Raw genomic sequence first — 72,089 nt, 5'->3', positions numbered from 1 at the left:
GGGAATGCCTAAAATTTTCTTGAATATAATCCAAGTACTCAAAATGTTTAAATGGTTTCCCCACGCTTAAGCTAATGAGGCCATTTCCATCACAAAACATTCCCTCTCCACACAATTAACCTAAGACTTGAATAAAATTGTTTTACTATGTGTTGAGAATGGGTCCCCTGGGGTCAATTTTGGGGTTAAAGGCCCAAGTTTTTGGGCTAAAGGGCCAAGTTTTGTATAAAGAATGTAAAGTCTCTACATTTTGTGGTTGCGGACTGTGAAGATGTAAACAATCAAAAAGGGTTTCTACCTTTAGTTTTGATAGTCTGTGTCGGCTTGGTGAGGTCCGCCCTTGGTCTGCGGGCCATCAGAATGTATAAAAAGCGAGTCTTAGAAGAATCTAAGGGAAGAAGCAAGTAGAGTTATAAGGAAGTCTTTGGGTTTGGGACAGCTAACAACAAAATGTATTAGCTTAGGTAGAGGCTCTATAGGTGAGTGCACAGAGGCCTAGGGTAGAAGTCTGCAGCTGAGTGCACGGACCCCTGCAGCTATGTGCACAAGTACGTTAGAGTCTATACTAGAGATCTGAACCATCAATAAAGAGAATTATTTTGGAGAAGTCTTTGTATGAGCCATTTTACTTCTGTTATGAATGTTTTCGATTGTGTTATGGTGAGTACTCGATTTATGATTTAATGCTATATTGATGCGCAATTCTATGTATTTTACTTTGTCGTATGAACGCAAGTAAGAATATATATTTACCCGAGGATAATCATAATGCATGTTAAAGTTAACTAATACTTAAGATAATCTTGTTAGACAGAGAAGAAAGGACAATTACAGAGGCACGTAAGCATCTTAATTGACTATCTAGTGTCTGCAAAGGACGATCGGAGATTTTCGCGAAGGTTTTAAAGCCAAATAAGAGAAGCACTTTGATAAGCCCTAAAGGGCTTATAGATCTGTGTGAAGGAAGGTTTAGGGTATAAAATGACATCATGAGCATCACAGGGTGTGGAAAATTGGTTCCTGCATCCACCCATATTGCTTCGAGTGAGACTTCTGTTCGCGCTACACGGATTGATGCCGAAAAGGCCAGTAGTGTAGGGATTTTCTTAGCTGACTAATGCTAAACCTAGGTCAGGGCCCATCAAGCCAACAAATGGTTCCGTTGCTAGGACCAGGATCGGCATAACGAGATGTGTGATGTCACATCATTGGAATCGAACTAAGAAAGAGATCAGAGACTGGTTGGATAGAAAGATTCACAAATTCCTGACATAGGAAAATAGGAAGCTGTGATTGACGAAAGAACAGTGGTTGGACATATATCTGTACACTAAAATACACGAAATATTCTTTTGTTCCTTCCGGATTGAATTATATGAGTGGATCACGAAGTTGGTAGACAACCAAGGAAGGTGGAGGCTTGATAGTCCAATAGTCTAGACCCCAGAGTTAGTGTGGAGACTAGAAGCCTCTAAAGATAAGATCCCACACGCTGTCAATCACTGGTTCGATTGTATCATAGGAGGGTTCATGATAGGGTTCATGGTTGATTCCTCAGTTAGTTACAATGAAGCAGAGTGCCACTTCTTCAAGGGGCCACGAGGTAAGTATTTAAAATCGTTAAATACTTGGATAAAATGCTCTTGTGTGAAAAGTGGGTTATGCAGCTACCTTAATGTTTGAGGCTATGTGAGGTGGAAGGACTTTCAAGAACAAAGGAAAAAAAGGCCTTGAATATATCCCATTGATTGAACCTCCTCTGAGTTATGACGACGGAGCAGCATAGTCTTCTCCACAGAGCATTGTTCAGTTAATAAGATAGGGGTTCCCACAAATACCTCATCCACCCACACCACTTCCATCTTCACCTCCACCTCTTACACCCATGCCCACACCACCGCCACCTCCACCACCATTCAGTATGGTGAACTCTATAAAGCTACCTATGTTTAAGGGCATTGGAAATGAAGATCCAAACTAGTTTTGGTTCATCACGAAGGCTGTATGGGAAGCTTAGGGTATCACGGATGATCAAATGAAGAAATAAATGTTGGCTAGTGCTTTGCAGGATAGTACACTAATGCGGTACATTAATTACTGCACTGATAACCCAATGTCTGCGTTGGTAGATATCCAAAGTGCACTAAATAAGGAATTTAGTAGACCTAAGTTTGAAGCGCAGTCAATTGTGGGATTCAAAGAGATCATGGTGAACCCTGGTGAGACACCTTGGGATTTGGATCAGATATTGAAGTGTACGATCCATGAGGCTAACATGAAATTGATTGATGGGAGGCACCGCGAATGGTTTTTGGATTCTCTCCTGCCTCATCTAAGGGTTGCGCTATCATAACAGAAGATTGGGACCTAGGAGGAAGCTATGAAAATTGCAATGAGATTGCATGCGACACCAATTTAAGATGCTAATCTAGGGGTTCAGCAAATTCATGTGCAGTTGCATAACCTTTGCCTAGAAATGTAAAGTCTGAAGAAAGATAAAATAGGTCGGCTCAAGGCACGCGAAGAAGTTTGGTGCCTAAAGTGAAAAAGTCAGGGACATGACAAAGATCACTGTCTAATTTTCGCAAATTATGTTGAAGTAGGGGGACCAATGCCTCTGAGGCCGGAAGCTCCAGTAGGGCCAAGTACAGGGTCTATGATATGGTGTGCTATCTGTCAGGTAGCTGGAAAACATGCGACAGACAATTTCTATTTGCTGCAGACATTCATACAAACATCGTAACATCTCTTCTCCAACTTCTGTGAATCAATGGGTCATGATGAGTGCAATTACTAGAGTTACAAATTAATGATGGATAGTGGTGGGCCCCAGTATTGTAGCAATAATGCTACAACTCTTGGAACTCCCTTCTTTAATTTTATCAACCCAGTAGTTCGTAACAAACTTGGAAGCGACGGTGCTGTATGCACAAGTACTAGCTCTTGCCGCAGCTGTCACTTGGTCAGCTGGCACAAGTCCACCAGGAGCTTAAGCCAAATTCTATGAGCTCTTAGAAGAAGCTTTTTAATTGATGGATGAAAGCTAACTCGAAGGAAGCTAATCTAATTGCAAAAAGAAACTGAAAGCCAAAAAGAAACGCAAACCCTAGCAAACCCTAATTCTCGCAGCTAGTCCTACTGACGCAAAGGAGAGCATGCAAACTACTGAAAGAGATGCCATTAATTCTATGAAGGTAAAATGCATGTGTCTAAGTTATCACTATCTGAAGAAAACATCTTTTTGTATTTTTGATTAAGTTGTTGGAATTATCATGCATGTGCTTCTAACTATTTTTTACTGTGCAGAGGTGGATCAAGGAGGAGAAATGCTTGGGAAAGGTTGGGAAGGTTCAGAGAGGGTCTAAGGGGTCCCTAACACCCTTCCAGAGAGTCTCACAAAGTTTGGCTGCCAAGAAAATGTGTTTATGAGCTTCTACAGGAAGTCTGCAGGGGTTCTACAGGATGTTCAGGATTTCTACAGGATGTTCTGTAATTCTTCTACAGGATGTTTAGTAATGGAATTTTGGAGCATGGATGGAGGGAAAAAGGTGGAGGAATGAGTATGGAGGTGAAATAGGGGTATAGGGGAGTTCAAGACTTGGAGGATGGAGTTGAGGAGAAGGTGTAGATGGCTGGACTTGTTACAAGAAGACTGAAGTAATGTTGCACACAAGATAGGGTTATGAGGGCGGTAAGGCAACGTGAGGCAAGAAACCAAGTTAGGAGATGGAGAAGATGGGTTTGAGGGAGTCTGGGTAGATAGAGAAGTGGTATAGACGCTCTGCAATTTGTGTTTCCAACTAAACCAACAAAGACATGCAAGAAAACAAAGATCTAGCTATGCTACCCTAATATGATATGGCTAACAGTAACGAGAATGGACAACAGCTTTATTTGCAAGGAAACCATGTATATTAATTATGAAATGAAGCATTCAAATATCTGAACATGTAACCAACTTCTGCAAATGAAAACCAAACACTAATGATTGCATGGCAAAGCAAAGTCAGTGTTTTTGTGGGCAGCAAAGTCATCCTAGTCACATCTCCTGATCCCACTGAGGGAGAGGTGAAACCATAGATGTTTGTTGGCCCTTTTCTTGAAGCTTTTTCTGTTAACGACCTATCAACTAAATCTGAGCATGAAAAGCTATTTTACTCATCAAAAAAACAAACTAAATAACAAAACAAGATTTAGATCTAAATAACATATTTTACTCTTAAGAATGCAGCGAAAACACATAAAGATAATCAAAGGAGGTATTGGGCGCTTGAGATGGGCCCAACCCCAAGAGCTATAGCCTCCTAAGAGAGATTTAGAGCTGGTGCAAAGCTGGATTCATCTTTATTGAGCAAGAAAAGAAGAGTTACATCAAAACTGTCCACAAGGAGAACTTGAAAATGAGCAAACAACAAAACTAATCTATTGCCTAAAAATCGAACTACAAAATGACTAAAACAAGACAATGAAATGACTAACTACCAGCTACAAAATGACTAACCACTAGCTAACCAAAATGAGGCCCTAAGGCTTCTTATTTATACAAATTGAGGACCCAACAGTCCTCCTAAACTTTAGGGACTCGGCTGCCCAAAACTTGTAGTTAACAACAGTCCTACTTGACTTGCTTGGCTGCCCTTGTGCTAATTGATTCGGTGGCCCTTGAACTCCGAGCTGATGGTGGAGAATTCGAGGCAAGGCCCATAAATGAAGGGGACACCTTCCTACAAATCCTCTTCCTTGTTCTCCCACGAATTTGGCTGCCAAGTGCTCATTAAGACCTTCAATTTTGTCTCCAAATTGACCAAAAAGGCTACACAAAACACCCATTAGACTTGTTGGCATAATGACTAACCAAATTCACTCTATTAGCATAAATATAATTGAAAACATGCAATAAACTAATGAGAATGGTGGATTAAGTCAAATTAGGAGGTTGAATGAGCCCAAATAATTATCCATTTTTGGGGCTCATCAGATAGGACACCTGCATACAGGGTGCAGGCAGAAACACAACCTCCTGACCAAGGTGCTGGGGGAGCACAAGGTGAGTATCAGGGGCATAGATGGGGCCGAGGTAGAGGAGGACCATGTAGAGGTCGAGGGCAAGTTATTTGTTACAATTTTGGAGGACCAAGACACTACACGTGAGACTGCCCAAATCCGACATGTCTGTCATGCCGCTATTGTACTTAGTTTGACCATGCAACGGAGGATTGCTCTATATTGTTGGCTGAGATACGCGAGAAGGGGGTGTAGCCTCATCAGCCAACTAAAAACCCACAAATGATGAGGGCTGAGCCCCACGAGGAAGATCCTAAGGTAAATATTGTGCTGTGGAGTGGGGAAACGATTGGTGAAGATAAGGGGAAGCAGCCTAAAGAAGGTGAGTGGGTTCGCAAAGCACCAGAGACCGGGTTTGATTTAGAATGCACAAAAGAAACATTTATGAAAGCAAAGAAAGGTTTCGTTGAGGCCTCTGTGTCCCTTTTGGGATCTTAATGGGTAACATGGTATACAGACAAGGCTTGATGGTAGGCCCCATGAAGATTGGGGCTATAATCAATTTGGAGGCACCAAGAAGTGTGAAACAACAACACACAACATTGGGGCATACCAAGTACTATAGAAAGTTCATCGAAAGCTATTCCCAGATCACCTCGCTGATGGAGAAATTGTTAGAAAAGGATGCTACATACTGCTGGAATGAAGAATGTCAGAAGAGCTTGGATGTGTTAAAGGAGAAAATGGTCACTGCGCCGATCCTAGTCTTCCCAGATTGGAAGAAGTAATTTCATGTGTATGTTGATGCGTCATGTATTGCACTGGGAGTAGTACTGACACAGGCCAGTGAAGGGGACTTGGATCATCCTATAGCGTTCACAAGTAGGAAGCTGTCCAAATCTGAGAAAAATTATTCCACGATAGAGTGTGGAGGATTAGCTATGGTGTACGTGCTCTAGAAGTTCAGGCATTATCTACTGGGAAGACATTTTAAGATGTATACAGACCAGTTTGCATTGAAATACCTGGTCAACAAGCCTATGTTGGGGGGGAAGATATGCAAGTGGCTCTTGTTGTTCCAGGAATATGATTTTGAAGTCATTGTGAAACCAGGACAATTGAATGCAGGACCGAATCATCTGTTGCATATTGAAACTAGAGAAGAGCCTACTAATATGGAGGAAGGACTACCTGACATGAAACTTTTTGCAGTGCACATTGCAGACATTCACTTTGAAGATATTAAACACTTCTTGATGACAAGAATGGCTCTGAAACGATATACAAGTCAATAGAAGAAGGAACTAGTGGTGCACATGACAAACTTTTTTGTCATTGTAGGGCACTTGTACAAAATGGGATCAAATGAAATATTATGACGTTATGTGCCAGAGTTTGAATGAAACAACATCGTCGCTAAGGCTCATGGAGGAGTTGCGGAAGGTCATTATGCAGGAAAAGCAATAGCGCAAAAGATTCTACACGCTGGGTTGTGGTGGCTGACCTTGCATAAGGATTCAAAAGCATATTGTACGCCATGTGACGCATGTCAAAGGAGTAGTCAACCATCACAGAGGGATGAGCTACCGTTGAATTCGAAGATATCATTACAACCCTTCAAGAAGTGGGAGATTGACTTTGTGGGACCGATTTAGCCTCCAGGAAAGAAGACAGGTGCGTGGGACATCATCATTGCGACTAAGTATTTAACCAGATGGGAAGAGGCACATCTTGTGAAGCACTATATAGGTGCAACAACAACAAAGTTCATTTTTGAGTATATACTAACAAGGTTTTGGTGTTTGAAGATTTTGATGAGCGATCAAGGTATGCATTTTCTTAATGAAACGATCAGTACGTTGACGGACGAATTTCAACCAGATGGGAAGAGGCACATCTTGTGAAGGACTATACATGCGCAACAACAACAAAGTTCATTTTTGAGTATATACTAACAAGTTTTGGGTGTCTGAAGATTTTGATGAGTGATCGAGGTATGCATTTTCTTAATGAAACAATCAGCACGTTGATAGAGGAATTTCAGGTTTACCATCAAAAAAGTATGCCTTATCATCCACAGGCTAATGGGACAATGGAAGTGTTTAATAAAATATTGGAGATCGTGCTAACAAAGTTTTGAAATTCTCAACGAAATGTCTGGGATGTGCGCATACCCGCGGTGCTATGGGCTTATAGAACGACTTGCAAGAAGTTGACTAGACAAACACAATTCAGGCTAGTTTATGGCATAGAAGCTATGATGCTGATGGAGTACATTTTACTAGGTCTGCGCACAACAACATTCACAGGAATGGCAAATCACGAAGCCCTGGAGGAGAGGCTCGTGCAGCTAATAGAGCTTGAAGTGGATAGATTTCTAGATGGATTCCATCAACAATTTCAAAAGGAGTGCAAAAAGGCATGGCACGATCGACACATCAAACTGCACACCTTCAAGGTAAATGATTTAGTTTTATTACATGACAACAAGTTTGATAAATTTCCAGGAAAATTGAGGATGCATTGGTTGGGGCCATATGTCATCAAGGAGATTACTGACGGTGGAACAATTCAGTTGATAAAATTAAATGGAGAACCCTTCCCAAGAAAGGTGAATGTCAGTTGATTGAACCCATACACCGATGATCCAGCTAGATGACTACATTATGGAACCATAGTCTTAGTGCTCCAGGCAACTAAAAGGAGGTGCGAGACTATAAACTACACTTCCTGGGTTGTGAAATTGCACAATTTGGCAACTACGCGAAATGAAGGAATGTCATAGTGTCAACAAAAACGTGTAGGGAGCTGTGCTATCGAAGAAGGGACCACACAGGGCAACCAGAAAGTGACTGTTATGGTCACTTTTCATGATTTGACGATGAAAAAATGGCTAAATGGAGTTGGGGGGGGGGGGCAGAATTTAAGTTGGAATTTAAGGGAAATATCTTTGAAAATTTGCCACCAATCTTGCATTTATGAATGAATTTTGGGGGGAACGATTGGACTTGCATTTGAAAATGCATATAAAGTACACATGGCTGCCCAATGGAAAACACTTAGCATTTTGAGAATTGAGGTGTTGAGCTCTCAGGCATGTATGAACCGTGAAAGCTTTGAAGCTTTGATAACGAGTTCATCATTTGAGAGGTTTCTGAAGGAAATGTAGCAGTTTTTGACTAGCATCATGTTGGTGCTTGTAGAAGCCATGAGTGCCAGAGAAGCAATGGCAGTTGAGGGAACTGCCCTGGAGGTAGCAATGGTAGCAAAGAAAGCTACCCCAGAGATAACAAGTGTCGAAGTCCCTACAAAGGTCTCAAAATCGCCAAGTTCACCTAGGCCAAGGCCTATGCTAACCAAAGAAGGTCCGAAAACGAAGAAAGATAAGCAGAAAGTGACACTGTCGGTGCACACATCACCCAGAAAACACTCGCAGAAGGAAAAGCCCACCGCATAGGAGAAGGGCAAGGTAGTTGACCTGGAACCTGAAGAAGACATTGAATATATCAATATGGTTGGGGAGGACATTTACATGGGGGCAGAAGACATTGACATTGAATGGATCGACCCTATCTCTAAACTTCTCGAATACGTTCCTCCGCACCGAGGCAGGGTAAAGGCCCCAAAGGACACTGATGAGAGAAAATTCACACTGCATACACCATTGTTTTTGGAAAAGATTGCATTTGAAGGACCGCACCTAACATGCATCCCCCATTTAAAGCTGGAGGATTGGGATTTTGTTGATACAGAGTGCTTTCCCCGCATAGCGACCAATCAATTCATGCACTGTGTCTTCTATAAGGAATCTGGTGTGACCACGCTAGAGCTAAGGAAGTGGATAAAAAGGGTGGACAAGGTAGGAATGCTAAACATGCTATGGGTTCCACATTACAACCATGCACCATTGCACCCATAACCATGATAGTGATCAAACAGCTGCTATGCTTGGTGCATGATGGGTGCCTGTGGTTAGGATAACCAATACCAATCATTGACATGTTGATCCATAGGATCACTTGGCTGTCGCATTTAGGATTAAATCCGGCCATGGAATTTAGCAGAAAGACAGGTGAGTGTGACCTCGCTGAGCAAATGAAGTACAAATATAAGCTCGCCAATAAGCCATGAGGCTACTGCATTTCTAGTATAACTGACCCTACCATCAAAGTAGTCACCCAGATCTTGGCTGGGAAAATTATGAGGAAGTGTCACGCAGATGAAGTGTCGGCACTTGTCGTATCATTAGCGGCCTAGTGCGTGGAGGGCATACAATTAAACTGGGCACGCTACCATTGCAATGAGTTCCTTGCGGACTGTAGAGAGGTGTAGGATCAGAGCCAAACTTTTCACTATGCATGGTTGCTACTATCCATAGTACTGGTCGCATGGGAGTTACTGGCTACCAAGGATCCACAAAGGGTCAAGGATAGCAAGATATTTTGGATCTTGATGGAGATAAGTATCCACACGGCCATCGACTGCAAACTACCGTTATCACCAATTGTCTTCGAACAGTTGGCAGGGTATGTGGAGTTCAAGGTGGACTTCCATTGCGTCATGATGCAGGAGCATCCAGACTTAGCCAGCAATGTGAAAGTTTGTTCACATGTTGTGGCTAAACAAGTTAAAATTCATTGACCTTATGGGTCAAAAGGAAGTTTTATTGACATGGTTTGATCTCTCAAGAAATGAGTTGTATTTCATTATTGTAATAATTTATAAGTTGTCTTATTTTAGGCTCAAAGATGAGTTGTTAGCATAGGTGTGAGATAGAGCTAGGGATTATAAGATTTGCTAATAGGTTTATTAAAAATAGGGATTGATTTTTTAGACACAGTTAGAGTGATATCTGATTTATAAAAGGGAGGAAAATGTAATGAAAAAATGGAGAGAGGATTGAGGAGTGGATTTAGTAGAGCAAGAACAAAATAGTGTGTGGATTTCACTGGAAACAGAGGTCTTTTATTTTGTCGTAATCAGGCCCAAGGCCGAGACTCTGTAACCCTTTTATTTATGAATAAATGATGATGTCTATGTAATTTCATTATCAAACCTGCAGAAATCATATTATGCTTTCATATGCTTTGTTTGTGTTCGGAAAAGAATCAATGATTGCCCGTTTCCATGCTTTACAATAGATAATACTGAGTTAAAAGAGTAATCGGCAAGTTTGTTATATTGTTTTGGTCCCGCAGGCGGAAAACCCAAAATACACTAAGGATCGATGTAAAACACATTTAGATTTGGAATCCAGATTTCAAATATTATGGACAGAGGTTTTTAAAGTTATTGAGTCCATGGAACCAAAATTGCATCACTTCAGTGGAGAGGAATCGACTTGTTGAATCGCCAAATTCTGACATTGCGATATAAAGGGATCTAAAATGTTATAGAGAAGGGGTGACAGTCTGTCGGGTCCGCTAAGCGTTATTGCATCGCTGCTTTGAAGCACAAGGAGCCTGGAAATTGGACTTTGTGACTTGCGATTAGGTGATTAAATCACAACCATTGGATCGCAATCAACCGTGACCATTGGATCACTAAATGGTCTCGCTACAGTGGATGGTTATCAGGTGTGTTGAAAACTATAAGTGGTTTTTAGTGGTCCAGCACCTGATTCCATTGAAACGTTGCCACATAGCAAAGGTGGAGGGGAATAAAACCACTTTATCGGGAGGTTAACTCTTGATCTATTGTTCTATCTGAAATCTCCGACGATCTTTGGATCTCACCAATCCAGATCGACGATTCCAAAGCAATAGTGCATTGACTTTTAGCGTACGATAAGCACGCCAATATAAAAAGGTAAATCCCTTTGTTTCGACTTCTTTTTTTAGCGCATTTCACTTTAAAAGAAGAATAGTTGGGTTATAGCTTAAAGGGGATCTACGGGGTGATTTTGGGGTTTTCTTGAGTCCCACTTCCACGCTACGTCATTTCTGGTATCAGAGCTGAAGAAAGGGTTATTTGCAGTGAAAATGCCGCCAAGGAGAGGCATTGGTCGAGGAAGACCTGAAGAAAATGTAATTCCACTGGAAGAGGTATGGATTATGCGTACGAGAATGGAGACAATTGAGACTGCTTAGAGAAGAGCACCTGATGAAGGAGATGAAAGTTCTTTAGAAGAATCTCCTGCAGAGGAGGTAGTGGATGAAGACAATGAAACTACCAAAGTCATTAAGATGTTGGCGAAAGTAGGAGGAAAACCTAAGGTGGAAATCCCTATGTATGAAGGGAGTCTAAACACAGAAGAGCTAATGGATTGGATCAGATCCTTAGACGAGTACCTTGACTATGAAGAGGTTGAGGAGGAGACGATGGTGAAGTTTGCAGTTACCAGATTGAAGGGTCATGCAGCTATATGGTGGGACGAGTTATAGACATAAAGAATGAGGAAATGGAAGTCCAAGATCAAGCTATGGGACAAAATGGTAAGTAAAATGAAATCCAAGCTTTTGTCTAAAGACTATCATTTGAATCTTTTTAAACAATTGCAAAATTTAAGGCAAAAACAAATGTCTATTAAAGAATATATAGAAGAATTTTATAGATTGAATATTAGAGCAAGGCATGTAGAGGATGATGTGGAAAAGATAGCTAGATATATCAATGGCTTAAGTTATGACATACAAGATGAAATTTACTTGTTAAGTTTGAAGACTATTGAAGATGCCTATCAAGCAAGTTTGAAGAAAGAAGAAAAGATATTGAGGAAAAAAAGTCAAAGGAATAGAGGAAAAAGCTCAGTAAGAGGTAGGGGGACTACCAGACCAAGGGGACAATGGCATCAACATGAAGCAGGAAGCTCAAGTAGCAGACTACCACAGAGGGGAGAATCTAACAGAGGAAGATTTGTGCCCAGAGGAAGAGGGCAAGGAAGAGATGTTTCGTGTTATACATGTGGAGAATGGGGACATATGTCATGGGATTGTCCTCATAATAAACCAACAAGCCAGAGGAATGTGAATGTGGTTGAGGCAAAGCCAAAACCAAGTCGACTTGTGGAAAGGGAAGAACCCCCTGAAGAAGGTGAATCACTGTTATTGAGAAGGACTTTACTTAGGGTAGAGCCAAAGATTGGAGAACTAGCACAGAGGAAGAATTTGTTTAGAACTACCTGTAAATCAAAAGGTAAGTGCTGCTAAGTAATAATTGATAGTGGAAGCACTGACAATCTTGTGTTTACAGAGATGGTGGACAAGCTCAGATTAGCAAATACCATGCACCCTACTCCTTACAAGTTATCATGGTTACAGAAGGGACATTAGATTATTGTAACAGAACAATGCAAGGTGGAGATACAAATTGGTACGTATAAAGATGTGATATTATGTGATGTAATGCCCATGGATGTATGCGATCTGTTTCTGGGAAGACCGTGGAAATTTGATTGAAAATCTATTCATGATGGAAGGAGAAACACTTATACTTTGCAGAAGGATGGAACTAAACACACATTACTGCCATTGAAGGACGATACTAACAAAGGAACACCTGGAAGTAGTATTATGGTGATAAGTGGAAAGGAGCTGCTGCAGGAAGTAGCGAAGAATGAGGAGTTGCATTTTGATATTGTGGGAAGACCAAAGGTAATTTTGAATTCCAGAAACTTGGATGATTTTCCTGAAAAAGTTAAAATGTTGTTAGATGATTTTGCTGATATTATTGTGGATGAGTTGCCAAATGCATTGCCACCGATTAGGAGTATTAGTCATCATATTGAACTAATACTAGGAGCAAGTTTTCCAAATAAAGTAGCGTACAGATTAAATCCTCAAGAGAACGCAGAAGTTGGAAGACAAGTGCAGGAGCTGATGGATAAGGGGCTAATCAGAGAAAGTCTTAGTCCATGTGTTGTACCAATAGTGCTCAGTCCAAAGAAAGGAGGAGAATGGCACATGTGCACAGATTCCAGAGCCATCAACAAGATCATAATCAGGTACAAATTTCCTTTACCACACAAGGATGATTTAATGGATTGTTTGAGTGAATCAAAAAATTTACTAAAATAGATTTGAAGAGTGGATATCATCAAATACGAATACGAGAAAGCTATGAGTGGAAGACTGCATTAAAAAAAAATAGTGGGTTGTATGAGTGGTTAGTGATGACTTTTGGATTCACTAATGCACCTAGCACATTCATTGGATTAATGAATGAAGTCTTGAAGGAATATGCAGGCAAGTTTGTTATTGTTTATATTGATGATATTCTAGTTTTTAGTAAAAGTAAAGAAGAACATTTAGAACATTTTAAGTTGGTCCTAAGAACTCCGCAGAAAGAGAAACTACTGATAAATCTGAAGAAATGTAGTTTCATGAAGGATGAATTGGTTTACTTGGGATTTGTAGTTCTAAAGAATCCTTGAATATGGATCCAGAGAAAGTCTGAGAAATTTGGAACTGGCCTACTCCCAGAAACACATTTGAGGTAAGAAGCTTCCATGGTCTTGCAAGTTTTTACAGAAAGTTTATCAAAAGCTTTAGTCAAATTTGTGCACCTATTCTTGAAACAATCAAGGAGATCAATCAACCATTCAAGTGGATAGAAGTAGTAGACAGAAATTTTAATTGGATGAAGAATAAAATCACATAGGAACCAATTTTGGCTTTACCTGATTTTGAGAAAGTCTTTCAAGTAGAAACAGATGCTAGTGGAGTTGTAGTTGGAGTAGTTTTGAGTCAGGAGCAAAGAACAACAACATACTTTAGTGAGAAATTGAATGATGTAAAGAGGAAATATTCTTCTTATGATAAAGAGTTTTATGCTATTGTGCAAGCCTTAAAGAAATGGAGACATTATTTGCTTCCAAAGGAATTCATATTGTATTCAGACAATCATGCCTTACAGTGCATCAATAACCAACCGAAGCTGAATCAGAAACATGCCAAGTGGGTAGAATTTCTGTAAAGCTTTACTTTTGTAATAAAGCACAAGAGTGGTAAGTCAAATAAAGTAATAGATGCATTGAGCAGGGTAAGTTTTATTGTGAAAGAATTCAAACTGGGTGTTGTAGGATTTGAGGAAATGATTGAAATGTACGAGGATGATGCAGATTTCAAAGATATCTATACAACAATTCAAAATCCAATGAGTCATAACAGAAGTCAATGGTTGGACTATCTCATTCATGGAGGCCTATTGTTTAAAAGCAACAAGTTGTGTATTCCCAAATGTTCCATGAGGGAAAACATAATAAAGGAAGAACATAGTGGAGGATTATCTGGTCACTTTGGACAAGATAAAACCTTTGCTAAGGTGAATGATTTTTATTATTGGCCAAAAATGTAGACTGATGTTAAGAAGTTTGTTGAGAAATGCAGGATATGTCAGCATGCAAAAGGAAGGAGTCAGAATACAAGATTGTATCAGCCATTTCCAATACCAGACCGACTGTGGGATGCAGTTAGCATGGATTTTGTTCTGGGATTACCAAAAACCCAGAGAGGGAATGATTCTATTTATGTTGTGGTAGATATATTTTCCAAAATGGCACATTTCATTGCATGTAGGAAGACTGGTGATGCAACACACATAGCTAATTTATTCTTTTCAGAAATTGTAAGAATACATGGGTTACGTGTAAGTATTGTGTCTGATAGAGATACAAAGTTTGTAGGGAATTTTTGGAGGACTCTTTGGAAGAAAATGGGAGCTAACCTTAGTTTTAGTTCAGCATACCATCCTCAAACAAATGGATAGACTGAAGTAATAAACAGGAGCTTGGGGAATATATTGAGGAGTTTAGTGTATCAAAATCTTAAGCAGTGGGATTTAGCACTAGCTCAAGCTGAATTTGATTATAGTGATACTCCAAACGGAAGTACTAGAATGAGTCCATTTTAGATTATTTTTGGAATGAATCCAAGAGGTGTGTATGATCTCAGTGATTTAGGTAAACAGGAGACCAGAAGTGCAAAAGATGAAGAGTTTGTAGAATAGATGTAGAGACTACTGGAAGAAGTCAAAGGCAAATTATAGGAAAGCAACAAGAAATACAAATAGAGGGTAGATATGAAAAGAAAAGAGAAAGAATTCCATGTGGGAGATTTAGTGATGGTGTATTTGAGAAAAGAAAGATTTATTGTTAAAACTTACAATAAATTGAAAATGAAAAATATAGGACCATGTAAAATTGTAAGAAATTTTTCAGCTAATGCATATGAAACTAAGTTCCCAGAAGGGATTGGAATATCACCCATTTTCAATGTTGCAGATTTGTATCCATAAAAGTAGGAACAGACAGAGCTACGAGAGGAAACTAAAGGAGATGAAGTTCAAACTGTGAACTGGGAAGAACAAATGCCAAAGATAGCTAAGAAAGAAGTGGAAGCTGTTTTGGAGAAAAGAGTATCCAAAAGAACCCGAGGACAGACTTATTTCCAATATCTAGTCAAATGGAAAGGATAGCCATTGGAGGATGCTACTTGGCTGAGAAAAGCAGAATTGTAGAATTATGAAGTAAGTCTTGAAAGTTTGAAGGATGATTCTTTCTTCCCAGGGAGTTTGATGCAGGAGCATCCAGACTTAGCCAGCAATGTGAAAGTTTGTTCACATGTTGTGGCTAAACAAGTTAAAATTCATTGACCTGATGGGTCAAAAGGAAGTTTTACTGAGAGGGTTTGATCTCTCAAGAAATGAGTTGTGTTTCATTATTGTAATAAGTTAGATGTTGTCTTATTTTAGACTCAAAGACGAGTTGTCAGCATAGGCATGAGATAGAGATAGGAATTAGAAGATTTGCTATTAGATTGATTAAAAATAGGGATTGATTTGTTAGACATAGTTAGAGTGATATCCGATTTATAAAAGGGAGGAAAATGTAATGAAAAAAGGGAGAGATGATTGAGGAGTGGATTTAGTAGAGCGAGAACAAAATAGTGTGTGGATTTCATAGGAAACAGAGGTCTTTTATTTTGTTGTAATTAGGCCCAAGGCCAAGACTCTGTAACCCTTTTATTTATGAATAAATGATGTTGTCTATGTAATTTCATTATCAAACCTGTGGAAATCATATTATGCTTTCATATGCTTTGTTTGTGGTCAGAAAAGAATCAATGATTGCCCGTTTCAATGCTTTACAATAGATAATACTAAGTGAAAAGAGTAATCGGTGAGTTTGTTATATTGTTTTGGTCCCTCAAGCAGAAAACCCAAAAAACACTAAGGATCGTTGCAAAACACATTCTGATTTGGAATCCGGATTTCAAATATTATGGATGGAGGTTTTTAAAGTTATCAGGTCCATGGAACCCAGACTGTATCACTTCAGTGGAGAGGAATCGGCTTGTTGAATTGCTGAATTCCGACATCACGATATAATCGAATCCAAAATGTTATAGAGAATGGGTGGTAGCCTATCGGGTACACGAAGCATTATCACATTGCCGCTTTGAAGCACAAGGAGCCTGGAAATTAGATTTTGCGAATTGCGATCGGGAGATTAAATCGTAACCATTGGATCACGATCAACCGCGACCATTGGATTGCTAAGCAGTCTCACTAGAGTGGATGGTTATTAGGTGCTTTGAAAGTCGTAAGTGGTTTTAGTGGTCTGGCACCCGATTCCATTGAAACCTTGCCATGTAGCAAAGGTAGAGGGGAATAAAACCGCTTTATCGGGCAGTTAAATCCCGATCTATTGTTCTATCTGAAATCTCTGACGACCGTCAGATCTCACCGATCCAGATCGACGGTTCCAAAGCAATGGTGCATTGTCTTTCGACATACGATAAGTGCACCAATATAAAAAGGTAAATCCATTTGTTTTGGCTTGTTTTTTAGTACATTTTAGTTTAAAAGAAGAATAGTTGGGTTATAGCTTAGAGGTGATCCACAGGGTGATTTTGGGGTTTTCTTGAGTCCCGCTTCTGTGTTGCATTACGTCTCCATGCGAGCATGAAAGGACCCTGATAAAAAGTGGTATGACCTTCCATACCTAGCCACAGACAATGCAATCATGACGGTTCTCAACCGCTGGCCAACAGAGTGGTGCACAACCTCAGACTTGACACCTGGGTCTAGCAAGTTTGTAGCGAAGTGTAAGAAGGAAGATGCTAGACTAATGATGGAACAGTTGGCTGAAAAGAGGAATAAAGAGGCTGAGGACAAAGCCAAAGAAGAGCACATTGCCAAAAAGAAGACAGAAGGGTAGGAAGAAGAGGAGGAGCGTGACTCTGATAGGAGTCAGAGATCTCCTTCCCTAGAGACTAAAGAGGAAGAGTAACGATCTAAATAGGGAGTAGTAGACCCAGAGACTAATCCATTCCGTGCTAAGCGCAATAGGGAGCAAGAGGAAGCAGGACTGCAAAAGAATTCCAAGGCCAGCAAGACGTACCTTGACCCAATCACCTTGAGAGAAGGTGATTTGAATGACATTAGCAATATGGTGAGGGATGCAACCATGAAACTGTTGTAGCAGTTTGAGCAGCAATAGAAATAGACCTTGGGTGCTATTCAAATCAATCTGTGCGAGTGTTGTCTTGTTGGGGCTTGACCCGGGCTCAAAAGTGTTTTTAGCCAAACAAATCCTGCAATACTGGCCCTTTCAGCAACAGTCCGCGGAGTGCGGACTGAAGTCTCACCCGAGGTAGCAAGGGAGGGTGCTGGAACCAGGTTTCTACACCCTAGGGATGTCTTGATGATAACTTAGAATGATCGCAAACTGATTTGTGCCTTTGTGCTTCTCTGCGTGGCTGTCCATCCTTCACATAGATTTGCGATGGGCGCTTCCTAGATTCCTTTGATTACAAGCATTTATTATAGATCCGATCTAATTCTTGGGGCCTACAAGCAAACATTTAACAGTAATAACTAGTGCATGCAACCATAAATATGCATAAATTCATAACATAAGCAACTAGATAGATTCGTGGTAAAACACATTATGATTCAGAAACTGTTATCTTTATTTATCTCCTGTTTAGTACAACCAGATCCACCCTGCACACTCAGTTGCAAGGGTTCATGCACATAGCTGCGAACTCTACCAGGCCTCTGCGCACACAGCTGCAGATCCTCTATCTATCTACTAACACCCTCGTCTTCGACTTACAGACACAGAGAATATTGCCTTCATAAACCCATAACATTCAAGATCAAAATGAAAAGCTGACTTCTAACCGTAGAGCCTTGCTCTATTTATACATTCCCATGGTCCGTAGACCATGGGAAGGTTGACTCACTTTCTATTTTCTTACATTGTTTTCGGGTGGAAAACCCTTTGACTTGACCCATTACAATTCGTTCTTTGCGTACTTCACGCAACCTTTTACCATACTTTTACCCAAAATTGTGGACTTTAAGCCCCAAAACCGTTACGTGGGGGATCTGCTGCCCAACAGGCCCCCAACACAATCATCGCGACTCGTCCTCAGTCACTTGCCTAGTGCGGCAATATTCACGCGGAGGTCGTCCAACAACTTTTGGGCTTCACTTACACTTGCAACAAAGTCTTCCGCCATATGCTGTACCCGTTGTACGCAAACCACTGATGCATCAGTATCAGTTTTAGTTGCTTGTTTGGGTTCATATACTGCCTGCATGTGTGATAAATTTCCCTCGATGTTGGTGGAAACTGCGAATGCCTCATCAAGCCAAGGCTAGATGCGTTCTTTAATTGCTGCTTCCTTCTGCTGAGCAGCGTCAACTTGTGTCTTGAGAGCGTGCGTAATAGAAACTGTCTGCGCAGTTCCCTTGACATTATCATAGGTTTGTTGTAACTCCCTTGCTTATATCTCCAACCATTGTAAGGTTGGGTCTTCCTGTAGTGAAGTGACCGTAAGAAGGGACTGATCCAACAATCTCGTGCAGTCTTGTACAATGTGCTCTATCACTTGCAATCCTGATTGAATTTCATGGCAGCACTGCTCTCTAACATCTGGGGGTGTAGTAGGCTACGCCTTCATCCTTAGCTCCAGGATTTGCAAGTTCAACTCCCACTTAGCTTTCGCGGCCTCCTCTTAAGCCTGATGGAACCCTGCAGCCATGTGATGAATCTTTTCTGCTATTTGAAGTTTCACTGGCATAGACAACTCTGGTATACTACTACAAACCTCTGCCACAACCTGTTCCAACTCCTTGTTGTGTGCAACCAAGTCATCGCATTGTATACTGACCTGCTCGAGATTTTCCTTGTGCTCCATTAAGACTTGGAGGGCACGGCCATCCTTGGCATGGAGCTCAGCGGTCACTCCATCCTGCAGCTGGTAGAGGGTTTCTCACAGAAGGGCGGTGAAATTCAGCCCCCAACCCCTCATGTCACCTTCAAATTCTACTAAGACGGTGCCTGCTAGTAATACTAAAGTGTTCATTGTGGGGGCATGCACCATTTGCCCCGCTGTCGGTATCTCCTCTGTGAGGGTCGGAATCAACCTTCCTGGCGGTCGCACCTGTAATGCCTACAACTGTGCCCTAAGCTCCCCCAACACTGTTGTCTACTCTGACATCAGTTCCTCCAGAGCTCCTTTAGCGACATCACGCGCAGGTTCGCTGTTGTCAAGGAACTCTTTCTCCAACATATTTGTTGTCTTCGTCTTTTTGTGTGTATGTGGCAGCTCCTGGATGCGCGACCTCTTGACTTGGCTCGATTTTGTGGTAAGGTCCATGTATTCTTGTGTCTCCACCTCCCTCTGCATGTCCTGTTCAATGGACATTTCCTGATCGATCTTGTTTTCTTCCACGGTGGTGGTTGTTGCTGCTTTCTCGGTCACCTCCTGCTGTGAGGCTACTTTCTGTTCCTGGCACGCCTTTTCTGCCATTGTAGTGATTTGCAGCTTGAGTTCCTTCTTCCACTGCTGTGCTGCAATCTTTTCTGAGGTGCACCACTTCGGAGGCCATTCTGCCATTACCTTGTAAATTGCATTATCCATTGCAATGAACAGGAGCTTTACCCATGTTCGACTTGGAACCTTCCGCGGTCGGATATATAGGTTTTCGCATGTCTGCCTTGAACTCATCCATGTTGTGCAAAGTGTTGTATACTATCGGGGATAACTGCAATCTGCAAGCGACCCACCTCCGGATACTTGCCTCCATGAATATCAAAAATACCTTGATCTCATGAATCCTTGTGGCATCTTTCATAGCCTAGAGTGTGTTATACCACTCAGCTTCAGGGAGGTTCTTCTCAATGTTGGGAAACTGGCTACCCTTTAGTATTTCTTCTATAACCAGAAGGATTGATAGTAGCAACCATGCATAATGGAAAGTCTTACCTTTCTCTTGGGCTTCCCTGCAGTTCGTCAAAAATTCGTCACAAAGAAACTGTGCCTAGTTGAATTGAACCCCTTCTGCACACTGCTCCATGAGCGCAATGATAGGGGCTGGCACCTCATCTGCGCAACATTTCCTCATGAGCTTACTGGCCAGTAACTAGGTGGCAACTCACACTCCTTGGTTTTTGATGCTTGCTATTACATACCCGCGCTTCCATTTTTCCATCTTATATTTAGCCTTCATTGCTTCTACGAGGCCCACGTCGCTACTTGTTCTAGCTATGTCTGTAGGGTCATTCCCTTTAGTAGGAAGTTGGGTAATTCGGTGTACTAAATCAGCCGTGATAGGAATCGGTTCCTCCAGCCAGAGATACCCATCATGTACTAGGCATAGTATCTGTTGGATCACAAAAGTCATGATGGTTGTGCGGTGATAGTGGGGTATCCACCTCAGGTTGAGTATTCCCACCTTCTCCGCACCCCGTAACCACTTCTGCTATAGTAATTTTTCCTCCACCAATTGGGGGAACTTTTCTCTGTCCGCAAGATCCCAGTCTTCGAACTTGATATTCGGTATTCAACCCAACGACAGAATGTCAAACCTTATTTCATCTGGGAGAAGTGGAGTTTGGAGTGTACTCTTCGTAGCCTCCAGGTCCTTTGGTATCTTGCCTGCCCCCTTCCACAAAGAGATATATGGTGGTATCGAAGGTACTAGGGGAAAATTTTCCTCTTCCTCATCTTGTGCTTTAATCTGAGAGATCAGGTCTTGCAAATCTTCCTCTTCCTCCTCGAGTTTAGTGGTGATTGCTTTGCCCTTGTCTGCTATTGACAATTTACTGAATCACAATGATACCTGGATTGGCCCCTTAGTCTACTTATCCTTCTGAGGTCGTGGCATGCGTGGGGAATTTGGAATTTTTGGGGCAACGGTTGCCTCTCCCAGCTCCTCTGGGGTCATATAGGGCTCTTCCGCGAACCTTACTCTAGTTCTCATGATTTATATCCTAAATTTTCTTGAGGACGTTCTCACGAGTGGCCAAGTAAGTGGGTGCTTGCTACTCTGTATGGGCCCGAATCCCACAAATCCAAGGTTTGTTGCAGGGTTACCCCAATGGTTTTTATAGGAACATGTAAATTTGAATTTGATCCTTTCCTCCACTTCTGAGTCATTAATATCTTCTTGGTGCCAAATCTATCCATATCTAGCTTGGAATTCCTACCTTAATGACCTGCTGCCCACTCCTCTCTGCTGTGCATCAGAATTCTTGTCATGAACAGTGATGGAAACAGTCACCTCCCAGCCTTCCCACGTGGTAGTGTAGCCTTTCATACATGACCATGATCTGGACACCCGACTGGTCCCGCGCATAGTTCCCTATTCGTACAGCTCTCTGGCAGACTTGTTTAAAGTCTCGCACCCCCAATTCAACTGCTTGGAGCGCTGAGACTGTGATTTCCACAGCTAATCAGGTGGTCGCACCCCACATGCGAGACTTCTTCTTCCTTGCTAGCCCGGGCTGTGAGCACCCTTCAAGTGTCTTTGTATTCAGTCGCACACCGTGTTCTTCATTGTTTTATTCTGCACGGTGCTATCACAACCATGATAGCAAGGTCGCAACTTGTTCTAATGCTGCCGGAGGGCCAACCAGGCTTTGTCCCCTTAGTTCTGCGAGGGCTTCTTATATGATTCTAGTGTTCAATTTACTGATTTAATCATCCAATATCACAATATTCCTCCTCAGTCGTGGCCATTCTTCATCGAGTTCACAAATTTTCAAGTTCTCACGCCGAATGGCGTCCTGTAGTTGCCGAATTTGTTTCCCCCAGTTTTTGCGTTCTTAGGGGGCTGCAATCTGGGGAGGTTCCTCTGTCCTCTTGGTCAATGATACGATCACCTTTGCACCTTTACTTACAGTCATACATGCCCATCGAACCCTTGGTACATGTAGATTGTTCATGCTCCTTCTTATTCTTCTGATGGCTTTGTCACGAATAGCTGGCGAAATGTGTTGTTGTGGCGAATTATGATTTTTGGATCTTAGTTGGTTATGCAGTTGCACAACATACACCTGCCTCCTATGCCATCGGCGGATGCTCAACCCATTGTGCCCTCCAAACCATACGTGCACCTACCTTCTACATTTACGCCAAATCCTCCTAGTCTTTATATGTGTACTCCACCCATGTGCAATTGTTGTGCACAACACCCCTATTTGTGCATCCTGCCGCTTTTGTTCTAGTATTTCCTTTTCACAACGCTCTACAAGTTCATCCACATTCATTGCACCTGTCTCTATTGGCAGTTCCCTTGCTTCTGTTGTAACCCAGCGGAGCGATTTAACCATCATATTACAATTTAGCCTTGTTACCTCATGCAATCAGTTCTGTCATCGCTCAATCTCTTCATTTGAGTCCGATGTGCAGGAACTGTCATGTTCCCATGAGGTTCTTCCGCCCACTATCGGATTCACCCGATCCTAATCTTGCGCTATGATCTGGTAGATGCAGTCTAGTTCATCGTCACTGTCCTCATTGCACACAGGCTCAGTGTATCATGCTCTTTCGGCTAGGTCCAGCGGGACCACTACGCGTAGAGACTTTTTATCGAATATCATTTTTCGTCTCTTTAGGTTGATGACTCCATTCATATCCATGGCCCAATCAATCCCTAACAATGCAGGGTATGGGGTTACTTTCATCCATAATTTCTATTACCTCAAAATCTCTTTGTGTGCTCGTGCCTTCGATATCTACTATAACTCCTTGTCATCTCCCCATGGGCAAGATCTTCTATTGGTTCGCCATCTGTAATTGAATAGGAGACCATTATAGTGTGGGCCTACCCATGCGTTCCCATGTCTGTTTAGGTAGCACATTCACATCTGAACCCAAGTCTAGAACAACCTAATCCATTTCATAGTCACCAATTTGAGCAGTCAACCGCATTTCCCATCTGGTGTGCAAAACATGCTTGCTGAGTTTCCGAACTATACGCAGTTCACCCGACCCTACGCACCATGTCATCAACTCTTGTAATCCCTTAACTGCTTTATTGTCCCGTAGTAGCTTCATGTATGTCTCTAAAAAGGTAGTTAACATAGAAGGATCCATTTCTGGCTCAGTTTGCTCCTCGCTACCTGAAGTAGAGGCCTCTGCGAAGCTCTTCTTAGCTTCCATAAATGTCTCCTTCGCGCGTTCCAAATAAAGCTCAGGCTGCTTTGTAGGGGCCTTGCAAACCCATGTATCCTCCTTAGGTCGCTTCCCCTTATCCTCTCCTATAGTTGCACCACTTTTGAGCACCATGTTTAGGTTAGGGTCCTCTTCACGTGCTTCAACCTTCATCATTTGGACGTTTTGTGTGGGAGTAGACTGAAGTACCCTTTTTTCATGCATCTGTGCAATTAGTGTGGGGCAATCTACCGCTTCATGATCAAACTGGTAATAGTACGGGCGACATGTTCTAGTCGGGTTCAGTGCAGTCACGCACGTAGTGCCCCGGTCCTTCACAATTGTAGCTGATCAACTGTCCACGTCCTCGTCCAGGTCCCATTCCTCCCCATCCTCGTCTGCGTCCCTGGAATCCACCACATGCTATTGCTGCGGCAAGGTCCTGTCCCCGTGCTTTAGTCTGCATTCTGTAGGCAGATATTCGGTCCATCAGCAATTCATAACTTCATCAAGTTCGTTCGTCATGGCTGACCGATCTACAAAAATTACAAAATAGCTGCTGGGGAGGTTGTGTAAACTTCTGCAATAGATGATAGTTGTCTGTTGTGTGCTTTCCTCCCACCTGGCAGATCATGCACTAGAGCGAGGGCACCACACTTAGTCCGACCTGTGCCTCTGGTTGCAACAGCATAGGTCCCCCACTACCAAATAGTTCACGAATATCAAGCAATGAACTTTATCATGCCCTTGGCCTTTACATTTTATGCACCACATCTCTTCACATGCTTTTGGCCTAGGCACCTTATCTTTCTTCAGGCTTTGCATCTCCAAGCATAGGTTTTGTAGTTGCACGTGGATTTGCTGAACTCCCAACCCGAGATCCTGTATTGGAGTTTCATGCAACCTCATCGCTATCTCTAATGCTTTAGCCTAGGTTGAGATCTTTTGCTGCGAAAATGTTGTCCTTAGATGTGGTGTCAAAGATGCCACAAACTATGCGCAATGTTGCGCATATGTCAGTGTCATGTTAGCCTCACGAATTGTACTCTTCATTCTCTGATCCAGATCCCAAGGGGTTTCACCTGCTAGCATCACAATCTCCTTGAACCCGATGATCGACTGCATCTCTGATTTTGGCAAGATAAATTCTTTGTTCAATGCATCTTGGATCTCCACTATTCCCGCATTCAGATGATTGCTAGAGTGCTTTATTTACCATGTTAACGCGTGATCCTGTAGTGCGCTCACCAAAGTGGCCTTTTTGATGTTATCATCTGTAATGCCTTGGGTTTACCATATTGCCTTTACCACGAACCAAAATTGATTTGGTTCCTCATTTCCTATGCCTCTAAATACAGGAAATTTGATCACACTCGCCATTCCAACCCTCGGTGGTGGCAGAGGGGGTGTGGGTGAAGATGGGGTTGATGTAGATGAAGTGGGTGCTGGTGTCGACAATGGTGGTACCAGTGGAATGTTCTACTTTATCACCAGACCACATTTCTTGGAGAGAACCTTGCGAGATCCTCCTCTCTTTCTCGCGAAAGTGAAATCAGGGGACTGTTCTCTAATCCTTCGGTCCCTCGGTAGCCTCTTCCGCTCCACATTACCCCAGACATCAATGGATGCGCATAACTTGTTTTTCACATAAAAACATTTTAATCCATGTATTCAACAACTTGATGTACTTACCCTGTGGTCCTTTGAGAAAGCGTCTTTCTGCCTTGCTGTAACTCACAATTGTGTCTATCACGAACTCAGCGGTAAACCCTCTTATTATCCGATCCAACCAGTGATCTACTGCCCATGCGATTTTATCTTCAGATGCCTCTAGCCTATGTACCAACTCTGGATTCCACATGATGGGCTGATTAAGTCTGCACCTTCCCTGACTGTCAGCTAGCCTCACGATCCACTCATACAGTTTAGTCGAGAATGACGCGAAGAAGATCTCGTGGATTTCCGTGTATATGTAGCAATCCAGCCACCTCTCCTCAAATATCTGCGGAGTTTTGTTTTCCTGTACCGCGAACTCGTGAAGCTTCTGATCCAACTAATCTTCAATCTCTTTCTTCGTAGGGTTCTAGCATTCTAACATCAGACATCCCTAAGGCAGATCCCAGTCCTGACAATGCAACCATTTGTTGGCTTATTGGGACCTGAGCCAGGTTCGGAAGTGTTTTTAGCCAGAAAAATCCTGCACTACCAACCCTTTCAGCAACAGTCCACAGAGTGCAGACTGAAGTCTCACCCAAGGTAGCAGGGGAGGGTGTTGGAACCAGGTTTCTACACCCTAGGGATGTCTTGATGATAACTTAGAAGGATCACAAACTAATCTGTGCCTTTGCATTGCTCTGCATGGCTATCCATCCTTCATGTAGATCTACAATGGGCACTTCCTAGATGCCTTTTATTATAAGCGTTTATTATAGATCCGATCTAATTCTTATGGCCTTTAAGCAAACATTTAACAGTGATAAACAGTGTGCACAACCATAAATATGCATAAATTCAGAACATAAGCAAATAGATAGATTTGTGATAAAACACACAATTATTTCAAAACACTTATATTTATTTATCTCATGTTCAGTACAACCAAATCCGCCCTGCGCACTCAGCTGCAGGGGTCTGCGCACATAGCTGCGAACTCTACCAGGCCTCTATGCACACAGTTGTAGAGCCTCTATCTATCTACTAACACCCTCAACTTCCACTTACAGTCGCAGAGAATATTGCCTTCATAAACCCATAACATTTAATATCAAAACCAAAAACTGAATTCTAACCATAGAGCCTTGCTCTATTTATACATTCCCATTGTCCGTGGACCATGGGCAAGCTGACTCACTTTCTATTTTCTTACATTATTTTTGAGCGGACAACCGTTTGACTTGACCCATTACAATTCACGCTTCGTGCACTTCGCGGAACCTTTTACCATACTTTTATCCAAAATTGTGGACTTTAAGCCCCAAAACCATTACGCGGGGGATCCGCTGCCCAACAGTGAGCTGTAGATCTAGGCGTCATAGGTACAGACCAATGTGGGTTGAAGCAGCGTGGTATCAACTAGTTTGGCGACTAGAACTTTAGGGGTAGAAGAAATGGTGCACGTGTTGGATCCCCTAGCCATAGCATTGCTAGATGGAGTGTTGACTACAGAAGCAGAAGTTGACAGGGCCACTGTCAGTGCCCTCAAGAGGGTTGGGCTAAATTTGGCCACACTTCCAAGTGAAGCCCTTAACACCTTGCAAGATGGTGTGATCGCGAAACTTTGGGCTCAGGAACAGCATGCCCCGAACGTTATCAGTGAAAAGAATGTGAACACCGCTCAGATGGCTGTATAGAAGAATTATTCCATTGATCTTCTTAAGGCCATCAAGGAAAATAATGAGCACACGAATAGGGTGGTGGCTGAGGCATGCAAGACTATTCGAGAACTGGATTTTTCTGAAGATGCACCAATGGATGTGAGAATTCAGAAGCTCATTGCTGGAGTGTGTGAAGCGAGAATAGAGCTGGCTAAGATTCAGTTTGAACTGAACCTTAAAATTATAGAGCTCGAGTTCAGGGCCCAACCTTCAACTCCACCAAAGGTTAAAGAGCAATGCGTGGCCGCTGTCAAAGATATAGTAGTAGTTGTAGATGCCACATTGAAGGATTTCACTACGCTCTTCAAGGAGTCACTGGAGGTAGTCACCAGCCTATAGGAGGATCCAAATGTGTAGAGGCTAGAGATAGAGGCATGAGAGCTATAGCAGAGATATGATGAGGTTAAAGCGATGGCACACAACATTGCCATTACACAAATGTTAGCGAAGCTGCAGGAAGCAAATTTGCTTAAAGAATAGGTGGATGTAGCACAACACATGGAGGAAGTACTGAAGGCTCGATTGAATCCTTGGCTAGATGAAGCGTATGTGCTCATGGTCACTATTGAAGGGAAATTGGCCAGTCTACAGGTGACACAACAGAAAATATAGGCAGACAGAGTAGAGCCAGCGATGGAGCAGTTGGTCAACCAAGTTAAGTAGGTAGCGACACAGAGTACTGCCAAGGTTGCAGTCATACAGGTGGAGCAGGGAGGTCTTCTCGACAAGATCTCCTCACCGGCCAAGTGACTCGAGGCGAGTCACCAGATTTGTTTTGGGGGCCTGTGATGAGCCCCATAAATGGGTAATTATATGGGTTCATTTTACCTCTTAACTCAGCTTAATCCACCATTCTCATTAGTTTATTGCATGTTTTTTATTATATTTATGCTAATAGAGTGAATTGGGTTAGTCATTATGCCATGAAGTCTAATGTGTGCCTTATGCAGATTTTTGGTCAATTTTGGGACAAAGTCAAAGGATTAATGAGCATTTGGCAACCAATATTCGAGGAAAACAAGGGAGAGGATTTGTAGGAGGGTGTCCCCCTCATTTGTGAATCCCTACCTCAAATCCTCCTTCAGAAAACTCGGAGCACACACAGCCACATTCATGCATCAAAGAGGCAGTCGAGCAAGTGAAGAAGAATTTTTGTCTATCTCTAGTCTTGGGAGCCAAGCCTCCTTGATTTTAGGAGAGTTGTTGGAGGTGCTAGTTGTATAAATAGGAGGGCTTAGGTGCTCAGTAGTTTAGTTGGATGTTAGCCAAAATTCTCGCACTTTTGCTACAGTTTTTGCTCAGCTCATTTTCGAGCTTACTCTTGTGAATAGTTTATGTAATGTGACTTTTATTTTGATAATGGAGATGAAATATTTTGTGAGCCAGCACTAATTTATTTCAGAGGGCTAAAGCTCTTGGGTTAGGGCCCAACCCAAGCTGCCCACCACCTCTTGCTTTGTACATGAATTAATTTCTGTTAGATAGATTCATTTTTCCGTAGCAGAATAGGTTGCTTTTGGTGGTTTACATAATTGTTTCCATTTCAGTAGCTGAAGTAGCTTAAATAGTGGTAAGAGAAAGATACAAAAAGGCTATCAACAGAGCCTGACCTCCTTTCCTCCTTTGGGGACCATGAATTGAGGTCAAGATCTGCTGGCTGCCATAAAAACACAGTTTTTCTTTTCCCATGGAATTTCTAGTGTTATAGTTTGATTCAGATCCATTTTTCCATACTCATTTCAGTTTCTGCAATAAATCTCTTTCTATGCTTTCCTGTTCATATAGCACTGTTTAGCACTTTATTCTTCTAGGTCAGAATTTAGGTTAACATAAGAGATAGTTCTGTTCTTTTGGTATGGTTAGTTCTCTTCTTGCTCAATTTCAGTATTTTGACTTGCAGCTCACTTACAACACACCTATTCTCACAGGTCCTAATTCTCTCATCATCATCTCTTTTCTCATAGGTTTCACAAGTCATTCACAACCCTTCACAAATCTGCCCTAATTTTTGCATTTCTCTCATAAACTTTCCTCTTGTCTCTTGAACAAATCCAACCATCATATTCTTTCCTAATCATCCTTGATGAGCTTCAAACACCTTGACACCTCCCTCTAATCTTCAGATACCCTTTTCCACCATTTTTTCACCTTTAAAACCTCTAAAAATAGCTCTCGGCATCCTCCTGTAGATCCCCTGCAACCTCCTGTAGAATTTCTTGAAAGTGACTTTTTGAAGTCCAATTACAGAGGAAGTCTCCATAAGGTTACCAGAGGCTTCTTAGGACTCCCCCACACCTTCCTACACCTTTAGAAACCCCAAGGTCACCTCCCATTGCCACCAAATCTCTGCCACAACCACAAATAGATAAATTACAAGCATAACAATTTCACATAAAACACTCAAAAACCCAAAAAGATATTTTTTTCTAATTTCGTTCCAAAAATAGCTTGAATAGATGTAATTTACTTTCTCAATAGTCAATGGCACTCATTTCATCAGTTTCATCTCTTTTATGTAAAAGTAGGGTTAGTTGGAAAAATTAGGGTTTGATAGGGTTTGCTTTACACTCCAGTCTTCTTTCTCTTTCTACAAGAAGAATAGTCTCTCTAGAGTTAGCTTTCTTTCATCACAGTTAAACACTTCTTCTGGAAACTCATAGAAGTTGGCTTGAGCTCCTAGTGATCTTGTGCCAGCTGACCAAGTGACAGCCTGCAGTAAGAGCTAGTACTTGTGCATATAGCACCATCGCTTCCAAGTTTGTTACAAACTACTGAGTTGATAAAAGTAAAGTAGGAAGCCCTAGGAGTAGTAGCATTGTTGCTGCAATACTGGTGCTCATCAGCCTGTTGGAAACAGGTCCCTTGGGGTCAATTTTGGGGGCAAAAGCCCATGTTTTGGGGCTAAATGCCCAAATTTTGTATAAATAATGTAAAGTCTCCACATTTTGTGGTCACGTGGGGCGAAGATGTAAACAGTTAAAAAGGGTTTCCGCCCTTATTTTAGATAGTCTATGTCGGCTTGATGAGATCTGCCCTTGGTTTGCGGACCATAGGAATGTATAAAAAGGGATTCTTAGAAGAATCCAAGGGAAGTAGTAAGTAGAGTTCTAAGTAAGTCTTTGGGTCTGGGAGAGCTAAGAGCGAAGAGTCTTACCGTAGGTAGAGGCACTGAAGCTGAGTGCGCAGAGGCCTAGGGTAGAAGTCTGCAGCTAAGTGTGCCAACCCCTGCAACTGTGTGCACATGGAAGTTAGAGTCCGTACTAGAGATTTGAGCCATTAATAAAGAGAATTATTCTGGAGAAATCTGTGTATGAGCTATTTAACTTCTGTTATGAATATTTGCGATTATGTTATGGTGAGTAGTTGATTTATGATTTAATGCTATATTGATGTGTGATTCTGTGTATTTTACTTTTTTTTATGGACACAAGTAAGAAATATGTTTACGTGAAGATAATCATAATGCATGTTAAACTTAACCAATACTTAAGCTAATCTGGGTAGACACAGAAGCAAGGATAATTACAGAAGCATGTAAGCATCTGAATTGACTATTTGGGGTTTGTGAATGATGATTGGAGATTTTCGTGAAGATTTCAAAGCCGAATAAGAGAATTACTTTGATAAGCCCTAAAAGGCTTATAGATCTACATGAAGGAAGTGTTAGGGTATAAAATGACATCACGACCATCTCAGGGTGTAGAAGCTTGGTTCCTAAATCCCCCCATACCACTTCGGGTGAGACTTCAGTCTGCGCTCCACAGATTGATGCCGAAAGGGCCAATAGTGTAGGTATTTTCTTGGCTGACTAACGCTAAACCTAGGTCAGGGCCCATCAAGCCAACACTATAGTTGTAGTGGCATATACTCAGTATTATTATTCGTCCCTGTGATCATGTCCATTTTGGAGAGATTGGCCATTGTCTTCTAGTGCATATTCATGGAGCTGGACTAATTTCTTGGTTAGTTTTCCTCAGAAATAGAACCCTTTTTTGATGTGTTTTGGGTGGCACAAGCACCTACTTTACAATATATATTTGGTGGAATTGAATCAAGCTTATGGCATATGTGTTTGGACTCAACTTTCTAAGATTAGTGTTGGAAAATTCTTGAATCAAATATGTTATGAAGGGTCAAATTATGTGTAACATTGTTCATTTATTTAGAAGAACTATATTGTGATTTATTACCCTTTGATGCCTACGTTTGTTGCTGGAGACGTTTACTTTGTAACTCCCTTCTTAAATAACATTTGCTACAAATTTACATATCTATCAATAAATAGTAAGTACATTGTCACGCATGTTTGAAATTTCTCCTTAATTCAGATTTTTGCAAGAAATATCTATATTAGCAAACAACAAAATAACACTACTGTAGGTTGTTAATTCCAATTATATTCACTCCTAATATTATGAGAAAGAAGCTAGCCCACGGGGCTTTGGATTGATGGTGAATGGGTGCGCTGTTAAGGCACTCCTTGCGATAGGTCACCGGTTCAAATCCCCCGTGGGTACTTAGGTTAGTCTTGACTAGAAAAAAAAAAAAAATTATTAGAAAGAAGCTCATAATTTCCGCCTTATAAACTCCATATACCTAAAATCATTTTGGACACTAAAATCCCTTTCAACCACCCCTAAGAATCTATAAAATCAACTTTCCTTTTGTTGTTACAAATCTAAAATTATTCAAGCATAATATCATAAATCAGATATTCCCTAACACTTATCATCACTCCTTGTGCTTGCCATACTAAAATATTAGGATTTCTGAGGGATTCACCCACTGTGCCAAATGATATGTGGCCAAAAATGTGTGAAGACGGTAACATGGTGAAAATTATTAACCCTTATTTAGTTGCCTGAGGGTCTTATTCATGCTTGGTATTACTTCCCAACATGGAACATCTATTGAAAAATATTATAGTATTTGGTATGTTATGTATGTTAGATGGTTGCTCAAAATACAACAAGGTGTTCATGAAAAAGGAAGACCGATATTTATTTACTAGAAGAGCATTGGAGGATATTATTTTAATGCATCTATTTTGTTGGAAACAATCATCTTCATTGTTTCTTGATATCACCAATCTTTTCTAGAAATTTGTAGATTGGAGCAACATAAAAAATTTCTAAGGTAATTGATTTTGTTTGAAGGCTACTACACATGGAGACCCTCGTAAGTACTTACTACTATGGTAATTACTTGGATGTCCTAGATCCATATAAGATATTATAGTGGACGAAAAGATCATTCTGGTTAATTATTTCTAATATTCTTTGCAAAGAGATATATGGTTGCAAGAGTGGCCTTAATTTTTTCTTGATAAAGAAAATACTCAATAAGGGGGGCTTTTGCATTCAAATAAGAATTTTTTGTTATTAAATCTCGTGATACCCTAGTTTTGTGTTGGGTTGTGTTATATTATTTGCACAACTAACCTATATTAGGTTGGTGGACCTACCTATGGTTTTGTGCATGGATTTTGCACATGGTTTGTTATGAAACCAGCTCAAGAAAAGATAGAAAAGATAGATCAACGCCTTAGAACTCAGCCTCCTCGAGGGGGCAACCTCCTTTACATTACATAAATGAACAATTCTTGGATGATTCAAATGACAAAACCTCCTTTCTATATATAGGAGTCTAAGGAGTCACAATATAATCCAGCTGACCTAACAATAATAATATAAAGCCACAAAAATAACAATAGATGGATTCTATGGGGCACAGAAATAACAATATGGGGGTAATAGGGGCACAACAATATAAATAAGGGGTATAACTACAATAGTAATGGGGTAATCACTAGTATTATAGGGACCCAACATGCCCCTCTCCTTCAAAAAAGTGTTTTCCTCAACGCTTGAGTAGTTCTGGATACTTCTGCATAAAATTCTCATCCTCCCATGTGGAATCTTCAGCAGATAAGTTCTTCCACTTTATAAGATACTCTAAAATTGATCGATTTCGTAGCTGTCGAGTTCCTGTTTCTGTGACTGCTTCCGGTTCCAATATAATTTTTCCATCCTCGTCAAGTTCTGGCAATATTGTTTGAATTGGGAGCTTGTCGCATATAACCTTCTTTAAACATGAAACATGGAAAACTGGGTGCAATCGAGAAGCTGCCGGAAGCTCCAATTTGTATGCCATAGTACCAATCTTTTGCAACACCTTGTACGGACCATAATACTTTGGTGATAATTTATTATCCTTCTTAGCTTGCTTTAGGGACATTTTCTTATATGGTTGTAGCCGTAGGAATACCCAATCACCTACATCAAAAATTCTTTCACTGTGATGTTGATCTGCCTGTTGTTTCATTCTATTTTGTGCCAACACGAGGTTATCCTTTAAGAGTTGGAGGACTTGTTGTTGATGTTCGATGTGATGTTCCATTGCCTGAACCTTAGAATTTTATCTTAAATATGATGTGATGGATGGTGGTTGATACCCATAAAGTGCCATAAATGGGGTCATTTTTGTTGTTGTATGGAAGGAAGTGTTATACCACCATTCAGCCAGAGGCAACCATTTGACCCATTGTGTCTGTTTATCAGATACAAAGCAACGAAGATATCCTTCCAAACATTTGTTTACTATCTCAGTTTGCCCATTAGATTGAGGATGATAAGATGAGCTATGAGCTAACTGAGTACCAAGACAAGAAAATAATTCTGTCCAAAAATTTCCAGTGAAAATGGGATCTCTGTCACTTACAATAATCTTTGGGTTTCCATGTAGTTTTTGAACGGTTTCCATAAATGCAGTAGAAACTGTACTGGCTTTAAATGGATGTGATAATGCACAAAAGTGTGCATACCTGGTAAGTCTGTCAACTACCGCCATGATGACACTCTTTCCCTCAGACTTGGGTAAACCTGTGATAAAATCCATTGAAACCTCCTCCCAACGTTGGCTTGGAATGGATAAAGGTTGTAATAGACCCGGTGTCTTAATTGTTTCAACTTTATTTTATTGGCAAACCAAACATTCCGCCACAAACTTTTGAATATCTGATTTAAGGCCATCCCAAAAAAAAAATCCTTCTTAACCCTATGGTAAGTTTTTAAAAATCCTGAGTGCCCTCCTAAGGGAGAAGTGTGCAATTCCATAAGAATCTTTTGTTTTAGCTGGGAATTCTTACAGAGGTATAAGCGATCTTTGTACCATAACGAATCATTTTGCCATCTAAATGTATCAGAAGTACTGGAATCTTGTTGTAGCTTTCGAATAAGTGCCCATAGTTCTTCGTCATTCTTCCATTCCTCCCTTGCTTCATTTATCCAATCTGGTTGGATAATAGAAATGGCACACAACAATGCTTCCACATCCTCATCCTTTCTTGAGAGTGCATCTGCCACCACATTTTGCTTCCCTTTTTTGTAGATGATTTCAAAGACATAACCCAACATCTTTGTGACCCACTTTTGTTGCTCTTCAGAGGATAATCTTTGTTCTAAAAAGTATTTAAGGCTATCATGATCCGTTTTTACCTTGAAGTGTCTTCCCATTAGGTAGGGTCGCCATTTCTTAAGTGCATGGAGTATTGCCAACATTTCCTTCTCATAAATAGCTTTCCTTAAAAACTTTCCCTTGATTGGACGACTTTCAAAAGCAATGTGTCTTTCATCTTGCATTAGAACAGCACCAATTCCATTTCCTGAAGCATCACATTCCCTAATAAAGGTTTTTGTGAAGTTCGGTGTAGCTAAGACTGATGCTTGGCACATTGCCTCTTTAAGATGTTCAAAGGCCTTTGTTGCTTCTGGAGTCCATGAAAATGAATTTTTCTTCAATAATGTTGTTAGAGGTGCTGCTATTCTCCCATAATTCTTAAGAAACTTGCGATAATACCCTGTCAACCCAAGAAATCCTCACAGATGCTTTATGGATGTGGGGATTTTCCATTCCTTAATGGATTTAATTTTGCTAGGGTCTACCTTAACTCCTTCATGAGATACAATATGACCCAAATATTCCACCTCCTAGACTCCAAAGAAACATTTGGATCTTTTTGCATATAATTTTTTCTCCTCCAATAGTTGTAGCACCCTGTCAACATGTTCAACATGATCCTTCCAAGACTTGCTGTAGATTAGTATATCATCAAAAAGTACTAACACAAATTTTCTAAGGAATGGTTTGAAAATTGAATTCATCAAACCTTGAAATGTTGAAGGTGCATTGGTAAGGCCAAAAGGCATGACCAAAAATTCATAATGACCCTCATGAGTTCTAAATGCCATTTTCAGAATGTCTTCAATCTTCATTCTGATTTGATGATATCCCGAACGAAGATCCAACTTGGTGAAGTAAATTGATCCATGCAATTCATCCAGTAATTCATCAATGAAAAGAATGGGGAACTTATCTTTAATAGTGAGCTTGTTGAGCTCCCTATAATCCAGACACATGCGCCATGATCCATCCTTCTTGTGCACCAATACTACTGGAGCTGAGAAAGAACTTTGACTCGGTTGAATTATACCAACCTCTAGCATTTCTGCAACCATACGTTCAATTTCACTTTTTTGGACATAGGGATATCTGTACGGACTGATGTTTGGAGGAACACTTCCTGGAATTAGATGAATAGCATGATCATGATCACGCATAGGTGGGAGACCTTTGGGAGTCTCAAATACCTTGGAATGATTGTCCAGGACTTTTTGGAGATCTGGAGAAATAGATGATTCCAATGTGGAAACATCTAGCGAACATAATTGTGCAATTACACCTCTTAGCTCCTTTTTTAGAAGCTTAGTCATGCCATTAGAGCTGATTATCTTTCCTGGTTTCCCTGCAATACCCCTTAATTCAACTTCCTTTCCTTCCGTAGAAAATTTTATGAAAAGTTCTTGAAAATTAAAAGCTATTGTACCCAAGGATTGTAGCCATTGGACTCCTTGTACAACATCAGCACCTCCCATTGGAATGGAAAGCATTGAGCTAGTCAATACATATTCTCCCATGGATAGCTTGATATTATGGCACTTTCCAGAGCAATTTATTGTTCCTCCATTTGCAATCATCACTTGACACTCTGGTGCTGGATATAGGAAGCAATTCAATTCTTTTGCTACCCTACAATGAATAAAATTGTGGGTGCTTCCTGAATCAATCAACACTATTACCTTTTTCTTCTTGATTTGTCCTTCTATCTTGATGGTTTTAGGAGTGGTAATTCCCACCAATGCATTACAAGATATGGTCGGATTTATTTGTTCTTCATCTAGGCTTTGTTCCTGGAGTATATCCTCTTCTTTTGACCTTTCTTGCTCCTTTTCTTCTTCCTCTTCACAATCTATGTAGAATAATTTCTTCTCAGCACACTTATGGCCTTTTGTGTATTTGCTATCACAACTGTAACAAAGCCCTTTTGCTCTTTTTTTTTCCAATTGTTGTGGTGTCAACCTTGTAGGTTGTGGAAGACTAGGGGCAACAACACTTTCGTCTTTATAGTTGTGAGTCGTATGCTTCCTAGTTGCCATAATTTTGCTTTCCATTTTTCTTGCTAACCTGAATGCCTTCTCTAATGAATCAGGTTCCCAAAGGTGAACATCATGTTGGATATTATCCTTTAAAGACCCTATGAACACATCAATCCTATGCTCCTCTAGAATATCTTTTACCCTTATGTTCAATTTTTGGAACTCCTCAATGTGCTCCATTATTGAACCCTTTTGTTTGAGACTTATCAATTGGCTAAAAAAAGTGTTGCTTTTTGTATCCTCATAATGTGCTATCAATTCTTCCGTAAAAATTGCCCAAGTGATAAATTGTTTATGAGAACAAAGCCATTGATACCATACAAACTGATTTGGTTCCAAATATACAGTTGCCATACGTACCTTTTGTGCGTTTTGCACATTATTGAGATCGAAGAATTGCTCCATCTGTAATATCCATGTGGTGGGATCCTTGCCATCAAACTTCCTCATATCGATTTTTGGAATATGGTGATTCTTTGATCCAACATTAGCATCTATGGAATCATGATTAACATTTCTTTTGTTCTCATCATGAGTTTCCTTTACTACCTTTTCACCATTGGTAAGTATTTCTTGTAGAAAATTTGTCAAATCTGTCTTCAAATCTGCCATGCCTGTCTTCAAATTTGTGTTCAAATCTATCTTCAAATTGTCCATCTTAGCTTCCATGCCATTCATCTTAGCTTCCACACTGTTGTGGGGAAAAGTATCCGACTCGGAATGACCCTATCCCTACTCTAAGGGTGATAGTTCCTTAGCAACAACTGAAAGCAAAGCTTTGATATTTTTCCTTTATGAAAGTACAGAGAAGGAAGAAAAGATTTACCAACCGATGTCTTTCGCTTTTGTTGATCCTGTCTTCTCTCTTTGCCTCTTGTTCCCAGCTCCTTGCTCCCTTTTCCGGTCCAACTACACAAAGATCCTGCAAAAACAAGAGAGGGAAACTACAAGAAACATGTACTCATAACTGATGCATGGATTAGAATGGATCAAATATACAGATAAAAACAATACATCATTGCAGTACAAGTATATAGGAGAACATCAAAAGCTTTATTGATAGAAGAAAAAGGTTCTGAGAAGGTTACAACCATAAATGGCTCCAATCCAGCAGCACCTCCCCAGCAGCAAGAAATCTCCTCTTCTTCCTCTATAAAAGCAATCACCCAATAGCTCTAACTGTAAACCAACAGCACTTCCTTGCTTTGCACAAAATTCCAGCCTCCCTAGACCTCATAGAAGAGCTCTATATATAGGGTAGAAGAAGAAAGGATGAGTCAGCTTGAGACTAACATAAAGCTGCCTTGTGTCCTCTCCCTCTTCAGTTAAACTTCAGTTCTTGAGTCCACTTGGAGATCCTTGCTTCCACATGGAGATCAAGTACCTCTTACTCATCACAGGGCGAATTCCTTGAACCAAGTGTCAGTTTGGAAGCTTCCTGGGCAATTGACACCTTGCAGAATGACTGTGCCACTTGGCCAATCTCGCCCAGCGCAGGTAGCCTTCATTAGAGTTGACTTTCAGTGCAGGTACAAGGAGGAGCAGTTGACATTCAGCGCAGATGCTCAGTGGAGCAGCTGACATGATCCAAAAATAGCCTGTTTTTAAGTGTTTTCAGGTGGAGAACTGATAGGAAGTGCTGTGGTTTGCTGACCTTGTTCCTCTAGGGGTAAGAACAACATGTTTAGGGACTGAGGATCCCTGTAATTATTGACATTTCATGCTCCATGCTGTGAGGCACAAAAATGTCTATAACAGTTGCCCCCTAAAGTATGAGGCCGTTTATCGGGTGAAATGCTTTATCCAGAGGGTCCGAAGTTCATTCAAGTGCTGAGAGGTGCCCTGTAATACAATACAATACAATACATTATTTTTCATTCCGTTTTCATGATCTAGCTGAGGCGGGCATTCCCATGCTCAGCTTTATAAATACATTTTGGTACATAGAACAGACGATCGTCTGATGGTAGACTGATAATTTTCTGCTGAAATTATCATCCTTTGAGTAGGATGATCATCTGCTGCAATGATGCACATGACAAATGCTTTTATATTTCCTGAATATGTATCGCAGCCCGGATGGATGAAACTAGATCCGGGGTCTTCAAACTCGTTCGATCTTCACTCTAAGTACAAGTCGATCCATGTGAGAATTTCGCTGAAGTCGAACATGGAAAGACATCGCTTGATTACCGGTCAATGATGAAAACCGTTAACAAGCGCGAGAGGAATCACTGATAATGATAATGACCCTCAAGGTACTGCAGTACAATTCACGTGGCGTGAATAAAGGACTTGGCGTCGAACGCCACGCAAAATCTTCTGGTCGAAGGTCATTGATGTATACCTGTCGCCGGAAGTGAGAAACTTGCCATTGAGGCATGCAAGCTTCAAAGTACTGATGGGGTTGTTCCTAGATCAACTTCTTGGATAATGAGCTGAAGTCGACAAGAAGCGATCCGTCAAAGGAGGGCCTTAATGAATCCCACATCAATGACACGGAACGGAGCTAATGATTTTAGTGGAGGTGAAAACAAACTGTGACATATGATTCAGGGTGGCGATCATGAATGGATGAAGGATAATGTATGGCAGTGGATGGGACACGGTTGACACTTTCAGAATGACCTCTCTTGAACATATAACGACACTGATGCGATGGATCGGTAGCATTACCCCAAAATGTGGATGGTTTGGCGAAGACCATGGTGAAGAGACCGGTGAATGAAACAACCCAACCCGATGTGGTACGGAAGAAAAGTGTCATGTTCAAGAGCGACTTGCTACCATTAAGCTTTGATGTTCTCCCAATTTTTCCCCAGTCATTTCTGACCAGTACCTCTTTATTTTTGTCAAGCTTGAGGAGGATAACATATGCTTGTTCTATAACCTGCCCTTCGGGCAAGCCCATCGCTATGATTTAATGAGCTTAGCGATAGGGAAACTCGTTCTCGTCTAAAGACAAGTTTGTCGCTATTTAATCATTTTAACGAGTCTAACGACAAGGAAAACTCGGTCCTTTTCATTTTTAGAGAGTCTGAAAAGGTACAAAAAGTTAACTCCATAATTCCTTTTTCGTCATCTAATCCCTTAAGTCCGAAAAAGTATAAAACAATACAGAAGGGATGAATTTTCGATTGCTTTAACGAGCCGAACAAAACAAGCGCTCGATCTTTTTGTGCAATAATCCCTCAGGTCCAAAGAGATTAAAATCTAGAGGAGGGATAGCTCTTCCGGTCGCTTTAACGAGCTGGAAGGCCAAAACTCGGCAAACTTTTCATATTTTACGAGTCAGTGAAAAGAGCTCAAAGAAGACTCGTCTTTTGAGGAACGAGTGATAAACAGGGATAGCAGCAGATTCCAGGTACAAGTTGGAATATTCCAATCATGGCAGAGTCACAAGGATGGCTAAGTGAAATCACTCTTCGCAGCTGTTCCTCAAAATGGGTAAACAAACATATGGAGATGAACATTTGGCCAAATGAACGGATGGAGGTGAGACTGCAAGAACATGACCAAGGGCTTTAATATGGCTGTCAAAGGTTACATTCACCAAGGTTATTTACCGGTTCATTTTTTCTGGGTGAGCTTGAACTCTAGAGGAAGATTGCTCACAACTTATGTTTATTTTTTAACGAGCATGAACTATGCGCTAAAACTGCTCGGATCTTGCGTTTATTTTTTAATGAGCATGAACTATGTGCTAAAACTGCTCGAAACACCAGTCATAGAATAAGAACGCCTCCTGTGAGATAGCTATTTTTTAAGGAGTTTTATCTCACGAAGCTATGCTCCAATTTTGGCAAGTTTTTACCTTTGCCCCACAGACTTTCTTCATGCAAGGTCGGAATCGGCTAATCCTACGAGTTTAAAGGGTTAGACCTACAGGTTTAAAGGGAGGACCTAAAAATTTAAAAAATAAATAGTCGTCCCTCGCTCACATTCCAAAAGTTTGCATGCCCCCAGACATAGGATAGAATTTCGAGGCTGCCCCTCCTCTTCCCTACCTCTGCTTTTCTTTGGGTGTTCACAGCTACTTGTCATCTTGCTAATCTAATGTTAACGATACTAGTATTCTCGTTATTTTAAGGGGTCTTACGCGGTACTCAGTCTTCCCGTTGGCCAAACTTTTAACGAACAGCTATTTGTGACAAGAGAAGAACACTACTCAAAGACAAAACATTGGTATTATTGAGGGAGGCTTGTCTCTTTCTTATTATCCGAAGAGGGTTCTATTTGCTGCCGCAAATCAATCTCTTTCTTCGGCGATGTCTATCATTGGGTTACTCAAAGATGGTTACCCTCTGTCACAACAACAGAGTCTCCTTCTTTGGAGGCTGCCCCTACTTATCCTTCAAAACATTTGTTTTAATGGGTGAGGCTTGCTTTTCCCCAAAGATGGTTACTTCTTGCTGTCACAAATGGACCCCCTCCTTAGTAGAGCCCACCTCTTTAGACAAATGGAGCGACCGCTTCGCTCACATAACTTTGACAAAAGAATTTTATCCTAGAACAACCCTCCTTTCCACTGCCGGACGGGGTACGGACTAGTCCATTCTTCTGCGGAAATTCTGCCTTATACCCGGGGTTTCTTCTGCCCGAAGCAGACCAGGGTGCATGCCCCCTGGGTTCCAGTCTTTCTTTCCGAATCACTCGCACTCATCGGGAAGTAGGACTGGGGGTGGAGGCGAATCTTGAGTGAACAGACCATTTAGGAATGGTATTTGACTATTTGCGATGCGAGATCCCGGAAACGAAAGTTGGTCTACGAGCTTGACCATCCTTCCTTCGTGTGGAAAACACATTACTCTAAAGAGTGAGGAGACTATCGCTCCCATGCAATAAATATAGTCACGTCCAAGGAGTAGGTTATAATCCAAGGGTCCCTGGACGACCATCACGTTCAAATTGACGGTCTTCCCTTTCAATGTAACAGGCACATTGGGGAGGATTCCTAATGGTCGACTGGTTCCTTTATCAAAACCTGAGAGATTTCTTAACTCAGGTAAAAGCGCCGGGGAACCCAGTGCTTTCCAAGCAACAGAGGAAAGGATACTCACAGACGCCCCCTCATCAATGATAGTACCAGCCATAATCATTCTATAGATCTGGACAATGATTCTGAATGGTATACTGGCTGGTAACCGGGGTCTGCCTAGTTGATTCCAATCAAACGATACAACCAGGTTGCTTGGTGGTGGGACCGAATATACGGCCGGGTATGACACTGATGATGTTCCTTCCTGCGATAAAGGAATGGGCGCATTGCCCTGACGCTCATCAGAGTCGGTGCTAATGAAAAGAACCTGGATGGTGTCATCCTTATTCTCTTCAGTGAGGGTGTCGCATGAAGATGACTCTTCGGCGACGGTGTCATTTGAAGATGAAACTTCTGAAGGTAGAACCGGGTCAACTGCCGTATCGACCTTTGGACTTTCGTCCGGTCTGGATTCAGTAGGTTCATTTTCAGTGACTGACGCTTCAGCCGACCACTTGAGCGGGCCAGCTATATTTTCAACCAACGAAGGACTTGGCACGAGTTTTTTGTATCTAGGAGGAAGTTTTACCGGTGAAACCGGACGATCTTCCAAAACTCTCTTCGCTTCGTCTAAGAAGGGACAACGGTGGATGGCATGACTGCCTTCACACAACATACAGGGGAATCTTACTCCCCCTTTTTGTCTTGATCCTTCACTTTCGCTGGTTGACGGAAAGCAATCAACTTGATTGTCAGAGGTTGATGCCCCCGAATTGTGCAAACGAGGGGACCAGTCCCTTAGTATCCAGGGAATACAGGGACAATCTCTGTGGAAATGGTCTCCTCTACATATGACACATGGCGATTTAGGCCCGGTCGGTGCAGTGTGTGATTTTTTGTCAGCTGTCTTCTGCTTGCCCCCAGTCGCCTTCGCCATAGGCTCCTTCTGCGTCTTTTCTTTCTTCTTCTTTTCCTTCTTCTCCTTGGGAGGTTGACTTTTGCCAGCTCTACCTTGCGAAGATGAAGGATCAGAGGAAGTATTGTAAGAAGTGGAAGGGTGGTGGGTAGTTCTAGACTGTTCTGACTGTTGATTCGACTGTTCAGGATTAGTGGCGATCTGGACTACATTAGTTGAAAAGAGCCATACAGGTAGGCCAATTGTCAATCCTGGAAGTGACAATGTCGCCATATGAGGCGCACCAACATCTCCCCAAGAGGAGAGGGGATTTGGACTTCCGCCAAGGTTGCCTCCTTGGTTGGTGAGCTCCATACTTTTCAACTGAAAGATCAACGTGGGAATAACAGGTGATTTTGTTCCGCCTAAAATAAATTTTATTAACGACGCTTTTAGACACAAACTTGCTTTTTCATGTTTTAAGAGTCGAGAAAAAGCTAAAGATGACTCTAGTCGCCTTCGATGTATTAACGAGCCCGAAGTGACAAATGCTCGGTTGGACTTTTTCAGTTATAGAGTTTGAAAAAGGCCAAAAGAAACTGCTCTGGAGTTCTAGGCAGAGGGTGTGCCAAACTTTTCGCGAAACCACAGAATACGTTTTACGGTACAGGTGGTCGATCTTCGTGAATGCTGTGTTCACTACATCGCGATCAGTAGGGCGGCCGACACGGCTTCCTATGGATAAAGGATAATTGCCTATAGGGGTCTCCCAATATATACGCGACGGTACGTGGGAGCACAAGTCCGTATTAGTGCTACCGACTCTCAGGAGGAATCACCCACCTTCGTAGAGATCGACAGTCACTATGTTTAACGACGCCGGAACACGTCTCTACCTAGACCTCTAGATGTTTGCGTTATGTTACAAAGCGTTGTTATGTAAATTGGATTTATTTTAATGTTGATCTTGCTTAGCAGTTTGCCTTTAAGGATCACCACGAGATGTATGTATACAACTTCCTAAATGCAATCTAAGATGAGAAGCAAAACTTTTCAATCTTTCAACTTTGAAAACCTTAATCTACTGAGGGAAAAGAAAGACATCAACTTTTCTCACAGATCATAGAACACACACTAAATGCATTTTTTCCTAAATCACATGCAAACTGTCAATAATGCACATGCACAATGTAGATATTTCTTTTCTTTTTCCTTAATGTTGATGTAAGACAAAAAGGAAACTGCTGTATAACTTTGAATCTAATTTCAAGCGAAAGTAAACAAGCTTGTCCAAAATCAAAAGACACCTTAAGATCGACTTGTTTAGACACTGGAAATGTATAGATTCAAACCACAAAAATGAAAAACAAACAAACTCAAACGGCCATGAACAGTAACAAAACTAGCTCTTAAGATCACAAAGACACTTTTACAGTTTAGGATCTAAGAGGCCACAGCTATACTGGTTTGCTTTTCACAATGGGAAACTGTAACTGAAACAAGAAATACTGAAAGAACAATCACAGTTTCATCATACAACTGAGGCGGAATAATGTCAAGGAAAGTTGGTTTACAGCAAGTACAAATGACAAGCAATCAGCAGCAAAATAACAGTGAAAACAGGGCCAAGACTCAGTGGGAAACCTCAGCAAGACACTGGCTAACTGGTCCAGCGCAGGCTCTAGTCTGTCAAACTGACTCTCAGCGCAGTTCCCGAAGGGAGTACCTATGCTGAAATGCAGACTGCCTTTGGACAGCCTGCACTGAGACACGAGAGTTGCGTTTACAAGGATTTCCGGGTCATAAAAAGCTCAAAAATTCACTGTTTTTGCTGAAATAAAAAGCTATAGGTCAAGTACAAGCTAAGGGATGATCAAGAGGACGAAAAGTTATCACAAAGAGCACAAGAGTCTTTTGTGGATCAGCTCTTCAAATCATGAATCTGCTCAGAAAATGAGCAAGAGTAGCAGCCCCTCTACTTCGCTTTTGATATAGTCAAAAGCTTTTTGATTTGGTACTCTTTTGTTCAGAAAATGAATAGCAAAGATACTACAAACACCAACAAGATACTAGGCTCCCCAGCGGAGTCGCCAGTTTGTTGTGGGGAAAAGTATCCGACTCGGAATGACCCTATCCCTACTCTAAGGGTGATAGTTCCTTAGCAACAACTGAAAGCAAAGCTTTGATATTTTTCCTTTATGAAAGTACAGAGAAGGAAGAAAAGATTTACCAACCGATGTCTTTCGCTTTTGTCGATCCTGTCTTCTCTCTTTGCCTCTTGTTCCCAGCTCCTTGCTCCCTTTGCCGGCCCAGCTACACAAAGATCCTGCAAAAACAAGAGAGGGAAACTACAAGAAACATGTACTCATAACTGATGCATGGATTAGAATGGATCAAATATACAGATAAAAACAATACATCATTGCAGTACAAGTATATAGGAGAACATCAAAAGCTTTATTGATAGAAGAAAAAGGTTCTGAGAAGGTTACAACCATAAATGGCTCCAATCCAGCAGCACCTCCCCAGCAGCAAGAAATCTCCTCTTCTTCCTCTATAAAAGCAATCACCCAATAGCTCTAACTGTAAACCAACAGCACTTCCTTGCTTTGCACAAAATTCCAGCCTCCCTAGACCTCATAGAAGAGCTCTATATATAGGGTAGAAGAAGAAAGGATGAGTCAGCTTGAGACTGACATAAAGCTGCCTTGTGTCCTCTCCCTCTTCAGTTAAACTTCAGTTCTTGAGTCCACTTGGAGATCCTTGCTTCCACATGGAGATCAAGTACCTCTTACTCATCACAGGGCGAATTCCTTGAACCAAGTGTCAGTTTGGAAGCTTCCTGGGCAATTGACACCTTGCAGAATGACTGTGCCACTTGGCCAATCTTGCCCAGCGCAGGTAGCCTTCATTAGAGTTGACTTTCAGCGCAGGTACAAGGAGGAGAAGTTGACATTCAGCGCAGATGCTCAGTGGAGCAGCTGACATGATCCAAAAATAGCCTGTTTTTAAGTGTTTTCAGGTGGAGAACTGATAGGAAGTGCTGTGGTTTGCTGACCTTGTTCCTCTAGGGGTAAGAACAACATATTTAGGGACTGAGGATCCCTGTAATTATTGACATTTCATGCTCCATGCTGTGAGGCATAAAAATGTCTATAACACACACCATTTATCTTAGCTTCTGTTAACTTTTGTGAGCGTGACATTTGTTGCACTTGTTCTTGTAATTTTGATATATCATGTAGCATTTCTTCCTCTTCTTCATGAGTCATGCTAGAGCTTTCAGGTTCCTTACTAGGTGTTTGCATTTTCTTTCCTCGAGGCATCAGTTACCGGTAATAATGCTCTACTATGCCCTTTGAATTCCTTCAAAATAAATTTTCAAACCAAGCTTAAGCAAAAATTTAAAAAAATCTACACCTTTTTTCACTTTGTAGGAGCTCGATATTGCCTCTGATGTATCTTTGTACTTTCCAATCATCTAGTTCTAAATTTGGGACCTGTAGTATCTCTCTGTGTCCTCTTTCCAATGCCACCAGTCTGATCAAAATTGGATTATCCAAGAAAGAGTTATGCACAATCTCCCAAGATGACCTGATTATAGACCTTTCCAGAAGAGCGAAGTTGTATGAAGTGCCACGTGTACAATTTTTTATATTTGGTTCTAAAAGAGATATACAAGAAACTACAGTCCGTCCTCTTTTTGTACCTTCTTACGAAATTTCAATCTGATAACCAGAGAGAAAGTTATGATGATTTTCCCCAGGTCACTTGTTTTGAATGTAATTCAGGAGTCTGCAACAAGACCAACTTCCTCAGATCATATCTCCGCAAATATCACATGAAAAGCTCTGAAATTTGGACCCAAGGTGAAACGAAATTTCTTCTCAAATGGGTTTTTCTTGCAGCTTCTGAAATGTCACAGAAAAAAAGTTATAGTGAAAATGCCACGATGACCTGTTTGGAGCAGCGAAACCCTAGAATCCAAAGCTCTGATTCCAAATGTTATGAAACCAGCTCAAGAAAAGAGAGAAAAGATAGATCAACGCCTTAGAATTCAGCCTCTTCGAGGGGGCAACCCCCTTTACATTACATAAATGTACAATTCTTGGATGATTCAAATGAAAAAACCTCCTTTCTATATATAGGAGTCTAAGGAGTCACAATATAATCCAACCGACCTAACAATAATAATATAAAGCCACAAAAATAACAATAGAGGGATTCTATGGGGCACAGAAATAACAATATGGGGGTAATAGGGGCACAACAATATAAATAAGGGGCAATAGTAATGGGGTAATCACTAGTATTATAGGGACCCAACATGGTTTTGGGCATGATGTTTTTCTGTCCATGGTATTTTGTAGGTCTGGTCAAGGGAACTATAGTTATGTTCTAATCCAGGGTTAATGGAGTGACGTTTATGGATGCTTCAGCATGTATATATATGTATTGTAACACTGAAAGGAACATAATGAAAAATCAAATTGGTAGTCCCAGTTTTGGGATTCAGGGGAAAATCTTTGTGTATATTAGTTTTATGTTCTATGCTCTTGCCATTGTTTATTTTCTGTTTTAGAATTTGTATGCAGGTAATTTATGTACGAGGTTAAAACCTACATTTTGATCGTTGGAATAATACTCTTGTGCACTCATCATTGCTGGAGACATATTCTAGGCATCGTACTACCTTTGGGGACAATATTTCTTGGAACCACAAAGTTGATATCCAAGGTGAACCTATGCATGCACTTTCTGGGAAGTGTATATCACAGACCAGAGTTGGAGGGCTATTCCAATGAACTGATATTTTGTATATCGATCCGATATTTTTTTTTCTCTTCCTCATTAGGTTCTATCCTAAATTGTTCACTATAAATTCAAGATTTGAATGTGAAAATGTCCATTTGTCCATTGCATTGGATTTTTGAAGTTTTCCTAAGAAATACAATTTTTTTCGTAACTGTTAAGAAGAAATGAAAAAGAATTGAATATATGAAGACCATAAGAAGAGAGGGAGAATAAAACCCCAAGAAACCCAAAAGATAAAGTTGGAAAGGAGGAAGCCCTAGACCAACAATGTCATTAACCCTAATCTCTCCTATCATCCAATGATGAAAGGAAGTAGGTGATGAGTTTTATAATGCCCAACTACCTAATAAATCTGGTAGATCTTCTCATAATGATTCTTATGACCAAAATCGTTTGGAATGTACAAATAACAGGCAGTGAACCTAGAATTAGAAATGTGGAAAGATCCATCTCTTAGAGCCTATGGTCAAAGGTGAAGAATCTCATGAAGGACTAGGGAAATATATCTATCGCCTTGTATTGTAAACAAATATTTGATCCATAAGAAATTCAATATCAATGTTCAAGTATTGGAGTAAAGAGGAAGGTATAACATGCAAGTTGTTTATGATGCTTTGGCTAGAAATCTGTATAGAGAATTGGATAATCATAAGGATATATGTTTTGGCTTGAGTTGGAGTCTGCCATGCAACAAATCCTGTGCAGCATGGTCATAACATGGAAAATCATGGAAGTGAAAATGGGCCAAAAGTGTGAGATAGTTTTCCTTGCATTAATATACTCTGATAGAATAGTAATGGGTACTATGTCAAGTATTTCCATCCCGTTTCACTTAGGCACATGTTCCAAGCTTCACAATTATAAAATATAGAAGGTGTCACTAAGGAATGGAAGAGGAAGATCTAAGCCCAAATATATTCGATGTTGACTTGGAAACATTTTTTCTATAGTGTTTCTGATCCTTCGTATCCTATACTCCACCTTGATTTTGTTGTTGAGATTACACTAAAGTATGGGCTAGAAGATACTATTAGGGTCCTATAATTTATAGGATCTCAAGTTGATTGAGTATTTTATCTCAGAAATTTCAAATTCTAAATAATATGTCATACTACAAATGATTTCAGAAGAGTAGATAGAAAAATGAAAATAAAATAAGGGTCTGCACATTCAAATGCACCCTAATTAGGTTAAGGTGTATTAGTTTAGGAGAAAAAGAGAAATGTAATATGTCTCAGATCATGGCTATGGCATCCTTATCCTAAGTTTTGCTTTTATTCATAAAGTGCTTCGCCCAGAAGTTCGATGGGGACCACCAGTGCTAATCCTTGGGCACATTACCACCACAGATTTCAAACTCCACCCACATTCGACGAACCTTGAAGCTTTTTGGACCCCCCCCCCCCCAACTATGATTCTATTTAACATGGGGGGGGGGGGGGGGCGACGAAACGGTAGTTTCCCACTACTACATGTCCACTCCTCAACATTTCGGACCCCCCTTCACTAATACCACAATTCGCCTCTACCCCCCTCCAAAAGCGGTATCCACTCCTTGCAGCAAACCACTTTCCTGGTTATGTCATCCCCCACTTCCACTCACCGCCATGTATCCTTTGCCTATTACTCTCGTGCCAACGTCCACCTGCCATATCCGTCATCATCTTCCACTCCTATTCTGCCACTTAATCATATTTCCACCAACCACGTTCCTCCACAATATCCCCCACCTCCATGTCACCTCCCTCCTCCACATCATATGTATGTTTCATGGTCAGTTAAATTATGTTTTTTTCCCTATACAACACAGTAATTTCAAACATGGTTTACAAACAACTGAGAATTAATTTTCAAAATCTGAAAGACGTTTTTGTTGCCAACATCCTCATGCATAAAAAAATATCTTTGTTTTGTAACATATGTTATGGTTTAGGAGAGTCGAATGAATCTTTGCAAGTATATTTTCCCAAATTTTCCTATTTTGAATCAGTCTTTTCAAATGCAGTGTCTGATAAGGTGTAAATGCATTTTCAAAAACTGAAAGAGGTTTTTGTTTCTAACATCCTCATTGAGAAAAAACTCTCTTAGGTTTCTAACATCTATTATGGTTTGGGATATAAAAAGTTATTACAAGACCCTAGTTTTCAGAATGTCGGGAGGAAAAAGCTTAAAAATAGTTAGTGACTTAGAGGCCACCTCATTGAATAAGAGTTGCCATCAAATTCTAATTTCTCTTCTTTGTCACTAGTAATCCACAAAGATAGTGCCAAGTAGATTCATTAGTTTTTAATGTCCTATATCTTAGTTCTATTTGTGTAAGACAGTTTGAGATATTTGTAAACACATCTTGATATTTTTTCAAGATATTTAAGTTTATAATTTGTATAAATACTTCATAGTTTTAAGTAATAGATGTTGATTCTTGAATATAAGTTCCTCTGCAAATTGTAGTTTCTAAAGTTGTTGGAAGTATCAATAATACAAGGATATTCGTCACAGGATTCATGTGGTGTACGAATTGGTGATGTTTTTCTTGTTCTCATGTGTTTAATCATTATATTCTTTCTCTAACATTTCTGAAAAGTTAGTTACATAACAAAAACTGTGATGAATAGGATATGTTATACAGAACAACCTGTTTTGGTTGTTAGTAATTTATATGTTTTCTGCTGAAGTCAAATTGAGGATTCCTTCATTGCTCCTTAGTTTCTACTGAATCTTATATTTCTTCTATTTCATAATCCATTTAAAATTATGAAAGATCCAACTACTGAAACCTAGCTTTCCCTGTGAAACTCCTTTAATCTTTTATGTAGATCTGGTTAATATTTAGACTCCATAGCCCAATGGAATTATAACAATTTAATCAACCAAGCAATCCAATCAAAAAACAATCAGTGTAGTCATAACTAGCCTAAAATTCACATCAAACATGGCTAAATTTTACAGAGAGATCCCTCTTTGAAGATGGCAGGGCTAGATCCTAGCTTCCAAAGTGGTTTTGATGTTGTCCTATGTTTTTACTCCCTGAACCTCAAAAATATAGAACGACAACATATACTACTCCAATGTAAGTGTAGGATGTCACATTTTCTGCCTCCTCTTATTTGTAAGTGAGAGTAGTATTAGATGCCTCCTTTTGAGTCATGTTTAAAGCTTGAATATTTGGTTTCGCAAGGTTGACCTGAAATGCATAACTATAATACAATGAGCTGAAAGTGTCTAGATTCTCTTGGAGTCCTGTGATTATGTGGGATAAAAGGACATTGTCATCCACATAGCAGACTTTTGATGGAAATCCCATAGAGAAGGAAACCACCTATATCACTTTGAAATGAGATCTTCTAAATCGTAAATATAAAGCTAAAAGAGTATGGGTGAAAATGGACATCTTTTCTTTAACATGTATGGTTGTGTGTATTCCATTTGTTTTTCTCTCTTGCTATTAAATACTTTAGTATGTCTGATTTATATATGCTAATTTAATTGGTTTTTGTGGGATTGTAGTGGCACACCAACTTGGGTTTTGATCACAGACACTAGCAGAGAGAGAATGTAAAGATAAGCATGATAAAATCACTATTGTTGGAGCATTTGTACAACATAGGTCTAAGAAGATAACATTGTCACGATAGTTTAAAAAAAAAAAACTCAACATCCAAGAGAAAGATGCTCACCCAGATAGAGAGAGTAGTAGCCATTCTTTTAAACACCAACATTATGAACCCTAGGCTAGAGGAGCATCACAATGGGTTTCTTTTTATTTTCCCATAGAAGGTTGTTCGAGCTTCAGTTCTAGTCACAATCATCGTTGTCAGCAGTAGTTGCATCGTCCTTCTCTACCATCATCTGGGTCTAGGATTTTTCCCCTAATTAGGCCTATTTTTCCACAGAGGAATATATTGGGCTCTCTTTATGATTCACCTTCATCTTCCTCTATCTCAAGGGAAGTTATTGCATCTAATAGACCTCTTGTTGGTGACTATGTTGGGAGCTGTTTGCATGAGACATTGCCATTACCACTGTCTAGGGAAGCTATTGTAGCAAACAAAGCTAGTGCAAATGCTAGAACTATACATAGAAGACAATCTTAACAAGTTCCCACCCAATTTGAAGAACATGAGAGAGATGAAGAGGAATGGATTAAAGGAGATCTCCCAAGGGATAACATTGAACTACATTCCTACATTGGGCATTTCCAATGTATCAAAGTGGATTTCAACATTTGCTTCTACCAATTTATCACCATGATATAATTCAATGCAATCCTGGGGTTTGCATAGGAAGCAAGAGAAGCAACAAAAACATATGCAACAATAATGGATGCCACAAACTATTCATCAACTTGGGTCATCGTTTTTAGCACCTGATATTGTGGATCTCCTTCATTAATGGTTGGACCTATGACAATAAGGACATCAATACCAGTTTTCTTAGCCCCTCCCTGTCAAAGGCCTCCTTCAGATTTTTTAAGCAATGACACCAATTTGCTGCCTTCTTGACTCCAAAATGCACCTACAATTCAAATTTGATTTGTTATCCCAATTTGATCTAGTCAACTTGTGCAGAGGAATTTACCACAAAACCTAGACCCAAGTTCCTTTGATAATTAAGACTCAGCACTTCAATTCCTCAATCATCTTAGGCTTTGAATTTTTTTGGGTGTGGAGCTTGATTATCTTCGGTATTTAGAGGTATCTCCACATGGGACGCCAATTCGTAATGGGGTGGAAAAGCTACCTATAAAATATACATTGCAGGGGGGTTCCAGGGGGGTAGCTGCAACCTTTGGGAGGCCCCCCCAGTGGGGCATTGGGGCTAGTGCCACTGAAGCTAAAAATAGATGTAAAATTTCCTTGTAAAATGTTGTAATTTCGTAGTCAATCTGGGCCGTTCATTAGGTGGAGATTTGACAGTAGAAATTATGTTTAATTTAGGGTTTTTTACCCTAGAAGGCAACCCCTCGCTATATATGAGGGAATTGTATTGCGTCTATGTATATCTATATTCTCAATGAGGAAGAGAGAGGAGATTGAGAGTGAATAGGGAATTAAAGCAGATATACTGTAGGTTGTATATCTTTAGTTTGCTGGATAATGTAAAAGGAAGGACTGACTGTTTCTCCGTGGACGTAGCCCAAACTGGGTGAACCGCATATATCTGTGTCTCTCTTGTTTTATGCATGTTTCTGTGTTTATATTTCTACAATATTTTATGTGTTCCATTGCACTGTAATATATAATTTCTAAGAAAATTTGTCTAAAAATAGTTGATCTATTGATATTCTTCACATTTCACTTTGAACTTTTCCTCTCTTCGAGGCCGCTATTGATGTGAGAGGGCAGTATTTGTTACAGATTCTAGCTCTGCTTTTCCATATCATGTTTAATGAGGTTACAGTGTTGAATTTTTATGCCATATACATTTTTTAGGGTGTTCAGAGCTCTGAAACTATATGAATAGATGCTATTATCCATATCAATATTATTGTGGAAGATCTCTCCTACCTACTTCTCTAATTCCATGAGTGCCTAATAGATTTATATTAATTAGTTGTGTATTTTGGAAGTTGTTCCCACTTCTCGTATCAGCGATCTCATGATATCATCATTTTGGTGGTAAATCATGAACAACAGGTAGTATGATTTTGATGATAGGTTCAATTGAAACAAGGTCAGAGATACATCACTTGTAAAGGTGGATGCTATGTATTTTTGTTTTAATGTACAACTTTTTATTTAGGGTATCAACCACAGATCTATTGTACTAATTTATGTATTCAAATTTAATCACTTTCTCTTTATTACATGTGCATGGGCTACATTTCTTACTCTCTAAAACTTGGATCAACATTCCAAACTTTTCCCACTTTCTTATATATTGCAATTTTCATATTGTTTATTTGCATCATGTAATTTCCTTCTTTTCTACTCTCTTGATGTGGCCTTTCTTCTGTATTTCTTGATGTATCTATTGAACTCTCATATGCATTAGAGATTTGAAAATATTGGGTGCTGGTGGAGAACAATTTTTTTATGTTAGTCTGTCATGGACCTCTGGTATAGTTGATGTTGTTGGATAAATGAATGTATATATTCTGATATATTGCACTGGAATATATGGGATGTTATATTTGTGTTATGGGTGTGCCAAAGTGTTATCTTAATGTTCTAGATAGAAATTAGGGTCTGATGTAGTTTGTTCAGTGTAGGAAAAACAACCATCTAATTAGTCATATGATTGATTGATGAGATGACATATTTCACAAAAAAACCAAGAGATAAATGCATTAAAAGCCAATATAACCTAACATATTTTCACTCGAATATTTATAATCTGTTTATTGATAAAAAAGTTAGAACCTTGGAAAATGCCAAAGAATTGTTTGAATATAATCCAAGTACTCGAAATATTTACATGGTTGCCCCATGATTAAGGTGACTAGCATGTTTACATTACAAAAAATTCCCCTCTCCATGAAGTTGGCCCAACATGGAACATCTATTGCAAAATCGTATAGGATTGGGTATGTTATGTATGTTGGATAGTTGCTCAAAATACAACTAGGTGTTCATGAAAGTGGAAGACCGACATTTCTTTGCTGGAAGAGAATTGGAGCCTGTTATTTTAATTCGTCTATTTTGTTGGAAGCAATCATATTCCTTTTTTCCTAATCTCACCAATCTTTTCTATAAATTTCTAGATAGAAGCAATACAAAAATTTTCTAAGGTAATTAATTTTCTGTGAAGATAACTACACAAGGCGACCCTGGTTAGTACTTACTACTCTGGTAAGTACTTGCATGCTCCAAATCCATATAAGATATTTTAATGGATGACAAGATCTTTATAGTTAATTAATTCTAATATTCTTTGCAAGGAGATATATGGTTCAAAAAGTGGCCCTAAGTTTTTCTTGATAAATAAAATACTCAATAAGGGGGCTTTTTGCACTAAAATAAGGATTTTTTGTTGTTTAACCTCATAATACTCTGGTTTTGATTAATTGAATAATACTCTTGTGTGCTCATCATTGCTGGAGACACATTCTGGGCAACGTACTACCTCTGAGAATAGTCCTACTTGGATCCACAAAGCTGATATCAAAGGTGAACTTGTACATCAATTTTCTCGGTAGCGTATATCACACAGTAGATATGGAGAGCTATTCCAGTGAGCTGATATTTTGTATATGCATCTAGTAGTGTTTTTTTTCTTCATAATTAGGTTATGTCCTCCTAAATTCTTCATTGTAAATTCAAGTTTTGAATGTGAAAATGTTTATTTGTCTATTGCATTGGATTTCTGAAGTTGTCATTGGAAATACAAATTTATTTCGTGACTGTTAAGAAGAAATGTAAAATAATTGGATATGAAGAATGCCAAAAGAGAGGGAGAATAAAACCCTAAGAATCCCGAAAGATAAAACTAGGAAATGGTGTAGAGGTCACCAAGGAGGAATCCCTAGGCCAACAATGTCATTAACCCTAATCTCCCTTATCATCCAATGCTGAAAAGAAGTATGTGATGAGATTTCTAATGTCCACCTGCCTAATAAATCTGGTATATTTTCTCATAATGATTCTTCTAACCAAAATCATTTCAAATGTAAAAATAGCAGGTAGTGAACCTAGAATTAACAATGTGGAAAGATCCATATCTTAGAGCCTATGGTCAAAGGAGAAGCATCTCATGAAGGAGTAGGGAAATACTTATATCGCCTTGTATTGTAAACAAATATTTGAGCCATAAAATAATCGATATGAATGTTCAAGTATTGGAGCAAAGAAGAATATTTAGCATGCCAACTATTTATGATACTTTATATATCAAGTTGTATATAGAATTGGATAGCCGTAAGGGTATCTATTTTGGCTTGACTAGTAGTTTGCCATGCAAAAAATCCTATGTAGAATGGTCATAACATGGAAAATCATGGAAGTGTAGAGGGGCTAAAAGTTTGAGATAATTTTCCTTGCATGAATATACTCTAAGAGTATAGTAATGAGTACTATCTCAAGTAGTTCCATCCTGTTTTACTTAGGAATAGGTTCCAATCTTCACAATTGTAAAAGAGAGAATGTGTCACTAAGGTATGGAAGAGAAATATCTAATCCCAAATATCTTGGAAGTCTGTATTCAAGCTTCTGTGATCCATAATGAATTAAGCAAATTCTTTCGGTAGAAATCACATAAGAGAATTTTTTGGCCAACGCATTTCGAACCAACAAGCGTGGTTCATCATCAGGACCAGATGATGATGAAGTACACTTGTTGGTCCGAAATGCGTCGACCAAAAAATTATCTTATGTGATTTCTACAGAAAGAATTTGCTTAAACCTCGGAAGTCGACATGGAAACATTTTTTTCTATACTATTTATGATCCTTCATATCTTCTACTCCACGTTGATTTTGTTGTTTGGATTAAACTGAAGGATGGGCCAGATGATACTACTCTAGTGTAAGTGTAGGATGTCATCATTTATACCTCCTCTTCTTTACAGGTGAGAGTAGTTTTAGATGCCTCCTTCTCAGACATGTTGAAAACTAGAATATTTGATTTTGCAAGGTTAACCTGAAGGCCATAACTATTAGAGAATGATCTAAAAGTGTCTAGATGCTTTTGGAGTCCTATGATTATGTGGAATAAAAGGAAAATTTCATCCACATAGCAGAATTCCAATGGAAATCCCATAGAGAAGGAAGCCACCCTTATCACTTTGAAATGAGATCTTCTAGTTTGTGAATATTAAGCTGAAAGAGTATGGATGACAATGGAAATATTTGCGTTGAATTGCATGACGTTGTGTATTCCATTTGATTTTACCATCTTCGTATGGGCCTTGCCAGTAATCATCTTATAGAGAGTCATAAATTTTAAATCCTAAGTTTAATGGAATTACATCTTTTCCAGATTCAAGTTTTCATGAAACAATTGATTTCATGAAAATTTCTCAACTTCAATTTCTGTTTTTGTGATTATCTTTTTCCTCCTTCAAATGTTGGAGCCATTTGTGGATCAGTGTCTACTAGACTGATAAGATAAATCAAGAATATTTTTATCATTGGAGAGATATTAATTCAAGACATTAATAAGTTTACATTCTTTAGACAAACGGTATCTTCTAGTAAGTTGAAATATATTATCATAAAAATAAATCAAAGTCAACTCTGGAAAATATTGATAAAGAAATCAAAATGGAAAATTTTAATTTTTTTGTAGTTAGTTATATTTAATTCTAACAGAACCCAAGCGGTTATCTCAACTTCTTTTCGCCAATGTTTTTGGTCATTAGCTAGTTCCTTGCCAGTAGACACCTAGTTTGAGTGCCATTGGGTTAGGTGCACTAGTCTATGTATATGGTTTCAATGGGAGTTCCATCCATGAATGCGGGGAAGCATCCCTTCAGTTTCCTTGCAAGGTTTTCCTTGAAATAAAAGGATTTGGTCCTAACAGATCCACTACGAAACTACAAGAAAGGTATTCAAATTTTATTTTCAGTGAACGTAACAAGTTTATTAGTCCAAAAAATAAAGTACAAGGCCTTATAATACCAATACTTATTTTGAATCACAAAGAGAGGAAGAAGACATTTAACAGATCCCTTAGTTACTTTAGGAACTCAAAATATCATTTCTGGAAATGACAGATTATATCCTCCTCCACTTCTTTTATACAAAAATAGGGGTAACATGTAGCCCTAAAAAATATATATCTTCCTTATAGAATTTATGTTTCAAACTTTCATATACAAAAATCAAGAGCTGAATTTAGAAACCATCGTATAACTAAAGGTAGTTGTTATGGACCCAACCTGATGGTTTCTAATAAACAAGGAAATAGTAAGAAAATAGTCAAACTATGTGCTCTCAAAAGAGTTCCAAATAGTTTCTTCCTATTAACGAATTATGAGGTGGAGTTAAGAATCACTTTTATTAGGATGTTAACAATCAAAGAGGACATGATTCTTTGGCAATGATTTCTTTCATTTGGGGATGTTCATGGTTCAACAAATTAGAATGTGGATTCAAGGGAGAACTACTTAACATAGCATAGGTGACCCTAATAGGATGGATGGGGATGGGGCTTTGGAACTTTATCAACTTGTAATTTGATTTATTTTCTAGATTGTTTTTTCTTTTGCAGCTAATAGGAACTGATCCACTTGTAGCCTTATTCACCATATTAGGAGGAATGAAATTTCATTTCAATAAAATAGAACAGATTTGTAGTTCATGGTTCCTTACATCTTGATTCTTCCATACAATAAGACACCCATTTTTATAAAGTCACCAACGGTACAATGTAATGTGTATTCCTAGGAAGTCAATCCAATAGATTAGGAAGGTGGAGAGTTGCAACAAGGAATAGTTGGGGTGTTGTTGAGTGTATTTGAGGTGATAAAGGAGCCGGTGGGTGGAAATGATGGTGTGCCTAATGATGTTAAAGATTTGTTGCAGTATAAGGAAGAAAAATACCAAGCATTGACTATGTAATACATGGATCAGTTAGATCTTCCCAAAAAGAACATATTTTGTTGAAACAAAACAACAAATGCAGAATTTCAAGAGCTAATAAGGAGAATTTTGCAATTGTGACCTCAAAAATAGAACAAAGGATCTAAAACTCTTCAAATACTCAACATAACTACCTCAATATTTGAATAAGAAAGGATTTAACTACACAAGCACTCCGATACCATAGGTGGGCTACTCACAGGATGAACACCACAGAGGAATAACTCAAATTGACAAAAACTGAGACACCAATATTTATGTGGTAAAACCTTCAAAGAGGGAAACACCCATGAAGCAACATAAAAGTTGTATCATTGCTCATGAAATGAAATATGGACACACAACTATATGTTATATTTTGCATATGTTTATCTAGATTATATTCCAAAACTAGGCCAAAGCCTTACATTTATAGGTACTAGCTTGTGCAACCCAAGTGGACCCAACCCTTAGGCAAACCTTGGGTCCACCTATGGGTATCTACAAATCTAGGGTTATGCCCATATGATCTGGCATGAATCCGAAGAACCTAAAATTCAAGTGAGTCTAGAGGGACCCAACATAAGAAAAATGTTAAGCATTGAAATTTGACAGTAATACATGGGGTAGTCAGATCTCCCAAAACTACACATGTTTTGTTGAAATAGAATAAGCACCCCAGTTCTTCAAGACCTAATAATCTGATCTCCACATGCCTGACCTAAAAACTAAAAGAAGGGATATGAAGCTCTTCAAATACCCAACATAACTAGCTCGATCTTTAAATGAGGAGGAGTGAATCTCACAAGCACTTTGATACCATATTAGGAAATCACAAGTGGGTTATGTTGGTGGTTGAATTTGCATGTTTTTACCCACCTTTTTACCTTATTTCATGTATCCATTTTACAAGATTGTTGGTCAATTTACATTCTAAATTGCACAGGTATACCTCTAGTCATGTCGTTATGAATCATTAATCAATGAAGCATAGTCATAGGGGATTGTTGCCTACGTGGCTTGATAATTCGATTATTCTTGCATATTTGGAGGAAGTATGATCAAGACCATGGTTCTACAATGGTGACCATCCAACTGCCAGCTCTATCTCAAGACATCAGCTACAACGGTGGATCAATATTTTAATTAATGAACTATTATCTTTATATTATGTTTCTCTTAAGAAACCACTATGTAATTTTAGGCAGACATCTACCATAATTCTAGGAGCTGTTAGTGTTAACAAATTTTATAAGTAGAGTTACAGGGCTATGGAATTTGGAAGTTAAGATTGCAAGGAATTACATTATCTTTGTGTCTGTAACAAAATACATGTATTACCTCTTTTGATTAATGCAATTCTGATCTTCTCAGCATTTCATGATTTCTTGATCTCACCACAGCCTTGACCAGGGAATTGGACCCACTCTCCTGACCAAGTGTTGTTGGATAGATGTGTGCATAGGTTTATTTTAGTTAATGTATTTATCTCTGTTAATGATTATCAGTTTGTTGTTGCGAGTCTAATTTGTTATTACTCTTGTTGATGTTACATTCATTACTGTCATTACTCTTATTTGTTGTTACAATTATCGATCGCTGTTACACATTGTTAAGTTTATAGTTGAATGTTCAATACTAGGTAGGGAAATTATAGTATGCATATACTTTACATGATAGCCTTGAAATAACTCATAGAGCCTTGGGTTGAAAATTAATGTGGAATTGGGTGAATTGCATGATTCATATCTGAACACCAAAATTTTTGCATCATTGCCACGAAGGCTATTAATGACATGGAAGTATGACTAGTATTGATCATAGGACTGATCTCTCATGCCGAGGAGGGAATTTTTCACCCTTCTCCAAGTCTTGAGCATTATATCATTTGTGTTTCTTTGATTGTCTTATTTTCTTTTTCATGGAACCACTCTCTCATCCTGGGAAGGGAAATTTTTACATCACCCTGTTTCAGGGCTTGAGATTAATCTTGTGATTCATTTATTTTCTTTCTTTTCTTTATTTTTAGGGGCCACTCTCTCATCTTGTGGAGGGAATTTCATGCCCTGCTCAAGGTCCTCAGATTTTGATTTGCTTGAATTTTTTCCTTTTATTTCCTGATTGTATGAACAAAGATACAAATAAAAGGGGCCGAGGAAGACCCCTGAAAAGAAGAGGGAGAGATCCAAACAAAAATACCTACATCCAAGAGATCATTTCAAGAGCTGATTTAGGAGCATTGTCGCGAGTTGTTGTTAGGGTGAGATCTCACATGAGATCTGAAGGGAAATCAGGTTCACAACCAGAACCTCCCCTAATAAAAGAAGTAAAATTTAGGGAAGAAGAGGTAGCAAGTAGAGGATCTGAGGAATTGCGTATTGCAAGTTCAGAGGAAGAAGATTTGAGGGAATTCTCTGTGCCATTTGATCAAGGGAGCATTGTTAAAAAACCTCAACCACCTATTATAGAACAACTAGAGCCATAACCTGTTGAGATTCCAAGTGGGTATTGGTAGATATGCATGGATCCTGCAACTTCTTTAATCGAATTCCCAATTGGAGATATCAGAGGTGATGCGCCTATGAAGCCTATTCCTTTGACAACATTACCTAATTTCCATGATATTTCTTTTGAGGATTAGAACACATTCATTTTTGAATTTGATGTTGTTTGTTGGGGGTATGATTATATTTTTGATGCTTAGAAATTGAAGATATCGCCCGCTACTTTGAAGGGAAAATATTTGAGATGGTTTATGGGTTTAGGGGGGAAATCTATTGCTACATGGGACAATATGAAGATGATTTTCCTTGAGAAATATCAATACTACTGCAAATCCCGAGATGCGAAGGAAGAAATCTTTAAGATTATACAGAAATAGGATGAGAACATGGAGGACTTTGTGGAGCGCTTTCAATATAGTTTGCAGATATCAGGCCATCGTGATCTGGATAAGAATATTTTGAAAATAATATTTCTTCGGGCACTAGAGGAGGAATCTTTGGAACTATTGAATGTGGTAGGGAAAGGAGATATATCACAGGAGGAATTTGATTCCATCTATGAATTATGCATCAAGTGTTCATGAGGGGTTATTTGGCATAAGCAGGGGATCGAGACTCTCAAGGCATCCAACAGTGGAGTTACAAATGAAGAGATTGGGAAATTGCTTGATAATTTGAGAACCAATATCCTCAGCACACTGTCATCATAGCTGGACATGTGACATGCGAAACAGAAGATGATAGAAGTGGTGTGCCGTAAAAAGGGTCTCTTTCACCTCTAATTACCTCACATTAACTTGTCAATCTAGGAACAATTTGTTATCTCAAAGAGTGTACTCAGTTTGAGGCTATCATTTGTGAGAGTAATGCTAGTAGTATAGTGCTCAAGAAAATACAAGAGTAAACATATGCTTATAAGGAAATCTACTTATAACAAAATACTTTGAAGCTTAAATTATGCACTCGAAAAACTAAGCAATTTATCAGTCAAGGGTCCAGTAATAATAACTCATCCCTTTGGAAACTGATGTAGCTAAAAGTAATCAAGGAACAAATCATCAATCTACGGACTAGACAGCAAATGCCAATGCCTACTACAGTTTCAGATCATTCTGCACACCAAATCAATAGTAACGCACATAACAGGAAATGGAACAACAATTAAGAAATGGAACAACAACTAGAAAATGTAACAGCAACTAAGTCTGATGAACAACAACACCTTAATCTACAGAAACAAGTACAATAATCTTATCCTACATAAATCAAATGTCAATATTTACTCAAAGGGTAAATTGGATAGTAAATAGAAATGGAACGGCAACCAATTACCAATGAAACATAGCACAATGGTGAGAGCTGATTGTGAATAGTACCGAAAGAAATAATACACACAGCATGCAGAGATGTTAAGAAAAATATTAATCTAAGTCTGATACTGCAAGTATTGATCCCGATTAGAAAGGATAGCAATCGTAATTCAAAATGGAACGACAATGTCAATTGAACAACAATCGTATGAAGTATAAACCATAGACAAATACAATAATACTGACTTAGGAAGGTTACAGCTTGGTTACTTTGCAATTGAACAACAATAGCATTCTTTAAATAACAGTGATGTTATATTAATGATTGTAAAGGAATAGCAATGCGTTGTAAGATCAGAATGCACAATACGACTTTCTTGTTGTAGAGAACAATATATAAAAATATAGCAGAGCTGTGATATAAGATAAAGAAACACACCAGATTACCAATTAAAGCTGATAATACAAACCACACACAAACTAAAGATAATGATACAGGAGTTGGTCGTGCGTGCTCCACATCCTCTCCTTATCAGTCGAGCCCCTGCTGGTCCTTGGTCGGTGGTTTATCCATTTTGCTTGCCCCCAAAGGCATCGCATGGAGGTGGTTCCACTTATTGCCTGCTTGCCTCATTAGGTTCACATGATTGCTATCGCTGGCTTCCTGTCACCTGTCACTACTCCGCACCACAGGCTTAACTATCCCTCGGTCCAGCTAATGAAGGACCGGTTGAACAATCCAATGTTAGCAGGAGAGCTAGGAGAGCTGTTACCGGACCAGCGAGGAGAGCAAAAAACTAGGGCACCGACTCCTTCATCCTTAACTCCTGGGGGTGAGGTGTTCCACCAGGGCTGGGCCCTTAGCCTCCAGGGATACACCGCTTGAAGTTATTCTAGAATCACAGATAGAACAGCAACCAGATTTATATTAAAGCATCAAGACAGAATTACAGTGGATCACTTCTCAACAAGAGTTGATGATCAAAGTTTCGAAAACAGAGCAAAGTTACATGAAAATTAACAGTCCCCCGGGCTAGCAGTGCTGCCCCTACTTATAACAGCTGAAGCGGAGATATCAAGGATGAAAAAATAGTTAAGCAGCGATCCCTCAGGATCAAAGGACCCTGAGGGATTCGCCAAGCTGTTAATCCTCAGTTATCCAGTCATTTTCTTGCGCTGAGTCGATATCTCCTTTTCCTTTCCTTGGCTGAGATGTTTTAATTTAGATTGTCTTGTTTTCATATGGTTCCCCGCCAAAGGGACAGCGGTTAGCTTGGCCCTGTCTTTTTCTTTGGAGTGGCAATCTTTAGTTTTTCCCTTTTCTTGCATAAGAAATGGCAATTATTAGTGTTTTTAGGTTACATATAAATATTTATAGATTTTTCATGATTTCCCATTATCTACCTAGTTCATGATGCAAATATTTTACGAGTTCTAAAGAAAATATGACAAAATAATCAATGAAAACATACCTTCTTCAATACTCCACAAGAAGCAGAGAAGGCTATGTCCATTTTATATCCTAAATGCAGGAAGAATCATCCATTGATGTAATGCCCATTGAATTCCATCGAGACTTGTGCAATACGTGAACAGAGTCATTCCAGTAGCACCTGTCAATTTCTTCCTATGCTGAAAGAAGTCTTTCATGGAACAAATGAAAAAATGGATCAACTATATTTTATGGGATCAAAGAAACCATGGAAACCACGGCCATAAAACATGAATCAAGGTATGACTCAAGACACTTCTCATTATTTTAATAATCTGAATTTTGGGCCCTGGTTTGTACCTTTTTCACCTTCATGTCCGTAGTCTTATCAATATCCAATGCCATGGAAACCATGGTACCCTCAATCTAGTCCAAACCCTTCATGGTCCCAAAATTGGCATGGACCTCATCCTCCTCCTTTAGGACAATTCCCCCAACCTATGCCACAACAATAGATATATTTTCCTTCTGATGCATCCACTAGTAATCCTCCTCTTTGTCCGCAACTGCCTATTCAATCCAATCCAAATCCAAACAATCGAGGGGCTTAGTAGGTTGAGATACTCAACCTCCCTGCATATATTATTTCCACCGCAGAATGTAACAGATTAAATATCTGGTCTATTCGGGTAGCGAATACTCAAACTTCACCAGTAATTGTTGAACATACTGATGATGAAGTCTCAGAACCAAAACCTAGAGATTCTAGTAGAATAACTGGGGATGAGGCAATACAAATTCCTATGAACCAACAAACTCCTTCACAAATGATTGTTACTAGAGGATTTCAGACTAGTTAACCTTATCCTACGATATTATCATTGAGAAAACCAAGTCCTCATCCTGAATTTGACTTTGTAGGGGAGATGCAAAGTTTATTTGGCAAAATCCTATTAATTCAGGCTACGAAGGACATACCAATTTATGCCAAAATAATTAAAGAATATTTATCTAAGAAACCTAGCAGAAAACCAAAGGATCCACTCACTATTCATATTATGGGAAAATTATTAGACATAATGCTTGGGAAGCCTATACCTATTAAATATGAGGATCAAGGGAACCTGATTTTGACAATACAAATTAATGGGGTTGATATGCCAAATGTACTGGTAGATTTAGAGGCAACCATTAACATTCTAACCTTTGCAACAGTGATTACCTTGGGTCTTTGGAATGTTAAACCAACTCCCACCATCTTAGAATTGGTAGATCGGTCTATAATAAGACTGGTAGGGAAGCTGGAAGATAGAACCATTTTAGTAGACTCATCGAAATACTGTGTCAATATTCTGGTTTTACTTACTCAAGGTCCTAGCCAGCAGACACACTTTGATTTAGGGAGACCTTGGATTGTGACAGTAGATGCTTACATTGGGTGTCAGTTTGGAAATATGGTAATATCCAATGGGGAAGTCACAAAGAATCTTATCCACTACCCTCCTGCCAAACCAAGTTCGTCAGATAAACTAGGATTTACCTTGATCAAAAAATCCCTTCCTATGAAAGATACTAAATCTAAGAATGAAGAAGTTAGGTCGAACTTTTCCATTATTGAGGCTCCTTGTTTCAAGGATGAAATAGAGGATGATGCCATTAATGCCTTTCTGTTGTCATTATGAGACAAGTGTTGTCCTTGATGGAAAACTACACTGATGACAAATCAGAATGCAGAAGGTCAACAGCAAGGAATTGATGATCAGACTATAAGAAGAAGAGAAAATTCATATACGCAGGGTCATCAAGGCCAAGTCGCGTGTACACGCAGGTTGGCTTCATTAAAAGCGCGTGTATGTGGAAAACTCATTTTGGTCTGTGGCGGTTATTCCTTGGAAGTTGTGCCTATGGTTTTGGACCTTGGTGTCTCGACGGACGTGTTGATCCCTAGTTTTGAAGCTGTTGGTATTGGATTTCTATGGTTTTGGCTCTTGGTATTGAACAAGGCCTAAGGCTATATAAGGAGAAGAAGATCATTAGGCAAAAGTATCTGAAAAAGTCTTGAATATCTGATGAAGTATTAGATCCAGTATGCAGGTTATTGGTTGATGATGTATTGCTTGATCTGAGCTAAGGAGAGATCTCATCTGTTGACGGAGAACAAGATCTAAGGAGAGATCGGGATCAAATGGTTTGAAATAAACTATCTCTATATGGTTGATTATGCGTATTTCTAGATCTACATACTGACGCAATGTTATGTTCAGGGTATAAATGAAATCTGGTACAGCTGCAAGTTATGAAAAATTATTTTTAGATCTGTACGCAGGTTGTCTTCGGTAAAACCGCGTGTATACGCGGGTTTCCTTCATTGTAGTAGCGTATATCTTTTGGAGCTTGATTTTTGGGTTGCAGCTGGATCTGACTGTTATTGCAGAGTTCTGTAGTCTGCTCTGTGTTCTGGTGACTGGGTTTGACACGGTATCAGTGGTTCAGTGATTCAGAGATTGTTGATGCAAGTATTGGTTGTTTTGTAATCTGCTATGAAAGTTGAATGAATTGTGGTCTTCAGATTGTAATGTTGTGCTTCAAGAATATCTAGTCTGAAAATGTATGAAAAGTGGTACCTGAAGGAAAGAAGATTGTAGGCCTGCACCTACGTACTAGTATCTTAGCTAGTACAAGAGCAAAGGGGGTTGGAGCTTCCTTCCAAGGAAGTTTGGAGAAAGAGAGAGGGTTGTAGCCCTCTGCAGGTTGTAGCCTGCGTATTGGTATAAGGCTGCACCAGTACAAAAGATTGTAAACTGAAGCTCTTATTAAAGAAAGATAGAGACAACTTGCAGCAGGTGGTTTTCACCCACATTGGGTTTCCACTTTATATCATGGTGTTCATGTGTGTGGCTTTTGTGTGATGATCTGTTATACTGCATCTGTTTACTTTTAATATGGTTAATAATGTCCTGATGCATTTACTGAAGATAAACTAACTGAATCATAAGTTTTCTGGTTATACGCTGGTTTCTTTAGACACAGTAGCGTGTACACGCTGGTTCACTTAACTGAAGTCGCGTATATGTTTTCAGAGTATTTGAAAAGTTTTATTGATCTGATAATACTGATTCACCCCCCCTCTCAGTATTATTTCCAACAATTGGTATCATAGCAGGTCCTTCAGAGAAGCTTGATCGCTTGAAGGAAGATCATTCATCATGAGCAACTACGAGAAAGAAGCATCAATCAGGCCACCGGTTTTTGATGGGACAAACTTCAATTATTGGAAGGTAAGAGTTACTGCCTATCTTCAATCTCTTGGTACAGAAGTTTGGGACATCGTAGAGACAGGCTACACTTTTCCTTCAGCTACTCCTACAGATCCAGCCGAGAAAAAGAAGTATGAAACAAATGCGAAAGCAGTCAGTACTCTATTAGGATGTATATCCCAATCGGAATTCATGAAGGTAATGCACTATAAATCTGCAAAAGAAATCTGGGACAAAATTATCATGAGCTATGAAGGAGACGAACAAGTAAAGCGTGCTAAACTTCAAACTCTCAGGATTAAGTATGAGACTCTCAGAATGTATAATGATGAAAGTGTGGCTAACTATTTCCTTAGGGTAGATGAGATTGTTAATTGCATGAAAAATTTGGGTGAAGAAATAAGAGAGGCGATTGTGGTTGAAAAGGTTCTAAGATCATTGTCCCCCAAATTTGAATCTAAAGTGTCTGCAATAGAAGAAAAGGAAAATCTACGAATTCTTACTATGTCTCAGCTTCACGGAATTCTAACTGCTTATGAAATGAGAAAAGGAGGTCCATCAGACAGAAGAGAGGCTGCTTTCAAGGCTTCAAGCAAAGAAGATTATTATGAGACAAGTCACATGCTAGAAGATGAAGAAGAAGAATCAAATTTCGTCAGAAATCTTCAAAGGGGTTCTGGAAGGTTCAGAGGTAAGTTACCTTTTAAATGTTTTGCTTGTGGAAGAGTAGGTCATTATGCTGCCAAATGTCCTCACAAAGATAAGAATGACAAGGGAAAGGAACCTGCTAGATGGAACAAGAAACAGAGTGCAAATAAGAAAAGCTACTACACTCATGAAGATAGCGATGGTCTATCAAACAGTGATGAAGATGAACGAGGTAATGAATATAAGTTGTTAATGGCATTTGAAGATGATGATTATATGGATGCTGTAAATGTGGATGACCTTTATGATGAAATTACTGGACTCAAGAGATGTATAGAAGAAAAGAATATGATTATTGATACTCTACAATTTCAAATTGATGAAAAGGAAAAACATCTTGAAAAATTGGAATGTGAGATTGTTTGTCTTAGAAAGGAGATTGAGAAAACAAAAGCGATTAATCTTAAATTTGTTAAAGGATGTGAAACCTTGGATGAGATTATCAATGTGCAGTGATCTCCTCTGATCAAGACAGGTCTTGGATATAATGGAGAAACATCTCAAGCATCTACCTCTAAAAGCTATCTTGATGCAGCAAGGAGAAGCGAGCAAAGGCCAAATAAAAGTCATCAAGTGAATCAGGGACAATTTACCTCAAATAAAGACCATCAAGAAACTCGGGGACAAACTACCTTAAGGACAAACAAAAGCTACAATCAGCCTCAGGTAAAATCTTCCCAATTTGCTCCAAGAATGAATGTGAATAGAAGCTACAATCGGTTGGATGATAGATCTGATTATCGCAGAAGTTTCTTCAATGGCCAATGCTTTTCTTGCCATAACTTCGGTCACAAAGCAGCTCAATGTGTTGCCTACAAGACAATCATGACTAGAGAAGCTCAAAAGCAAGGGAGAATGACTGGAATCATGAAAAGGACTTATAACAACTTTTCAGTTCTTGAAAATGAAGTTGAATGCTCTATTTGTAATAACTTTGGTCATGAAGACTCTGAATGCAGGAGCAGGTTCCGGAAGACAACTCAGAAGGAACAAACCTCAAATGTCAGAACATGGAGAGTAAAGGAACCGCAACCAGAAAGATGTGGGATAGCCTTTTATGCAGAAGGTCAAGAAAGTCTATGGTACATTGACAGCGGATGTTCGAAGCATATGACAGGGGACAAAGAAAAACTTGAGTCATATACCGCATTAGAAAAGGGGAAGAAAGTTTCTTTTGGAAACGACATCTCTGCAGCCATAAAAGGAAAAGGTGTTGCTCCATTAAAAGAGAAGGTCAAAGCTGGAAATGTTTTGTATGTTGATGGATTGAAGCATAATCTTCTGAGTGTCAGTCAGATGTGTGATCAAAGAACTGAGGTAATATTTAAATCAAATGGATGTTGTGTTCGTGACCTTGATACAGGTAAAACAGTGATCAAAGGAAGAAAGACTCCAAATAATCTATACATATTTGAAGAAGGACCACAACAATGCTATTTGAGCAAGGATGATGAACACTGGCTATGGCATCGGAGGTTGGGGCATCTAAGCTTTTCACAAATAAGGAAAGCATGCAAATATCAGGCAGTTCGTGGTCTTCCAGATATCAAAATTCCAGACAACACTATATGCAAATCTTGTCAGTTTGGAAAGCAAACCAGAACTAATTTTCCAGAGAAGGAAGGATCAGCTAGCATGCCTCTTGAGTTAGTACATACAGATACATGTGGTCCATTCAGAAAAAGAACACCTCGAGGAGAAGAATACTTGATATTATTCATTAACGATTTCTCCAGGTTTGTCTGGTTAGGGCTTATGAAGCACAAAGATGAAGCATTTGAAAAATTCAAATCCTTCAAAGCTTTGGTTGAAAATGAATCAGGACACAAAATTAAGTGCCTCAGATCTGACAGAGGTGGGGAGTTTACCTCAAACGAATTCTTCGATTTCTGTGAAGAACATGGGATAAGAAGAGAATTCTCTACAGCTAGAACTCCTCAGCAAAATGGGGTTGTGGAAAGAATAAACAGAACAATTCAACAAATGGCTCATGCTATGCTTGATGAATCAGGCACTCCCGCAACTTTCTGGGGTGAGGCTGCACATGCTGCGGTTATTATTCTTAACAAAACAAATGTCCGAGTAAACAGCACTCAAACACCTCATGAGCTCTGGAGTGGTGAGACTCCTTCGGTGAAGCATTTCAAAATCTTTGGGAGCAAATGTTATATTAAGAATACTGATGAGCAACATGGAAAACTTGAACCAAGAGCAAATGAAGGCATTCTTCTTGGTTATTCTCCACATAGCAAAGCATACAAGTGCTACAACAAAAGACTTGGTAGAATTGTTGACAACATTGATGTAGTGGTCGATGAGAAGGGATATATTCCTAGGCAAGTTCATCATGAAGACATTGAAGAAGATGAAGGCTACCCTCAAAGACAGAATGATGAAGAAGAAGAAGAACCTCAAGAAGAACCTCAAGAAGAAGAAGAGCATCAAGAAGAACCAGAGGAGCAGACAAGAATAGAAGAGAAGACTCCATCCAGATATGTTCAAAAGAATCATCCAGAATCTCAGATTGTGGGGCAGAAAGAAGCAGGAATACAAACAAGAAGAAGAATTGCAGAAGCTTCAAGCTATTTGGCATTACTCTCTTCCACTGAACCACAAAATGTGAAAGAGGCATGCAAAGATGAATGTTGGGTCAAAGCAATGGATGAAGAACTTGAGCAGATCGAAAAGAACAATACTTGGGAATTGATTCCTAGACCAAAAGATAAAAATGTCATAGGGACTAAATGGGTCTTCAAAAATAAATTGAATGAAAATGGAGAAGTAATTAGAAACAAGGCCAGACTTGTTTGTAAAGGATATGCGCAGCAAGAAGGAATAGATTTTGAAGAGACCTTTGCTCCTGTTGCAAGACTTGAGGCCATCCGAATGTTCCTTGCTCTCTCAAGCTTTCAAAACTTCAAGGTATTTCAAATGGACGTGAAATCAGCCTTTCTGAATGGAGACATTGAAGAAGAAGTATATATTGAGCAGCCAGATGGTTTCATTCTTGGGAATGATCCAAACCTTGTATGCAGATTGAAAAAGGCTCTCTATGGTCTCAAACAAGCTCCAAGGGCTTGGTACTATCGGTTGGACAAATATCTTCACCAACAAGGTTTTTCAAAAGGATCAGCAAATAGCAATCTCTATATGAAAGTTGAAAATAACAAATTGCTAATACTTGTTGTGTATGTAGATGATATTATTTTTGGCAGCAATGAAGAGGCTATGAGTCAAAACTTTGCCTCTGTTATGCAGAAAGAATTTGAAATGTCATTACTTGGAGAATTGACATACTTTCTTGGATTGCAAATCCAACAAAATGAAGGAGGTATTTTCTTGTCTCAAACCAAGTACCTCAAGCAGATCTTGAAGAAGTATGGCATGGAAGATTCAAAGCCAGTTTGTACCCCCATGGTTACAGGATGCAGCCTCAGTGCAAATGATGAATCAGCAGCAGTTCACCAACCAACTTATAGATCCATGATTGGGAGTTTGCTTTATTTGACAGGTACCCGACCAGATATTATGCATGCAGTAGGAATTGCTGGAAGATTTCAAGCCAACCCAAAGGAAACTCATCTTCAGGCAGTCAAAAGAATCTTCAAGTATCTTCAAGGGACCCAAAACTATGGCTTATGGTACCCTAGAGATACAGATCTCACTCTTCATGCTTACACAGATGCAGATTGGGCCGGAAGTGTGGATGATAGGAAAAGCACAAGTGGTGGTGCTTTCTTCATGGGTTCCAGATTAGTATCTTGGTTCAGCAAGAAACAGAGTTCGATTGCCTTATCTACAGCTGAAGTAGAATATGTGGCTGCGGCATCTTGTTGCACACAACTTCTTTGGTTGATGCAGACCTTGCAAGATTTTCAAATCATGTGCACTCCACCAGTCTCTATCTTATGTGATAATACAAGTGCAATTAGCATTTCAAAGAATCCAGTCATGCACTCAAAGACCAAGCACATACCAATCAAGTACCATTTTCTTCGGGAACAAGTGCTTGAGCAGAAGGTCAAGCTGGAGTATGTTCCTTCTAAGGAACAAGTTGCTGATATTCTCACAAAACCACTGCCCAGGGAAACTTTTGAATATCTCAGACAAAAGCTAGGAGTAGTTGATGCTTCATCCTGCTGTTGAAGCTTGTCTGTTCTACAGAAAAGTTGGTATACGCAAGTTACGTAAAGAATATCCGCGTATATACGCCGATTTATGCTAGGAAAGTAGCGTGTATGGTGTACGCGTTCTGCCGAAAGCATATCCGCGTGCATACGTCGTTTTATGCAGGAGAAATCGTGTATATGGAGGTCTGAACAGTAAGGGCAGACTCCGGTTGAAGAAGGTTTGAGATGGGTATGACAGAATTCTTCAGGCACAGTTTCAGAGGGTGCAGCAGGCACAGGTTTAGGGGGAGCAGCTTAAAGTCTCATAAAGCATTGTTGGCATTTAGATGCTTTTGGTTCTAGTACACAACTGTTGTTGGTTTCAGGAGAAGGAGCTCAGAAGGAAATCTTGGTTGCTGATCTAAAAGATGTATATCAGATGCTGCTTGTGACTTTCATGAGTCTTGGTCTAGATTTGTTATCTCTATGTCATGTATCTCTTCTGTGATATCTCTTTTATGGTGTCAAGGTCATGTAACGGCCTATGTTGGTTTCCCCACTATGCTTGGGATGAATGATGTAATATAATTGGTTGTTTCTGATGTATCCCCTCTTGGTTGGGAGTATGGATGAGTCTTTTGGTGATAGGAAGGTCCTTTATGATGTATAAGTCTTGGTTCGTTTGAAGAACATCTTTTGCAGATCTTGCCTACAGTCAGGGGGAGCATGTTCAGCACAACAGAGCAGAGAGATCAACATGTACTCAGGGGGAGCACAGCCCTTTGCCCTTGATGACAAAGGGGGAGAATGATTCTAAGGATCTTGGAGTTGCCATCAAGTCCAAAGGGGGAGATTGTTGGCATTATGAGACAAGTGTTGTCCTTGATGGCAAACTACACTGATGACAAATCAGAATGCAGAAGGTCAGCAGCAAGGAATTGATGATCAGACTATAAGAAGAAGAGAAAATTCATATACGCAGGGTCATCAAGCCCAAGTCGCGTGTACACGCAGGTTGGCTTCATTAAAAGCGCGTGTATGTGGAAAACTCATTTTGGTCCGTGGCGGTTATTCCTTGGAAGTTGTGCCTATGGTTTTGGACCTTGGTGTCTCGACGGACGTGTTGATCCCTAGTTTTGAAGCTGTTGGTATTGGATTTCTATGGTTTTGGCTCTTGGTATTGAACAAGGCCTAAGGCTATATAAGGAGAAGAAGATCATTAGGCAAAAGTATCTGAAAAAGTCTTGAATATCTGATGAAGTATTAGATCCAGTATGCAGGTTATTGGTTGATGATGTATTGCTTGATCTGAGCTAAGGAGA

General features: G+C 39.7%; 1 pseudogene; it reads left to right on the top strand.

Annotated features, from left to right (window-relative positions):
* Positions 1-26,860: 26,860 nt before the first annotated feature.
* Positions 26,861-51,601, top strand: LOC149175107 (uncharacterized; annotated as a pseudogene).
* Positions 51,602-72,089: the final 20,488 nt, after the last annotated feature.

Source organism: Pinus tabuliformis, chromosome 4_1 (genome assembly GCF_031772625.1).
Source record: "Pinus tabuliformis cultivar Carrire ecotype Pingquan chromosome 4_1, CPIR1, whole genome shotgun sequence".
Classification (NCBI taxonomy): domain Eukaryota; kingdom Viridiplantae; phylum Streptophyta; class Pinopsida; order Pinales; family Pinaceae; genus Pinus; species Pinus tabuliformis.
This window is presented reverse-complemented; position numbering and strand designations above follow the sequence as displayed.